Raw genomic sequence first — 72,089 nt, forward strand, 5'->3', positions numbered from 1 at the left:
CCTAATAGTCTCCCAGATGGCAGTGTCTGCCTGAGCTGACTCTGAACCTTGCCTGAGAACGACTACCCCTCCCTCGTGCAAAAAAGCCAAAGTGGCTCCACAGGACTTGACCTAAAGGGTATCACGTAAGTGGGGTGGGGTGCAGTGAAGTGGCAGTTTTCCCACCAGGGGGCATTAAAGGATCTGTGTGCCCTGTCATTGGGCCTTTGGTGTTATACACTTTCCATAGGGTGACCAGATGTCCCGATTCTATAGGAACAGTCCCGATTTTTGGGTCTTTTTCTTATATAGGCTCCTATTACCCCCATGCCTTGTCCCGATTTTTCACACTTGCTGTCTGGTCACTCTAGCTTTCCAATATGTTTTTTTTTTATGTTCTCCCCCCACCCACCTCAGTCTTCTTGCCAAATTAGAGAGATTTAGCTCTTCTAACCCTGTCATCATAAATTTCCTCCCAGGCCTGGGTCGGTTTTATTGGTTTTCTCTGAATTCCCTTCAGTCTGTCAATCTGTCTCCGCTAATGGGATACCCAGCATTGATCTTGGTAGGGCACTGTGTCCCTCTGCAGTGTCCCCACTCTTCATCAGCTGACAGCCTTATCCCCTCGAGAAGGTGGAAGTGTCACATTTCCATTCCATTGTTCATTTCAGAAAGCCAGCAGAACACAACTGATGGCTACCTGCGCCTTTTGAAGGCTCCCCCAGGAGCTGGAAGATACATGCCACCCAAGGGATTGCAACTTCAGGCTTTCCTCCCCTGCCTCACTGGGCCAGCTTAAATAGCTTTATGTAAAGAAGGTAATGGAAGCGTGAAATGTCACATCTTTATTTAAGATGCCTCTTTTTCCAGCTGCATGACATTGGCAAGCATAAGAACACTGCACATCAGCAGAAAAGAAAGTGGAAAGCACTGGGGGCACATGCCGGTGACTGCGGACCAGACTGTACTTCTTAATGAAAGTACAAGGCCAGCTTTGCTGTTTTAAGGGGCTAAATCCTGCAGAACTTTCTCAATTCTTGGCCCGTGCTCAGGCAAAACTCCCAGTAATGCCATTAGGGAAATTTGCCTGAATAAAAATGGAGATCTTCAAGATCTGGCCAAAGACGATTCAAATGTTCATTCTGGAATTAAGCCTGGTTTCTTCATTTTAGTTAACATGCACAATAAAAAGCATTTGAAGAGAACGCTACTTGAGAATAAACTAACTTGAATCCTTTAGATCCTTCTGTAATATATTTTTCTTTTCTATATATACAGTTCCTATGAAACAACCTGGAGGCTGAACTCCATTTAAGCAAAGTACAGTGATGATAACACTAAGTGAAGCCACTCTAGCCTTCCCACTCCTCAGACTGCTTGGCTGATGTATTGCAACCCTTACTTTGAGGACCCACCTCTGTGTGAGAAAGCAGCTCAATCCCTATGCCCTTTCATTGCCTTTCTGTTGTGGCTGCCAGCAAAGGTGTGATTTAGTGCTAGTTCCAGTATTCATTAGCGGAACTGCTCTCCACTAGCAGCTGTACATTGCATGTTGCATTCTCTGTATTTCTAATGCTTTCTAGGTGTCAGCTTGGAAACAACGAACTGCAACCAAGGGTTTCAGGATTGAGATCTGTGATGCCCAGGGGCGGCTCCAGGCCCCAGCACGCCAAGCGCGTGCTTGGGGCGGCATGCTGCGGGGGGCACTCTGCTGGTTGCCGGGAGGGCGGCACGCAGGCAGCCTTCGGCGGCATGCCTGCGGAGGGTCCGCTGGTCCTGCGGCTCCGGTGGACCTCCCACTGGAGCCGCGGGACCAGCAGACCCTCCGTAGGCACGCCTGCGGGAGGTCCACCGGAGCTGCGGGACCTGCGACCGGCAGAGAGCCCCCAGCGACATGCCACCGTGCTTGGGGTGGCGAAATGTCTAGAGCCACCCCTGGTGATGCCAAGCAGCCATGGAAGAGGCAACAATGCCAACATCTGATGGAATTGAGCTGGTGACCTAAAGGTGAAAGATGATCCCATCTGAGCCATTCATTCAGTTGACCTCACTCCTTACATCTAACTGGGTACTTTACACATAGAACTTTGCTTATTTCAGTTCATTCAGTCCCTAAACATTTTGGGAGTGACCCTAGAAATATGAATTTGCTTTGTTGGATGTGATGCTATGATGCATTAGGAGGAGTGTCATATCTAAGTCATGGGAGGTAATTGCCCCATTCTACTCAGCACTGGTGAGGCCTCAGCTGGAGTACTGTGTCCAATTCTGGGTGCCACACTTTAGGAAACATGGACAAATTTGAGAGAGCCCAGAGGAAAGCAAGAAAAATGAAAAAAGGGTTAGAAAACCTGACCTATGAGGAAAGGTTAAAAATCTAGGCCTGTTTAGTCTTGAGAAAAGAAGACTGAAGGGAGACCTGATAAGAGTCTTCAAATATGTTAAGGGCTGTTGTAAGAAAGATGGTGATCAATTGTTCTCCATGTCCACTGAAGGCAATCTGCAGCAAGGGAGATTTAGGTTAGATATTAGGAAAAACTTTCTAACTACATGGGAAGTTAAAATCTGGAGTAGGTTTAAAAAGGAGATTGTGGAATCCCCATCACTGGAAGTTTTTAAGGACAGGTTGGACAAGCATCTGTCAGGGATGGTCTAGGTTTACTTGGTCCTGCCACAGCACAGTGGGGCTAGACTTGATGACTTCTCAAGGTCCTTCCAGCCATATGTTTCTATGACTCTATGCTTTTATAAATATCCTGGCTTGGACATTGTTTGTCTGGAATATTCTAAGAAATTAGTTAGCTACTTGTAATTATGACATGCTATACATTTATAAATGTTATTGAAGCTCATTAGCAAACTTTGAAGTATGCTCAAAATATATAGGAGCAGGGTTAAAATGAGGCAGATGCAACTTCAAATGCTTCATTGCCATACTTAATAGCTGGAGTCCATTAAAAGTGTATTAGTAAAAATATTGGAGATCCCTGAAAATATGCTTTACTCTGTTTTGTTGAAAAGCAAAGGACCAAAGCAATTGTAAACTACATTTACTATACTTAGGTCTACCTGAGTCCCTCAATCTATTAAATAAACAAAGGGGCCAGATTCATCCTTGATGTAATGGGATGACACCGGGGCTAGTTTGATCTTAGGAGACTGAATTTTTAAATCTACAATTCAATTCAAATTTTCATCCATTCTATAGAACAGTTGCAGGTCTGCCTAATCTGCCTACTGTCCACTAAAGTGAGTGTCAAAAAATTCAGCACTAATCTAATTAGGGAAACAATGACAATCCATTTAATTACATTCCTTTAGAGGGAAGTAAATTTCATGGCACATCCCCAGAAGATGCCATATCTAAGTAACTAAAAACACCATTGGCTGGGTCTTCAGCTACACAACCAGTTCTTTGATACCTTCTCCTTCCTTTTCCTTCACCCAGCCCCCCAAAATGCCAAAGTCAGAGATGGGCCCAAGCAAAACCCAAGTTTGGATCCAGACATGGAATTGAATTTCCTCAATGATCTGTTTGTTTTTAGGATTTTGATTGGGCCTAATTCTATCTGAAATCTTTTATTTAACATGAAGAATGTTGCATGGGATTTACCTTTCTTTAAAGACTATGCATTTTCATATCTAAACAGATTGAAACGAGTGTCCCTCGAATGACTAGAAAACCCAGTGCATTATCCTGAAAGCCTTTGCGCTGTGTAATTTTAGTTCTGAATATAAGCTAAAACCTCAAAAATGCAATACCGCTGTATTGTCAGCAGACAACGGAGTGGCAGCACAGATGCTTCTCATTATACTCCTTGGGCTTGATTGTCCCCATGTGTGCACTAAAGTATATATGTGTAGAACACATGAAGAAAGGTAGACCTGAAAGAAGTCATGTACTGAGTGTGGTGTTGTACCTCATAAATGTATAATAAAAGGTGGTGAAATAATTATGCAATGCAGAATGTAGATTTGCAGGTAGACCATATAGGGTCAATGGGCAGGCCCTAAAGCAGGCTGGACTACACACAGATAGAAGGAGACGTGGTAAACAAACAACAGTGGGCCCAGTCTTACAACCCTTACTCTCATGAGAAATTATTATTAGAATCTTCCGGGGGAGTAAGGGCTATTAGGGTGTTTAAGGGTTGCAGGATCAGGCCATATGGTACCAAGTAGTCATGGCAGAGACAAATAGCACCACACAGTGGTCAGCAGGGAGAAGTGGAAAAGCAGAACCTGAACCATAGCATGGAAAGTGAAAGCAAGGAAGGAGAAATAGCAATGTCAAATAACAGAAGGTAAACGTTTGCAAGCTTTGACGAATGCAACGAAGATGACAGTCTGGCCAAAGTACCTCCTAGCTCCTTCATGGAATAGGCTCTCTGTAACGGTCAGCTTTAGACCTGATAACTCCTTTACCACCACTGACAAGAGGAATGATGCCGCTGCGTCTACCGGACCTGTCCCAAGTAATGTTCGATAACATATAAAAATACTGTGACTGGTCTAAATTAGCATTCCCAACCTTGCTACCGGTGGTGGAACTGCACTGCTGCTAATGCAAAGCTGAGAGAATTCTCCAGGGCCAGCGCACGTGATGTGAAAGTTTGCACTTTTTCTAGCAGTTTTTTATGTGAAGTCTTCATAGCATAAAAAAATAATTTGTACACTTGTAGTAGATCTCCAGTTTAGCTGGGAAAAGGACTAGCACTTAAATTCCTCTATCAGTGCTTATGAGCTCTGATTGACTGGATGCAGAGAGAATCCTGGGGGACTACATCATTCAGTGCAATTAAAATACTCTCATTTCATATGTTTGTGACAGTGATGAAGATGGTTCTGTTGGCACAGGAGTCATTATTTTCAGTTTTCTCAGTTGATCTACATGCACTATGACAAGCTCACTATGCATATATCAGCTGTATCCAGGTTAAGAATCTGTGGAACCCATTTTTACACATAGCCTAGATGATCTCCTGCATCCACAATTTCTGGAAGTACTAATGCCTCCATATTTTTTGCATGGAATTCACTTGGACTCCTGGCATTCTAGTTGTCTCAGTTCTCCCGTACCCCTTTTTTCTTGATAACACGTCCTGTGGATTCATCTACTGTAGATGGTATACTTGTTTTCCAGTAAGAGTGCTGATTCACTGCTAATAGCAATGGTTAAATTGCTAGCATAGATATGGGTCAAGTGTTTTTACCACTGTATCATCAGAGTCTGATTTTCATTACATGTCAGTAAATATGCCTGAGCCTTCTCTACACTAGCACTCACATGGTACAGCTGCACCTTTGCTGGAAATCAGGAATAACATATTCTTAGCTAGATAAGGCCCTGTGTGTGCAGCTGCAGTGCACAGCTGTGAGGCTCACCCTGTGCACAAGACTGAGAGGCAGCATGGGCACCCCTTTTGAGCACTTTGCACAGCAGGGCAAGTACGCTGATGCTTTCTCTTCTTACTGTGAACTGCAGAGCACAGGGAATATGTTGCCTTACACAGAAAGTGCTGGCTGACTCCACCCACACAGAGCTCTTTGTTTCAGAAGAAAGCAAGAGAAAGGGTATGTCTACACTGGAAAGTTTCTGCACCACAAGTTATACCACTTTTATTAAAAAGCTGGAGTTAAACTGCTGTTGCGTGTCCAACTGTGCTCCTTGTGATGGTGGCGCACATCCACATTAGCAGCTCTTGCAACAGCAAAGACAGCAGTGCATTGTGGTAGCTATCCCATTGTGGTAGCTACTGGCCACAGGGTGCTTTGGGAATGGTTTGCAATGCCTCATGGGGCAGGTACAGGGTCACATTATGCAGGTTTCCCAGTCCCGTTGTTCCATGGGAATCCTACTACATTGCCTGCTGCTTTTCAACTGAAGTGTGTATGTGTGGGGAGTGTGTGTGTGTGTGTATGGAGGGGAGGGACAGAGAATGTGTCAGCATGCTGTCTTGTAAGTTCAGACAGCAGCAGGTAGCAACCAGTCCTGAGGCAGAGGGAGGGGGGAACCCCGACATCAGCCCCAACCCCCCCTCACTCTCACACACACACACACCTGCCTTTGTGTTCAACAGCAGGAGCATTCCACATTAATGGTTTGCTTTGTGTCTGGAGCAGATCAGCACAGCACACAACAGCTGTCAGAAATGGTGCTTTGAAAGGGGAGGGGCGCATGTCTCTAGGACAGCCGAGTTCAAAACAATGAGCAGAGCGGTCACTGGAGGCATTGTGGGACAGCTCTGGAGGCCAATTACAGCGCAGAAAGCAATCAAGTGTTTACACTGGCAATAGAGCACTGGAGCCTCTGCGCAAATCCCTTACGACTCTCATTGAGGTGTTTTTTTGCAGGGCTGCAACTGAAGAGTTTCTGCGCACAAAGTGTCCTAGCAGTATGTACACATCTGCAGTTTGAGCACAAAAAGCTGCTTTACTGCACAGAAACTTGCCAGTGTAGACAAACCCAGTGGGCTTGGCAACACTTGAGAGGTGCAGCGCTGGGAGTTACAGTGCTGGTCGTGCAGCTGTGTAGGAACAGCGCTGGTGTGTGGCCACACTCACAGCTACCAGCGCTGCAGTGTGGCTGCATTTGCAGCGCTGTTGGGAGTGATGCATTATGGGCAGCTATCCCAGCGTTCAAGTGGCAGCAACGTGCTTTTCAAAAGAGGCAGGGTGGGGTGTAGTGTGTAGTGTGACAGGGAGCGGGGGAGAGAGAGAGAGAGAGAGAGGGGATTTTTGGAGCCAACACTGTGTATTAGCTCCCTGCCTTGAAAACCAAAATTTTCCAAACCCCTTACTCTTAATTGCAAACAGCCTGCAGACCAGATAAGCAGCATGGACTCCCTTTCTCCCCCCCCACCCCCTTTCTCTCATCAAACAAACACTCAACCCCTGTGAATGAGGTAGGCAGGGGGTTATCTCATTTGATTGTTCACAGTCACTTACAGATTGATCACAGCAAACAGGAGCTGTGTTTGTTTAGATAAGCAGCTCCTGAGCTCTGAGTTCACAACAAAACAAAGAGAGGCTGCATAACAAAACAAAAGAGAGTAATTTACTTAAAAGCATTCTGGGATATCTCCTAATACCCTGGAGGCCAATAACAGCGCTGGTGTGTGTCCACACTTGACGAGCAGCGCTGGATCACCAGCGCTGCACTCGCTACACCCCAAGCAGACCAGGTGTTCAGCCAGCGCTGCAGCCAGGGACTTGCAGCGCTGGATGTGCCTTGCAGGTGTGGACAGTTACTAATTGCAGCACTGGAAAACCTCCACCAGCACTGCAACTCACAAGTGTAGCCAAGACTGGAATCCATCTTTAACCTGGTGCTTTTCCATTTAGAAGGAGGGATGGGAACCCAGAGAAGGACAAAGGATTCCCACCTTATGCAAAAAATATATAAGTGGGTGGAACAGAACAAAGGGGCGGCAGTCATGAGAAATCCCCTAGCTACCAACTGAGCTGAACAAGGGCTGTACCAGAGAAAGGATTGTGCCCAGACTAGGAAGGTGTCCAGTCTGTGATAAAAGCTTATTAAAACAGCTGAGGGTGAGATTTTACCTGTATTCTGTTTTCTTACTGTACTAGGCTTAGACTTGTGAGTTTTATGGTATTTGCTTGTTAATTCACTTTCTTCTGTCTGTTATTACTTGGAACCACTTAAATCCTACTTTTTGTATTTAATAAAATCACTTCTTTCTTATTAATTAACCCAGAGTATGCATTAATACCTGGGGGGCAAACAGCTGGCCATCTCTCTCTATCAGTGTTATAGAGGGTGAACAAAACAGATTGATTTGGGGTTTGGACCCCCGTGAGAGCTGGGCATCTGAGTGTTGGAGACAGGAACACTTCTTAAGCTGTTCTCAGTTAAGCCTGCAGCTGTTAGGGGACGTGGTTCAGACCTGGGTCTGGGTTTGCAGCAGACAAGCATGTCTGGCTCAAACAAGGCAGGGTTCTGGAGTCCGAAGCTGACAGGGAAAATGGGCTCTGAAGTAATCTCAGCACATCAGGTGGCAGTCCCAAGGGGTTTTCTGTGATCCAACCTGTCACATCTGTGTCCCTCGCTACATCTAGTTCTGCCTGTTCAGTGAAGGCAGAAATTCCCTTTAACAGACTATGCTTTGCAGCCTTCTCTCTGACCCTCTGCCTTCTTTACATATGCCCAATATTTGACTTGAAGATCGTATCTCCCTGCAACTCAATTTGTGCATTTGTAAAATGGCTATAATATTAATATCAACCTACCCGGCAAGGGTGCTGGGGAGGCTTATTGAGTTACACGTTTGTAAAAGTAAATTGAAAGCCTCAGATGAAAGGTGCCAAACGTAATTGTAAAGTATTATAATGATGGTGATTTGGCATCTAGAGTGGAAATTCCGACAGGGATGGCTGTAATTTTGAGGAGGAATTTTTAGGGGACCTTTATCTTCTGCAGCAAGAGGAAATTATGCCTGACCCCTCCCACCCAGAAAGACCATTGTGAAGAAAGATGTTTGTGCATGATTTGCAGGACCTCTGTGCTTTAATGCCAACACAGGGCAGTTTTTACTAACAAGGCATTTAGTCACAGAATACCTTTACAGGGAAGCAAACCTCCAGAGCACCTGCAAATTTGCTTTGCGTAGCATAGTTTTCATTATCTCCATAAATAACAGCTACAAAATAAGATGAAGGCTTAGACTTGTGAGTCTAAGACTTCTCAGTGAAAATGTCAGCTCTGGGTATGAGACATACATTGTTCTTTAGCCTGTCTCCCCCCATGCTGTGAACTGCTGAGAAGGCAGGGGGGGGATTTTAAAATGAACAGTTTTTAACTAGATTGCTCAGATGGCTGGTAATGGGCCAGCATGCCTTTCACCTCTTGTTTGCTGACTTGATTGCAGCTTAGAATGGTGGTGACCAAAAGCTGTGGCCATCTTCTGTCTGTTAGGGGGCCTAGGTGAAAGAAGTCTGGTGCTGTCAGCCTTCTTCCCCATGGACAAGCACCCACCTCGTGACAGGGAGGTCATAGGGTTCAGTAGCTAGAGCATGTGAACGGGGTACAAGGGAGCTGGGATTGTAAGCCCAGCCCTCGAGCTAACTGGCTCTGTGATCTTGGACAAGTCACTTAGGTTTTCTGTGCTTGAATCTCCCCATCTGCTCCATGGGGCGAGTAATACACACCACATCTAGCTCACAGGAGTTTAAACCAATAGGAGTGCATTGCAGCATTAAGCACTAGCCCCTCTTTGGAGGAGGGGTGCAGCCATGCCAGTGGGAGATCCAAGCACAATGCCTGCTAGAACTCAGGGGGACATCTGTGCCTGGATAGCTCTGTTGGCTGCTGTGGAGGCAGTGGGGTCAGGGCCCCACCCCTCCATTCCTTCTCCCCATAGCCTTTTCAGAGACTAGTGGCAACAGCAGCAGCATACCCAGATCAGTCAATCTGCAAAAGGGGGTAGGGGGCTGGCAGCATCTACTTGTGACTTTTCCTCCTTTCCCACCCACACAGGGACAAGTAAAATCTATCCTTTAATGTTGCCCTGGGAAGCATTTGAGACGCTTGGATAGAAGGTGCTGTACTGTTGGTAGCCTCAGCACAGAGACCAAGGACTGAATGAGACTGGAGCCTGAACTACCCTCTCATCACTAAAAAAATGTCACTGTGGCATAGGGTCTGAGGGTTATGAGTGGCGGGCAGTGTGGGGAAGCGTGCATTACAAGCTGGGTAACAGCACTTACTCTGTGGTTAAATCACAGACTCCACTCTCTGGAACTAGGGTGACCAGACAGCAAATGTGAAAAATCAGGACAGGAGGTGAGGGGGTAATAAGACCCTATATAAGAAAAAGACTAAAAAATCAGGACTGTCCCTATAAAATCGAGACATCTGGTCACCCTATCTGGAACTTTCAATATGGAAATTTACATCAAAGAGTGTGTGTGTGTGAGAGAGACTAAATTAATGAAATAGAGGAATGAGAGGTGGGCTACCATGGTCTGGAAAAGGCCAGGTATTGTTATGAATGCCTGAGTTACAGTATTTTTGAATGATCATCTCATATGAGGCTGTTCCTATACCTACTGCTTAGGGTGGTATTTCTAGAAATGATCAATTCAAATTCACAAATGGCTGCAAATTCCCTTAAAGCAACACCTGTTCAGATATGGATGAATTTAGCTTGGCATTCTAACTTTAGCCAGGTCAAACTGCAAAACCATTGGCTTTCTCTACCCCTCAAAATGTCTGTCTCAAGTCTGCAAATACATTTGGTACAACAAAGAGAGAGCAGTAACTCTGTGGGCAGCCACTGTAGTTGTAGCCATGTCAGTACCAGGAGAGCTCTGTGTGGCTCAGAAGCTTGTTTCTCTCACTACCAGAAGTTGGTCCAATAAAAGATAGTACCTCACTCACCTTGTCTCTCTAGGTAATTCAGTCTCAGTCAAACTGTAGTGAACACAGTTCAGGAGCACCTGCTGTGGGATTTCCCTGACTGGGCTATTGCATTCTGCCAACACTGTTTCAAGAGTTAATCTGAAAATTACAGGATATTAATGAGCTCAGGTTGAGTAAATTTAATTAAATGACAAGAACCACACGGCAGGGTGTGCCTTAGTTTCAGTCAAAGGTGGAACATTATTAAGTACCATTTACATCATGGGAAACACCCACTTTTGAAATCACTGATGCCAGTAACACATGCTTTGTATTTAACTCACTCGGTAACATGGGAAGCCTGTCTATAGAACACAGAGTTTCTAATTTGCTTTCTGCCAGGGTGATGATTAATGTAGTTTCAACCCACCCCATCAGCCAATTATGACGGATAGTAAACCCTGTAATAGGAATCTCTGGCTGCATCCTTGTTACTCGGATTTACTGTTCAGACCAGTTAGGCCATAAATTACTTTCTTCCTGGGAAAAGAATGAACATCTAAGGCTAATAAGTAGCGACTCAAGCTTTTAATTTTCATATATGTCCAGCTAAATTACCAGGGCACTATGTACATTCTCTTAACCTTACACAGCCACTTGATCATCTGTGCAATTAAAAGTAACTGCTTTGATCTATAGGCCTCTGTTCTCTTGGAGAACTCTCAGTAGTTGGGGGAAAATCTTACAGTGGAAATTCAAGCATTCAGATAAAGTCAGGGGAGATTCTTTGGACTCAGTATCTACCCTTATAAAATAAAAAGTGCTAGAAAAATCTAGAGTAATGGCTCCAAACACTACTGTTTACAAAGCTGATCAAGTGTTTGGGCTATTAGTAGAGAATACAATAGGTGTGTAATTTTTTTTATTAGACAAGATGAGACTTATTATTTTAGCTTCTCCTGGTAAGACTATCAGTGGACGATTATAATGAAGTAGTTGGTTTTTTTGTTTTGTTTTTAATACACCCCAGAAAACTGCAGAGGGTGTGGGACTCAGAGCCCAGGCAGGAACATCTACTCTGCTATTTTTAGTCTGGTAGCACAAGCCTGAGTGAGTTAACCCAGGCTCTGAGATTTGCTGCCACAGTGTTTTTTTCTTTTTTCCTTCAGTATAGAGGTACTGAGTGTCAGATGAACTAAGGGAATTCTAAGTACCCGTGACAGCATGGACAGGTTAGAGAATCATCTTCATGTTTTTTCTACTTGCCCATTGCTGCTTAGGTTTTGGATCTAGATTAATACATATACTCATTGAAAAGAGATGCTAAAATGGACTTTTCCCTTTGGATCCAGTATATTTAGAGTTATGTGCTTCACAAACACATCCGAGTTATATACTTATAAAGGATTGCCCGATTGGATTGGAATAAACTCCTGATTCCCCGCTGCTTCAGTGGGAAATGCAAGAATCTCTGCAGTTGGCATGTATGGAATAATTATTCCTACAAGTGGATAGGATGCAAAGATATTTAATGAAATAATTTTTCATTGCAGCAAAACACTGCCCTATGGCTGATGTAGGATGGAGTCCCCTCCTGCTATACTGTACTGTACTGTTACAATCTCTTTTAATGGCAGAGTAAAAAATACGTTATGTGTGCTCACTAAAGGCAGTAAAAGGAGTTTTTAAAAAAGCCAGACTTTTTTTGGCAGTTACAAGGCTACACTCTTTATATAACAACCCCAAACTGGGTGAATTCCTATGTGAAGTGCTTGCTTGCCTGCTGATAGTACCTGTCATTGTTTCCTTTGCCCTGTGTCTGGTGCACATCAAAGAAAGTGACACCCATATGCTACACTTGACAACCCATTAAAATGCCATGTAATTCCACATCAAAGGATTTTTATGGAAGTAGCGTTATCAGAAGCAAGAAGATCCATAAGGCACTGGAGAAAGGAAAGACTAGATTATAAATAGGAAGGAATGTTTTTTCGTCCTGCATTCATCTTTTTTGTTACCTTAGAGAACATCCAGAGATATTTAAGAAAACAGCAGACCCATACTTGACTTGAATTTGATTAGTATAACATCTAAATGTTATTTATTATATATGTTATACACATTATAAATGTTATATATTTATTATAAACCCTTATAGTTCCACAGAGGGTTTTTATTTGATTCGCTTTTGTATTGATATTGTTTTATATTTATATGTACGTGTCTTTGATAAGGTACAGTTTCATATGCTAGCAAATCAAAATATATATATTGTGGTCCAAACATATAGTGGTGGTCCATGTTTACACAATTGGTGGGGACTTAAAACATGCACTGACACATGTGAGAGCAGTGACATTTTTGAAATGCACTTTGTAGGATCTGTTCACCAGCTATGAAGCACCCCTTGTATAGGGAGGAGGGATAGCTCAGTGGTTTGAGCGTTGGCCTGCTAAACCCAGGGTTGTGAGTTCAATCCTTGAGGAGACCAGTTAGGGATCTGGGGCAAAAATTGGTCCTGCTAGTGAAGGCAGGGGGCTGGACTAGATGACCTTTCTAGGTCCCTTCCAGTTCTAGGAGATTGGTATATCTCCAATATTACCTTTATAGCTGCCTCAAACCATCCTCTTCTAAAGGACTTCCAAATAATTGTGAGCCCAGTCATCAGGTGTGGTGCTGAAGAGGTTAGGTATGTGATTAGCTGTTGAAGTTTAGCCTGTTTATTTAAACAAGTTTCAAAAGCCTCTTGAACTTGAATGAAGTGCAGTTTCATATTTTCTCCAGCAACAATGACACTCAGGAGGAGTCCTGATAAATTAATTTGCTAAAGAGGTAGCTAACTGTTTAAATAATGCCCCATGAAACTTGTTTGCTGCTCTCTAAACTTCTTGAAAAAGGAATCCCAGCTTGATGTTTACCTTTGACCTTGACACAGTGAGCCCTTTGTAAGCAATTTTTTAGCCCAAACCAAGGCCCAATCCATCTTCTGTCAGCAAAGGATACAGTGAAGAACTGACCCTTCATTCCATAAGCACTCCAAACTCCCAACGACCGCGGTGGGAATATTGGGAATATTCAGAATGCAGGACAGCACCCTAAGCAAGCTTGTTTTATTTTCCTTCATTCACAATCCAGACCCATTTATTCATGTCAGGGTTCCTTCCCCACTCTGAACTCTGGGGTACAGATGTGAGGACCTGTATAAAAGACCCCCCTAAGCTTATTTTTACCAGCTTAGGTTAAAAACTTCCCCAAGGCACAAATTCCTTCCTTGCCTTAGTATCGTTGCCACCACCAAGTGATTTAAACAAACATTCAGGGAGGGCCACTTGGAGCCCTACCTTCCCTAAATATCCCCCCAAGCCTTTACATCCCCTTTCCTGGGCAGGCTTGAGAATAATATCCTAACCAGTTGATACAGGTGAACATAGATCCAAACCCTTGGATCTTAAGAACAATGAAAAATCAATTGGGTTCTTAAAAGAAGAATTTTAATTAAAGAAAAGGTAAAAGAATCACCTCTGTAAAATCAGGATGGTAAGTACTTTACAGAATAACAAAAGACTCAAAAACACAGAGGATTTCCCCTCTAGGCAAAACTTAAAGTTACAAAAACAGGGATAAACCTCCCTCTTAGCACAGGGAAAATTCACAAGCTAAAACAAAAGATAATCTAATGCATTTCCTTGCTATTACTTACTATTTCTGCAATAATAGATGCTTAGTTCAGATATGCTTAAGGAGATGTAATTTCCCTGTCCTGTTTCCTGGCTGGCTCTGACAGACAAAAAAGCCTTCCCCCACAGATTTGAAAGAATCGTCTCCCCTTATAGGTCCTTTTGGTCAGGTGCCCTCCAGGTTATCTGAGCTTCTTAACCCTTTACAGGTAAAAGAGGAATTAACCCTTTACAAGGTAAAGAGGGATTTTATGCTCTCCTTATCTGTATGTTTATGACAGTTCATTTCAACACAAACAACAGGAAAACAGCAACAGACCTCCCTGTGTGGGTCAGCTTTAGTCAATCAAACAACAGCTCTCCAGCGCACCTGTCACATACACAGGGCATTTGTTATTCCAGTTAACCACCAAAGTCCCAGCAAACATGTTGTTTCATTGAATGTGTGATAAGATAGATGGGACAGTCTAAAATTGGTTCTGAAGTTCCTAGGCTCTGAATGGTCCCTAGCAATAAGGAAATGTATAATAATTATTACTATTGCATGGGTATGAATCACATTTGATACTCTAATTAGAGCCTCTTTAATGAAACCTGACATCAGGCAAAATTCACCAAGCAGTTTCAAATGAATTTGGGTTGAATTTTGAGCATGTCTGAGCCAGATATCAAGCAGAGCCTGAAAAATTTGTGATTATAAAACAGGAGAAATTGTCAGCTTGGGTGTGAATTTCAGTTTGAGTCAGTGGCACTGCTATGGGCACCTGCATGGCCCCACAGTATGCCAACGTTTTTATGGTTGACTTAAAACAACGGTTCCTCAGCTCTCAACCCCTAGAGCCCCTCCTCTACTTACATTACATTGATGACATCTTCATCATATGGACCCACGGGAAGGAGGCCATTGAAGAATTCAGCCTGGACCAGTCCACACAAGAGATCCACTTCCTGTACACTACAGTGCAAATAAGTGATGGTCACGTAAACACCACCCTATACCGGACACCTACTGACTGCTATACTTACCAACATGCCTCCAGCTTCCATCCAGGACACTTCTGTGAAAGTAGAATGAATTATATTATTATAAAAATAAAGATAATTAAAAAAAAAGAAATGCTTAAGGAAAATCAAAGGACTGGAATGCTGAGGTCAGGTGTCAGGAATACCACACATAACATAGAACAATTGCATTGTTTAAAGGGGGGTGGTGGCAAATTAGCCTTAGATGATATAGGGAGTAGTAAGGAAGTATATGCATGCTGCTATGCCCCAGGTTTTTTTTTTTTCTTTTTCTCTTTTTTTTTTTTTTCCCGCTCTTTTATCTGTATAAATAAGACTGTGTGGGTCTTGCATGGCCACTCACATTATCTGAGTGTTATTGGCGGAGCGCTGCGCTAATAAAAACAGAGTGGTCTGACAAATTGTGAGTCTTGATTCTAACTTTGACACTTCATAAAATCCATTGTCTACACCCAAGCCCTAAGATACAACCGTATTTGCTCCAATCCCTCAGACAGAGACAAACACCTACAAGATCGCTATCAAGCATTGTTAAAACTACAATACCCACCTGGGGAAGTGAGGAGACAGACTGGCAGAGCAAGATGGGTACCCAGAAGTCACCTACTACAGGACAGGCCCAACAAGGAAAATAACAGAACAGCCCTGGTCATAATGTACAGCCCGCAGCTAAAACCTCTCCAGCGCATCATCAATGATCTACAACCTATCCTGGAAAACGATCCCCAACTCTCACAGGCCTTGGGAAGCAGGCCAGTCTTTGTTTACAGACAGCTCCCCAACCTGACGCAAATACTCACCAGCAACTACACACCACACCACAGAAACACTAACCCAGGAATCAATCCCTGTAACAAACCCTGTTGCCTTCTCTGTCCCCATATCTACTCTAGCAACACCATCAGAGCACCCAACCACACCAGCCACAGGCTCATTCACCTGCACATCTACTAATGTGATATATGCCATCATGTGCCAGCAATGCCCTTCTGCCATGTACATTGGCCAAACCAGACAGTCTCTATGTAAAAGGATAAATGGACACAAATCAGACATCAGGAATGGTACCATGCAAAAGCCAGTAGAAGAACACTTCAATCTCCCTGGACATTCAATAATAGATTTAAAAGTATCCATTCTTCAACAAAAAAAACCCTTCAAAAACAGACTTCAAAGAGAAACTGCTGAGCTACAGGTATCAGAGGGGTAGCTGTGTTAGTCTGGATCTGTAAAAGCAGCAAAGAATCCTGTGGCACCTTATAGACTAACAGACATTTTGCAGCATGAGCTTTCGTGAGCTACAATTCATTTGCAAACTTAACACCATCAGTTTGGGCTTGAATAGGGACTGGGAGTGGCTGGCTTACTACAAAAGCAATTTTCCCTCTCTTGGTATTGATACCTCCTCATCAATTATTGGGAGTGGACCACATCCACCCTGACTGAATTGGCCTTCATCATTGGTTCTCCACTTGTAAGGTAACTCCCTTCTCTTCATGTGCCAATATATATTTATGCCTGTAACTGTCATTTTCACTCCATGCATCTGAAGAAGTTTTTTTTTACCCATGAAAGCTTATGCCTGAATAAACCTGCTAGTCTTTAAGGTGCCACCAGACTCCTCATTGTTTTTTAGTTTGGGTTTTGCAGTTTCTCTGGTCCTGGGACTGAAAGCTAGATTCACGGGGTGTGAACTCACAAGAACTGAAACCTGAATTAACCCCCCCCCATTGTTTGGTACATTTCTGAAACCGAACTCTTTATCATGAGGGCATTAAAGAAATCAACATCTTGTTCTCAAGGAGCAAAAAAATCCATCGAACTGCCCCCATCAACAACACCAGATTTATCAGTCATTTCATATGTCAATAAAAGGACAATTTCAAAAATAAAGATTCAGAGCATTTTGTTTTTAAACATATTGGGCCTTCATCCTGCAAAGAGTTACGCATATGTATACTGTGAATAGTTCCATTGATTTCAGTGGGGCTACTCGTATAAAATACATGCATAAGTCTTTGCAGGATCAGGGCCCTAGAGAGATGGGCAACTCTGAAAGCAGGGTGGCAATGGGGCGCTAAATCTGCTGTGAAAAGTGATATTGACAAAGTTTCTCCCCCCCAAGTATTAAACAGTAACTATCAAAAATAACTTTTCTGCTTATAACAGTACTTCAATAAAAATGTGTTTTAGTCTTAATTGAAAAGTGGTGAGAAAAGGTAAACATTTAAAACAATAGGGTTGTACATTTGTATTTAACACTATTTAAATGCTAGACGATGTATTTTTAATTTATAAGGGGGCGGGGCTCGCACTCAGATGCTTGCTATGTGAAAGGCGTCACCAATACAAAAAGTCTGAGAACCACTGGGCTGAAACAAATGTCATCTTAGCAATTTGGCAATTCTTGGATGTGATCCTTGGTACACAGTGGGAAGTATTTTCCCACTAGCACAAGCTTGCCAGTTTTCATGTAATTCATTGTCTCTTTGAGCTCTAACTCCACCTGGACTTAACTGGATCAAGAACATACAATTGCACACACTATTAGGGGTCCTGTTGGACTCTGGGTTAAAATAGACTATTATTAAAGTGTTCTGGGATCCACATGGGCTGTAGTCACATTGAGGCAGCTCAACTTATTGAAAACCTCTTCATATCCTTCCCTTGTGTAGGAAGATACCCATCACTGCATCCAACTGACTTTAAATAAGGTACAGCCATAGCAGCTGGATGTGGAATTTAGGAATGAGAAAGAGCAGCCACGTGTGAAAGTTTGAGACAAGTGTTGGAAAAAAATTATACCACTCCGATTCCATGGGGGGAAAAAAAAAGGCTATACAATAGCTTTTTTTCATGGTTTGGAAAATGTTTTGATCAGTATGTATTTTTTTTCCTGGGGAAGCAGCATGGATCGAGACCCTTTCCATAAGTTTTGTACATTTTGTAGAGCAGATTTGCTAACGCTCTAAAAACTGCAGTGCTGGACTGTAACCCCTTCTCACAGAACATGTTTCATTTGGTCACACTGCAGTTACATCAAGAGCCTCACTATCAACCAGTACCTGTACCTCATCCTACATTCTTGCTGTACCTTAACGGGGGCCAAATCCTGAGATCCTTATGCAGATAACCTCACTTCAGGGGGAGTTTTAACTCCAAACGCTCTAAAGATGAATATAATCATTGGTCCACTTCAGCCTGTGTTTAAGGTGAATTCTGGTGGCATAAGCTCAGTTGAAGGTCCCCAGTGGCAGAAAGACTGCTGCAGGGCATTTGTAGCCACTTTCCAACACTGCAACTTTCTTCCTAACCAGTGTGGACACTGCAGGAGGACAGCATAGTGTTTAAAGTGGGCAACGTTTAGCAGGAAACCTGTAGCCAAATTGTGCAGGAGATGTGGTCTAGGCCTTAGAACGAAGGACTGCAAGTCAGGCTTCAAATTCCATTCTCCACTCGGCCACCAGCTCTCTGCATGGCCTTAATTTCTGTGAACTTCAATTTTCAATCTGTAAAATGGAGACATTAATATGGAGGGGGGTTATTTAATTAATGTTTGCAAAGTACTCTACAATAAAAGTCAGTGCGGAAGTGCAAATGATTATATTTGGTGTTGATATTTTGCATTTCAAAGGCTTACAGTATTCTGAGCTATTGCCACATTTTAATCTTTACAACATTGTAAGTGTGAGAGAGATACACTATTTTAATTTTAAAAATCAGACCTATTGGTTGAATAAAATAAACCCTTCAGAGGAGGCCTGAGCTTGTGCACATGCAGAAATGACAGTGGGCATTTGAACTTGTCTCTCCATGTGTTTGAGGATTTCTTTTCTTTTCTTTTCTTTTTTAAACGAGATGAGAAAGCAAGGTTTAAGATTCAACTTCATACATTTTCAGATTCTAGGGAGATTTTACTCCTAACAGTAATTGTTTGGCTTGCTGCTACATGGGTCAGGTGTAAGGTGACCCTGTTAGTCTGGATTCCTGCTGTGCAAACTTTAAATCCCGTTGGTAGGAATGTTTAGCTTGCTACTGAGATATCTTGTATTTGAGTATAAATCGCTGTATGAAATGACAAAATATAAGACACTAAATAATAATAAATGGAGATATACCTATCTGATAGAACTAGAAGGGATGCTGAAAGGTCATTGAGTCCAGCCCCCTGCCTTCACTAGCAGGACCAAGTACTGATTTTTGTCCCAGATCCCTAAGTGGCCCCCTCAAAAATTGAACTCACAATCCTGGGTTTAACAGGCCAATGCTCAAACCACGAAGCTATCCCTCCCCCTAAAAAAAAACCTTCATACTGCTATTTGCTAACTTGCTATTTTAATTTTATGTTGGGTGGGATTTTCTCCACTGGTCTTCTCCTGCTCTCTCCTCTTCCTGCATTCCCCTCTCACTCTGCTTAGGACTTTTTATCTTACATTCCTAATTTGATAAGATCCTTAGGCCTTATCTAATTCCCACTTATGTGAATGGAAAGACTCTCATGGAATCAGAAGAGTTTAGATCATGCTCTTTCTCCTCTCCTTCCCACTGATCACAACTATATGGGATATTTTTTCTCATTCCTTAACTATGCAATAGACATTGCTAAAAAAGTCCTGGATTGTGAATGGAGGAACAAATCACATGACAGTACAGGTAATTACCACTACTGAATAGAGAGGAACTTCTTTTCAAGTAGATGACCTCATAAGAGCTGAACAGAACAACAGAGCACTACTCCAGATATAGGGGAAGAGCGTTGCCTAGTGATATTTAAAGCCCATTATAATAATCTACTGTGGCAAACATATAACATATACATTCATTCTAAACATGTATTTTATCTGAGGTGAAAGGAAACTTTTAGAGACTGGAGCCCCTTTAGATCCAGTTTCCACAGCAAGAAGAAAGAAACTTCTTTAATAACTAGTTGGGTTTAATTAGGAAAATACTTTCTCATACAATATTCCCACTGTGCAATACTTGAGTTTTGCTTGAGGAAGGATCGAGTAACAACTGAACCAAGGACTTCCAGATTTTGGGTCCAACTACCTCAGGACATCTACAAATGCAACAGGCACCTTCAAACCTGGGATGGGAACTGATGCAGAGCGCGATCCTAGAACATGGAACCCTGTGTTATGACGCTGCAATCACATTGCCTCAGTTTCCCCCTTGGTTCTGCAGTTAACTCACACACAGTCAGGAGTTTTTGTAAACATAACATTCTTCCTCTGAGCGTCTGATTGATCGATCAGACCCTCAGAGGAAGAATGTTATGTTTACAAACTGAGTACTTTAAGGCTTGTCTACGTGAACACTTAGTTCACAGCAAGATGAGGTGTGAATCTACCCTGCACTAGCCTGCCCCATACTGTCTGTGTGGACCCTGCTGCCCTGCACTAACAGTTCCTTAGTGCACTTTGATCTACCCTTCTTTGAAACAGGACCAGATCAAAGCTTACAAGGGAATTCTTAGTGCATGGCAGCAGGGTCTATATGGACAGTTAGTGCACAGCAGGCTAGTGTGAGGTAGATCTACACCCCAGCTTGCTGTAACTTAAGCATTTGTGTAGCCAAGCCCTAAGTCTCTCACTATAAGGCATTGTCTCCAGCCCTCAAATCATTTTTGTGGTTCTTTCTGCACCTTCTCCAATTTTTCAACATTATTTTTAAAATGTGGACACCAGAACTGTATACAGCATTCCAATTCTGGTCTTACCAGTCCTATACAGAGGTAAACTCACCTCCCTACTACTGTGTTTATACATCCAGGAAACACATTAGCCTTTTTGCCACAGCATCATACTGGGAGCTCCTGTTCAGTTTCTTGTTCACTATGACCCCTAGATTCTTAGAGTCACTGCTTTCCAGGATACAGCCCCCCATTCTGTAGGTATGGCCCTGCATTCCGTGTGGAAATGCATTGTGTGAATGGGCCCAGGTTACCAAGTGATCGAAATTGCTCCATATAAATGCCTTGTCCTCATCATTATTTACCACTCTGTCAGCCTCAGATTTTATCGGCAGTGATTTTATATTTACTTCCAGATCAAAATATTGAGCACCATTGGCCCTAGAACTGATCCCTGCAGAACCCCACTAGAAACAGCCCCATTTGATGATGATTCACCATTGACAACTACTCTTTGAATCCTGGCAGTTAGCCAGTATTAATCAATTTAATGTGTGCTCTATTGACATTGTATAGCAGTAATTTTTTAATCAGAATATCATGCAGTACTGAGTCAAAAACTTCAGAAATGCCTAAGTATATTATATCTAAGCAGTCACCTTTATGAACCAAACTTGTTATCTCATCAAAGAATGAAATCAGGTTTGTCTGACAAGACCTATTTTCCATAAAAACATGTTGACTGACATTAATTACATTCCTATCTTTAATTCTTTATCGCCTGAATCCCATATCAGCTTTTCCATTATTTTGCCAGGAATTGATGTCAGGCTAACTGAAGTATAGTTGTCCAGGTCATCTCACTTGCCCTTTTTTGAATATTGGTACAACATTCTTCCAGTCTTCTGGAATTTCCCTGGTATTCCAAGATTTATTAAAAGTGAACATCTGCAGGTCAGAGAGCTCCCCAGGCAATTCTTTTAGGAATCCGGAGTGCCAAGTTATCCAGGCTCGCTGATTTTAAAATGTTTATCCCTAGTAGATATTGCCTAACATCTTCCTCAGTTACTAATGGACTGGAATGGACTGGAAGATACTCCATCATCCTCATATGATTCAAGTATACTATCCTATTTCTTTCCAAATATGGAACAGAAATATTTATTGAACACTTCTGTAGTTTCTGCATCATTAACAGTTTTACCATCTATATTTGGTAATGGGCCTATATCATTGCTAGTATTTCTTTTGTTTCTAATATACTTAAACCCCCCTTCTTATTGTCCTTAGCCCTGCTAGCCATGATTTTTCCCTGAGGTCTTTAGCTTCTCTTAGAAATTATGAAGTGCAAAAAATTGATAACATATCAATTTCTATCTATTTCCCCCTTTTCTCATGTGTTATATATTGTTTTTTATTTCTAATTGCTATTGCCATTTCACAACTGAATAAGGATAAGCTTTTTAGCCAACATGGTTCTCTTTCTTCATTTTGGAATCATGGCATTTTGGACATCTAGTAAACTCTTCTTAATGAGCTCCCAATTTTCATTGGCATTTTTCTGTCTGAATTTTTTCTCCCAATTTTACTCATAATTTTCCTTAGCTTTGGGAAATTAGCCCTTCTGCAGCATATATATGTGTGTGTGTGTGTGTTACTTGTGACTGTCCTTTGTTTCCCCATATTGAATGTAATCAAGTCAAGATCACTGGTCCCTAGGCAATCGCCAACTTTTTTGTTCAGTTATTAATTAATCTTTGTCTGTAATCATGAGATCCAAAATACAGTTATCTCATGTTGTGGGTAATTCTTTTTGTGTTAGATAGTCATCTATAATTTTTAGAAACTCTAATGATATTTTACTGCTGGATCCATGAGACCACCAGCATGTCTCCCAAACTGAAGTCCCCCATAACAAAACTATGGTGCATTCCACACTGTAGACTAGTGTTTAATGAGTAATTTATCCTGTTCACTGGTTTGATTCAGTGGTCTGCAACAGACTTCCACTGGTATCCCCTCCTGGGCTTTGTGAATTAGCACATTGATCCATATGCATTCAACATCCTATGGTCCTAAGTTATCAATAACATTGAACAGGTACAAGTGTCTTTAATGCAGAGTGCTTCCACCCCCGATCTTTTATCCACTCTATCCTTCCTGAACAGGTTATAACAGAGATTTTAACATGCTAATCATGCAAATCGTCCCACCAGCTTTCAGTAACAACAATTATATCCTATCTCTTCTTATAAATGAGAATTTCCAATGCCTCTTGTTTGTTACCAAGACTTCTAGCATTGGTCTATAAACACCTGAAAAATATATTCTCCTCACATTCTGTCACACCAGTTCAATTTGCTCATGACATGCTGAGGTTGAATTTCTACTACATTTACCTTCTTAGCACCCTCCCTTTATTTTGCTTTAAGGACACATGACTCAGGCACCTTCTTTAAGTTTAAGGACATGTGACTCAGGCACCTCCTTCAGCTTGATCAAGTGATCCTTTCCTGAACTACCTGTTCTTAAAGGGCCATGCCTTGGACAGGGTTAGCTTACAAGGAAGTTCAGTAAGATGTAATTGAGCTGTTGTCTTTAAGAGGGAGAGTACGATAATGTCACCCTTGCTCCACACATCTAGGCAATATCCAAACTCTGCTGCTTCTACCTTCTCAACATTTCCGAGATCCATCATTTTCTTTCCACCCCCACTGCCAAATCTCTTGTTGCAGGGCCTCATTGTATCCCACCTTAATTACTGCAACATCCTCCTCTCTGATCCCCCAAACACATACTCTGTCCCCCTTCAATGCAGCCACTAAACACATCTTCCTTGCCAGCCTATTTTATCATGCAACTTTCCTCTCAAATCCTGCCACTGGCTCCTCATTCAATGTCACACCAAATTTAAGCTTCTTGTCACCACTACAGCTGGTCAACATTTCTCAAAGTTCACAATTTCGACGATACTTTCCTTGATTAAAAAACTGGTTGAAATTTTTGCAGAGATTACGACTCATTTTTCAACTGGCTGTAGTCACCCCTTTCAAAGCTCTCTGTATATCTGCCTGTCTCTACTTATCCTCCATTGGAAAGCACTGTGTTGCACCCCCTGCCCTCCACTCCGCCAGTGCTCCCATCCTTTTCTGCCCATTTGTCAATCTCTCACACAATCTCTTTTATGCCTGCATCCAGATAGCTTCCCATGTACAACTTCCTTGAGCTCGCCTGCAAAGCTCCTATTCTGTCCACATTTAAGTCCCTCTTGGAAACTCACTTCTGCCATGTCACAGTGAATCATGCTGACTCGTACGGAAGGCAGATTGGTCAAGTCTGTATCCTGACTTTACCCCCATTCATTCTTACTCAAGCCAAGAGCAGGCCATGGCTCATGATAACAGGTATTGTCATTTTTTAATGTCATTTATTTGCTGCATGCTGACAGAGTCCTTAACACTGTCTATAAGTAGGAAGAAGACACCATCGCTGTTTCAAAAAGATCATAATTTACATCATTACATTTCGGAGAACTCACAACTTCAGTTGAAGTCAGTGGGAGGTACAGGTGCTCAGCACTTCTGAAAATCTGGCTTAGAAGGTACTGAGTTGTATCGCGTGCAATACATCACATATTGTAATATGTAACATATATGTTATGTGGGGAACTCACATGTCAGAAATGGAGAGAGAAAGCAGTGTGGGGTGTTTGTTCTTAGGTAGTTACCAGCCTCAGTGCAGTGGCAAGGGCTAGGCTGGAGCTGATTGCCAGGAGACACATTTTCACTTGCACCCTTCTTTATTCCAGCTGAATAAATGCATGGAGGGCATCTGCTGCTGCATCACAGTAGGGCATGTATGTTTTGCTAATTAATACTTTCCTCCTGGGAGTGAAATAGGAAAATCCTGAAGTAGAGTTTGGTTCCCATTATAAATAGCTTATGGAAACATCCCAGGCTCAGCGGGTAGTAATACCAGGGCTACCACTTTGTCATAGGACATCCTGTGTTTGCAGCTGTTAAAATTATCAGTGGATAAATCAATTTCTCTTTCCTGGCACTGCTGTAGCTGATGGATGGGTAAGTGTTTGCAGGAGTCATGAGCTGGTGAAGGGTATGGTTCACTGACTGCCTAAGTCACTTTGAAGCTCTGGCACATCTCCAGATGTCACACACTTCAGTTACAATAATTAGATCACTGTGACAGTTCAGTGCAAGAGGCTGACTCTGTGCAGTCTGTCTCTGTTCTGGAAATTCATCCTTTTGAAAGATGCTTCTTTCGGTAACACACTTCCTTGCCTCTCAGCATTGCTGCTGCTGCCTTCAGCTTACCTCCTGGGAGGGTGGGGCTGAGGGCATCAAGTTTGTGCAGGGCCATTGCATTCAGGAAATGTCTCTGTTCTTCCACTGAGAAAATCTGCATTTCTCTGAAGATAATGGACTCCTCTGAAGTGGTTTTTTTTAACCTTGAGGAAAAGGGAGATGTAGTTTTCATATTAATATCAATGAAATAATTAAAATGCATGAAACCATTAGGATTCCTATCCAGCTTTAGCTTGTGTCCTCATCACTTATCTGCTTGCAAATTTCCTTCGAGGCATCCAACAATTGCATAGCCCACATTATGAGTAAAAAGTCCTTAAAGACAAATCTAAGGCTTGTATTGCTTGTGTTCAGCAGAAACATTGCACAGTCCTTCTGAACAACAGCGTTCGTTTCAACTTTTTCAGCAGGAAGCATATCCATTGCTTAGCCAGTTCCACAGGGAAGAGGGGTTGTGAATAATTCATTAAAATACTCCTTTCCCTTCCACTGACACAATCATTCACAAGAGACAAAATCTTCCCTTACCTGACTGTGCAAGTTTTCTTTTGTCTTGCAAAGTTTAAATCAGCTCTGATCAGAAAGGTCTGTATGTACGCTTATGGAAGAGACATTCAGGATGGACAGACATACTGATGACTGGCAAACTTGTCTTTAACACCCGCAGTTGATGCTGCTGGTGTGGGATCATTCCAATCAAGTGTTAGGAAAGCTGGCACTGTGCCCACTCACAGCTGGGTATGCTACCCGCCTACCAGGACAAATGGTCAAGCCCACAAAATGAGTTTAGATGCGAAGGTTTAATAATAATGCAAGTGCCATCTGTTCCATAGAAAGACTGTGTCTGTGGCAGCATTGAGACACTGATGTTCTTACCATGTGATTACACATGTTGACATTTACACAAGAAAATAAATGGCAATGCCTATTGTAAACAGAGGGGGCGATGAAGAAAACTGGATTGCGAGTGCTTGCTGGGAAGAAATAGTGTTTAGAGCAGAGGACTAACAGTCAGGATTCCTGGATTCTGCTCCCCACTCTGCCAGTGACTTGCTGTGTAACCTTGGGCAAATCCTATGCCTCAGTTTACCAGTTAACCACTCTGTGCCTCAGTTTACTTATCTATAAAATATCACCTACCTACCTCACAAGGTATTGTGGGAATTAACTTCTGCCAATCACTTGGAGATCCTGGGGTGACAAGAGGCATTATATGTTGCCATGGCAAACCTTTAAAGAAAATGTGGAGCGACTGCATGTATGTGGATAGATGAACAACCAGAATACATTTAAAACCGCCTGTCCCACCACAGAGGGGCACCTGCACTAGGTCAAATACAGTGGAGCCAGCTTGAGAGCACCCAAAGGTCAGCCCGGTTGCTTACCCTAAAAAATGAGCAAACAGCTATCCTGACTGACTTCTTTCCCCCACAATGCATTTGAAATCCTCCCAGGACCAGCACAGAAGAATTTGAGACTTCAATGGGAGTAGGTTCAGGCCTAATACAGACGAAGTGAATGCCAAAACTCCCATTGACTTCAATGGATGCAAGTCATAAGAACATAAGAACGGCCGTACCGGGTCAGACCAAAGGTCCATCTAGTCCAATATCTGTCTACCGACAGTGGCCAATGCCAGGTGCCCCAGAGGGAGTGAACCTAACAGGCAACGATCAAGTGATCTCTCTCCTGCCATCCATCTCCATCCTCTGACGAACAGAGGCTAGGGACACCATTCTTACCCATCCTGGCTAATAGCCATTTATGGACTTAGCCACCATGAATTTATCCAGTCCCCTTTTAAACATTGTTATAGTCCTAGCCTTCACAACCTCCTCAGGTAAGGAGTTCCACAAGTTGACTGTGCGCTGCGTGAAGAAGAACTTCCTTTTATTTGTTTTAAACCTGCTGCCTATTAATTTCATTTGGTGACCCCTAGTTCTTGTATTATGGGAATAAGTAAATAACTTTTCCTTATCCACTTTCTCAACATCACTCATGATTTTATATACCTCTATCATGTCCCCCCTTAGTCTTCTCTTTTCCAAGCTGAAGAGTCCTAGCCTCTTTAATCTTTCCTCGTATGGGACCCTCTCTAAACCCCTAATCATTTTAGTTGCCCTTTTCTGAACCTTTTCTAGAATAGTGCTAGAATATCTTTTTTGAGGTGAGGAGACCACATCTGTACACAGTATTCGAGATGTGGGCGTACCATGGATTTATATAAGGGCAATAATATATTCTAAGTCTTATTCTCTATCCCCTTTTTAATGATTCCTAACATCCTGTTTGCTTTTTTGACCGCCTCTGCACACTGTGTGGACATCTTTAGAGAACTATCCACGATAACTCCAAGATCTTTTTCCTGACTCGTAGCTAAATTAGCCCCCATCATGTTGTATGTATAGTTGGGGTTATTTTTTCCAATGTGCATTACTTTACATTTATCCACATTAAATTTCATTTGCCATTTTGTTGCCCAATCACTTAGTTTTGTGAGATCTTTTTGAAGTTCTTCACAATCTGCTTTGGTCTTAACTATCTTGAGCAGTTTAGTATCATCTGCAAACTTTGCCACCTCACTGTTTACTCCTTTCTCCAGATCATTTATGAATAAATTGAATAGGATTGGTCCGAGGACTGACCCTTGGGGAACACCACTAGTTACCCCTCTCCATTCTGAGAATTTACCATTAATTCCTACCCTTTGTTCCCTGTCCTTTAACCAGTTCTCAATCCATGAAAGGACCTTCCCTTTTATCCCAGGACAGCTTAATTTACGTAAGAGCCTTTGGTGAGGGACCTTGTCAAAGGCTTTCTGGAAATCTAAGTACACTATGTCCACCGGATCCCCCTTGTCCACATGTTTGTTGACCCCTTCAAAGAACTCTCCACACTAGGACTTTAATTCGAATTTAGCAGCGTTAATTCGAATTAACCGTGCACCCGTCCACACCACGAAGCTATTTAATTCGACATAGAGGGCTCTTTAGTTCGACTTCTGTACTCCTCCCCGACGAGGGGAGTAGCGCTAAATTTGACATGTCGAATTAGGCTAGGTGTGGACGGAAATCGACCTTAGTAGCTCTGGGAGCTATCCCACAGTGCACCACTCTGTTGACGCTCTGGACAGCAGTCCGAGCTTGGATGCTCTGACCAGCCACACAGGAAATGCCCCAGGAGGGAGAACCTCTCTCAGCAGCAGCGCTCACACAGCGAACGGGAGGACAAGTGGCGTCAAGAGGACCAGCAGGTGACTCAAACGCTGCTTGGACTAATGAGGGAGCAAATGGACACGCTCCGGCGCCTTGTGGATGTTCTGCAGGACCGCAGGCAGGAGGACAGAGCCCCCCTGCAGTGTATCTGCAATCGCCCTCCCCCGCCACAAAGTCCCATACCCCCCTCACCCAAAATAACCAGAAGGAGGGGCACCAGGGGCTGTGAAAACTGTCACTGCACCCCAGCAGAGTGCTCAAGTACCCAAAAGCTCTCATACCTTAAATTTTGAGAAGTCCTTCCCTTCCTGACTCACCCTAGCCCCAATCCCAGTTTCATCCCCTAACTGTCTAGTTAATTATTAAAAATACTTTGCTGTTAATTACTGTTTCCGTCATGTTTTTTTACAGAAGACTGTGTTTGAAGGGGGGTGGGGTGGGGAAGGGGGTTGTTAATTGCATAAGACAGTCACCTTTACCAGGGTGCAGACACGGGGGCAGGATCAGCAGCAGGTCACACACACAGTGCAGTCAGTAGGCACCCTGGTCGGTATGGGAGGTGGTTTCCAGGTTCTGTGTGGGTGTGGGGGGGACGTGACTTTGTAGCGGGGGAGGGCGGTTACAGATCTTATGCAGCGGTCCTTGTCCTGGACCGCAGAGTCACGCAGCAGAGGAATCTGTATCCGTCCTCCTCCGCCACAAGGCCACATAGCCCCCGCACACAGAATCCCAAAAAGGAGGGATGGCAGGCTCTGTTGAAACAACCAGTCTGGCACTGCGGACCGCTCTAGGAGCAGGAGCCTGTGTGGGCCGAACAGGGGCTTTAGGGGGGGGTGAAGCTTCCAGGCCAGGGGCTGCTAGCAGGGAGGGGGCTGCTAACAGGTTGAACAAGGGATGTCTGTAAGGAGTGGGATGAGGGAAGGTGGCAGGGGTAGGGTGTGTGTGTGCTTGTGTTGTGTACTTTTTGTGTTTGTGTGTGTTTGTTTTGTGTTTGGGGTTTTTTGTTGTTTGGTTCTGTTTGTTTGCTTAGTTTTTTGAGGTTGTTTGTGGTTTTTGAGTGTGTTGAGGTGGGCTGTAGTGTAATTTGTTTCAGTTTGGGGGCTTTATAATCAGGCAGGGCCCTGGAGGAGGGGGCGCTGTTGGAGGCCAGGGAGGCGCTGGGGGAAGGGCTGTGGTGAACAGGGGCTGGGGGGAGCAGGAAAGCTAAGGGAGGGAGGAAGGAACCCCTTGGGAAACCCCCCCCCCCCTAAAAACCCTAAATTCTAAATAAACCCAAAAAACTACATAAAAACTAAGGCTGTACTAAGAGAAACTACAACTAGGGCCAAGCATCAGAGGCAAAATCTAGCATGCAGGCAATTACTTCCACCTGCCCTGGGGAGTGTCCCCTGTATCCTGACCTGTGGGAGGGTTGCGTATGTGCCTGATGCGGTGGAGTGAGCCTGTGTGCAGACCAGGTATGAGCTCCTGTGTGGAGGCAGAGGAGAGGCAGAGAGAGGGGGAGGCAGAGGTATGAGGGCAGTTGAGAGCTGAGGGCTGGGCAGATGTGGAGTGTCTGGGAGCCCCTAGAGCCTGTCTGTTGAGGGCTAGGAGCAGGGAGGGCAGTAGAGGGGAGACAGGGGGGAAGAGAAGAGAAGGTAGAAGGGGTTGGCCCTGGCCTTCCAGTTGGTGCTGGGGGACTGAGATTTGCCCTGCCCAGGGAGTTGGTCAGGAGGACTTTGGTTGCTAGGAAGATTACAAATTCGGGGGTAGGAATGATAGAAGGGAGAGGTGTATGGTGACTTGGGGCTTAATGACGTATGGGGCGGAATGGTGACTCGGCTGCTCTAGTGGATCTCTGTTAGTCTCTGGGGAGCGCCGGTGTAGGGAACATGTAGGGTGCTGAGGAGGTGGTAGTAGTGGGTAGGAGGAGATGTGGTAGTGGTAAATTGGAGCTATAGGGAAGGGAAATGGGAAGCTGTAGGAAGAGGTTGAAGGAGAGGTAGGAAGAGACTGAAATCCAGGACCACTATGCAGGCAAGACTCTGCACAGCCCCAGGGAGCATGAGGCAGGAGCCAGGGTAGAGCTTCAGGAGAGAGGTGGGATGGTGAGGGTGGGCAGCTGTTCTGGAGTTCGAACTGGTTCATTAGGAACTGGGAGATGGGGGGGGAGGGAGCAATGGCTGGGAAGATCTGGCCCTGGAAATTAGGGTGCACAGACCAGAGGCGCTAAACATTAAAAGAAAGGGAGGGCAACAGCTGAAGAGGGGGATGAGACTGGGGGGAAGAGGCGGAAGATTGTGAGTGGGACTCTCTTGGACAGAGTCTGGAGTTAGAAATAGAGAATATCTCAGGTTATAGTCAGGAGCAGAGGAATGAGAAATAGGATGAGACAGTGGATCAGATGATGAACAGAAACAGAAAAAGGCACAAACAAAAAGATAAAGACAAAAGAAGAGAGAAACAAATAAACAGTAAAGTAAAAAATAAAATGATAAGATAGCTAAATGATGATCTGAAGTGATAAAATCATAGAATAGGATAGAGAAGGATAAGAGTATAATAGGCATCACAGGAACAAATATAATATATACAAATCAACAGAACAGGACAGGACTGAGGATCTTGGGAGGAGTAGAGATATTGTTATACAAAATATGAAAAGGAAAGTCAGGTGAGAGCATTCAAAGATATAAAGAATCCAAAGAAAGAAAGCAAAAGTAAAGAAAAAAAAATTTTAATATAGAGTCTCTATATATTATCTATTAATGATGATAGTAAAAATAGTAAAATAGAGATGCTAAGGACTAGAGGACCAGGACAGTAATAAGAAGGAAAGTAATAGTGATGATGAAATTATAATCAAATTATAGGGGAATCAAAATTAACCAGACGAAATGGGGAATTGAATTTTTCCCATACTGAAACAGACATAATCACTTCAATGCGAAGAAGGAACCCACCTGGGGAGCATGGATCTAGAACTAGAGAGAGGTGGAGTGCAGGACAGGGGTACAAAAAGAGTGAATAGCAGGACCGCTCTGAAAGAGTGAGAGTATAACAGAATACATCAGTGTAATAGTGTGTGGGAAACAATCCACATCAACATATACTGTGGCCAAATTTCCAAGACAAAGAATACAATATACAAAATGAAGTTAAAGTTAAAAAAAGTTAAGAGTATACAAAAGGAAAATAGTAGTTAGTTAAAAAAAGTTAGCTTTTAAAGAAACCATAATATACCCCAACACCAACTAAATACACCAAAGAAAAATAAAGAAAAAGAACTAAAAAGAGCCAAAAAAAACTAAAAGAACTAAAAGAAGATAAAAGAAACAAAAGATAATAAAAAAACTGTAAAAGAGATAGTGGAAGAAAAATAAGAAACTTAATAAAAGAGTGCAAGAGAAAAAGAATAAAAACCAAAGCCAGAAGTGTAAGAAGAGTTTAAAGAGAAAAGCCAAAGAAGAGAAAGAAAAAGAACCAACCAAAAATCCCAAAATAGCAAAAGCCAATGTAAGTAACCAGAACCTGGGGCCCAAAAGAAAACAACAAAGGAACAAATAAGATGACAAAAAAAAAAAATTTTAAAGAAAGAAAGAAAATTGAGAAGAAACTAAATGGATTCTTTGGATTCTCTCAAAGGCGGGGGAAACCAGGGAGATTCCCATTAGGAACAAAGCTTTTGCTGAGACACACAATCTGAGGAACTGTCACAGATTGATGTGTCAGTAGAGGAGGGTTTGAGAAGTCAAAGAACTAAGAACATTAACAAGTCGTCGGGTTGAGATGGCATGAATTCAAGTTCTGAAAGAACTCAAATGTGACAGTGCTTTATGAACTATTAAATCGGGTTTGTTTCAATGACTGGAAGTTGGCTAATACCCCATGAATGGAAGTTAGCTAATTTAACGATAATAGTTAAAGAAGGGAGTAGTTGATCCTGATTACAAGATTTAAAGTTTGAAACAATCGAAAGCAAAATTGTCAGAATAATAAAGAATAAAAATAACAGCAAATTAAAACAAAAAATCTTAATAAATAAAATTGTCAGATGGTTTCTAAAAAGTAAACTTGAGGAGTCAACAAACATAAAGACAAGGGACAATCATGGGACATGGACATAGTGTACTTATATTTCAATAGTAGATTGACATGTCCCAAAGGGGAGGTTACGTAGAAAGTGCTCTTCCTTAATAAAAGAAAAGGTCAAAAGGAAAAGTCCTTTCATGGAAGGAGAAAGAGTTAAAGGACAGGGAACAAAGGGTAGGAATTAATGGTAAATTGTAACTAGTGGTGGTAGAATAGGGAGGTGGTGTTGGAGGTCCTCCTCAATTCAAGTCCTTCAATCATGGAGAAAGGAAATGAAACAGTGAAAATTCAAAACAGTGAGAGATGAAGTTTGCAGATGATACTAAACTTAAAAGCAGTTGTGAGAAGAAGAACTTCAAAAAGAACTTCAAAAAGATCATGACAAAACTAAAAAATTGGGCAACAAAAAAAAAATAATGTTAAAAAATGATGTAATGCACAATGTGCAAAATAAAAAAACATACAAATACATGGGGCACAACATGATGGGGGCTAATTTCTACAACGAGTCGAGGAAAAGATCTTGGAGTTATCGAAGATAGTCTGAAGATGTCCAAGATGTGTGCAAAAGAGCAAAAAAAAATCAAAACAGGATAAAAAAGGAAATAGAGAATAAGAAGGAGAAGAGAATAAGATTAATATTATATGTATATAATATAAATCCATGAATCCGCCTCTACTGTGTACACTGTGTACAGATGGTCTCAAAAGATATAAAAAGACTAAAAAGTTCAGAAAAAAGCAAGAAAAAAATGAAAAAAATGTAGAGGGTTAGAAAAAGTCCTAAGATTAAAGATTAAAGAGGCTTTAGTTTGGAAAGAAAGAAAAAAGAAGAAGAGGAGAGGATAGAGATATATAAAATCATGATGATGAGTGAGAAAGGAAAAAAGGAAAACTTATAGTCTTTTACTTACACCCAAAGAAAGGTCACCAAATGAAATTAATAGGCAGCAGGTTTTAAACAAAAGGAAGTTCTTCTTTTTTTCTTCTTCTTCTTCAACTCCTTACCTGGAACTCTTGGAGGGAGGAGTGGACTGAGGCTATAACAATGTTTAATGTTTAAAGGGACTGGATAAACTCATGGTGGCTAAGTCCTTAAATATTAGCCAGGAGATGAGGTAGAAGAATGTCCCCTAGCCCTCTGTTCGTCAGGGGATGGAGATGGATGGAGGAGAGAGATCATTTGATCATTGCCTGTGAGTTCCTCCCTCAGGGGCACCTGGCATTGGCCACTGTCGGTAGACAGATACTGGGCTAGATGGACCTTTGGTCTGACCCGGTACGGCCTTTCTTATGTTCTTATGTTCTTATTCCTCGAGTTTAGAGGCGGTCTTTACATCACTGCACACCCTACACAGCACAGTCTGCGTCCCAGTTTCAACCCTTTAACGCAAAGTCATTAATAAAGAAACCTTTGTTAAGTAACAATGGAACATGTTTATTTTTACATGTGTGTTGGAAGTGGGGGAAACGGGTGAACGGGGTATGTAACTGCAGAGGATAGTCAACAGTAACTGGGTAAAGAAACAGGGGCAGGTTCAGCTTCTCTGTAAAGAAACTGAACAGTCACAGGTCACGCTGCTCGCTGCTCGCTGGTACTTGAAGAGTTCCTTGTCGCTGTCCAAGGCGCCTGTATAGGGCTTCATGAGCCAGGGCATTAGCGGGTAGGCTGGGTCCCCGAGGATCACTATAGGCATCTGCACATCCCCAACAGTTATTTTGTGGTCCGGGAAGAAAATACCTTCCTGCAGGCGTCTAAACAGACCAGAGTTCCTGAAAACACGCATGTCATGAATCTTGCCTGGCCACCCGACGTTGATGTTGGTAAAACGTCCCCTATGGTCCACCAGTGCTTGCAGCACCATTGAAAAGTAGCCCGATTTCTCAGCAGCTGACTGTGGAAGAGGTGGACGATAAGGTGCGAGGAGGTGAAAACGGCCATAACTGCAGCGGGCTCCATGGTCACAGTGCTGTGGCGTCCGCGCTGTCACTGACCAGAAAAGTGCATGAACAGATTGCCCGCAGGCGCTTTCCGGGAGGGAGGGAGGGCGTGATTGACGGTTCAATGATGACAGTTACCCAAAACCACCCTCGACACATTTTTTTCCCCCAGCAGGCATTGGGGGCTCTACCCAGCATTCCAATGGGCAGCGGGGACTGCGGGAACTGTGGGATAGCTTCCCATAGTGCACCGCTTCCAAAGTCGACGCTGGCCCCGTTAGTGTGGACTCACAAAGTCGAATTAGTGTCCTTAGTGTGGATACACAAATTCGACTTCGTAAGGTCAATTCCACAAATTCGAATTAAGTTGAATCGAACTACTCTTGTAGTGTAGACATACCCTAATAGATTAGTAAGACACGATTTCCCTTTACAGAAACCATGTTGACTATTGCTCAAGAGTTTATGTTTTTCTATGTGTCTGACAATTTTATTCTTTACTATTGTTTCAACTAATTTGCCCGGTACTGACGTTAGACTTACCGGACTGTAATTGCCGGGATCACCCCTAGAGCCCTTTTTAAATATTGGCGTTACATTAGCTAACTTCCAGTCATTGGGTACCGAAGCCAATTTAAAAGACAGGTTACAAACCCTAGTTAATAGTTCCACAACTTCAGATTTGAGTTCTTTCAGAACTCTTGGGTGAATGCCATCTGGTCCCGGTGACTTGTTAATGTTGAGTTTATCAATTAATTCCAAAACCTCCTCTAGTGACACTTCAATCTGTGACAGTTCCTCAGATTTGTCACCTACAAAAGCCAGCTCTTTTGTAGGTTTGGGAATCTCCCTAACATCCTCAGCCGTGAAGACTGAAGCAAAGAATCCATTTAGTTTCTCCGCAATGACTTTATCGTCTTTAAGCGCTCCTTTTGTATTTTGATCATCAAGGGGCCCCACTGGTTGTTTAGCAGGCTTCCTGCTTCTGATGTACTTAAAAAACATTTTGTTATTACCTTTGGAGTTTTTGGCTAGCCGTTCTTCAAACTCCTCTTTGGCTTTTCTTATTACACTCTTGCACTTAAGTTGGCAGTGTTTGTGCTCCTTTCTATTTGCCTCACTAGGATTTGACTTCCACTTCTTAAAGGAAGTCTTTTTATCTCTCACTGCTTCTTTTACATGGTTGTTAAGCCATGGTGGCTCTTTTTTAGTTCTTTTACTGTTTTTCTTGATTTGGGGCATACATTGAAGTTGGGCCTCTCTTATGGTGTCTTTAAAAAGGGCCCATGCAACTTGCAGGGATTTCACTTTAGTCACTGTACCTTTTATCTTTTGTCTAACTAACCCCCTCATTTTTGTATAGTTCCCCCTTTTGAAATTAAATGCCACAGTGTTGGGCAGTTGAGGTGTTCTTCCCACCACAGGGATGTTGAATGCTATTGTATTATGGTCACTATTTCCAAGCGGTCCTGCTATAGTTACCTCTTGGACCAGCTCCTGAGCTCCACTCAGGATTAAATCTAGAGTTGCCTCTCCCCTTGTGGGTTCCCGTACCAGCTGTTCCATGAAGCAGTCATTTAAAGTATCGAGAAATTTTATCTCTGCATTTCGTCCTGAAGTGAGATGTTCCCAGTCAATATGGGGATAATTGAAATCCCCCACTATTATTGGGTTCTTAATTTTGATAGCCTCTCTAATTTCCCTTAGCATTTCATCATCACTATTACTGTCCTGGTCAGGTAGTCGATAATAGATCCCTAATGTTATATTTTTACTAGAGCATGAAATTTCTATCCATAGAGACTCTATGGAACATGTGGATTCGCTTAAGATTTTTACTTCATTTGAATCTACACTTTCTTTCACATATAGTGCCACTCCTCCCCCTGCACGACCTGTTCTGTCCTTCCGATATATTTTGTACCCCGGAATGATTGTGTCCCATTGATTGGTCTCAGTCCACCAGGTTTCTGTGATGCCTATTATATCTATATCCTCCTTTATCACAAGGCACTCTAGTTCACCCATCTTATTATTTAAACTTCTGGCATTTGTGTACAAGCACTTTAAAAACTTGTCCCTGTTTATTAGCCTGCCTTTTTCTGATGTGCCAGATTCTTTTTTATGTGACTGTTTATCATCTGATCTGGCCCTTACATTATACTTTTCAGTCCTTTGCTCCTGACTATAACCTGGAGATTCTCTATCATCAGACTCTCCCCTAAGAGAAGTCTGTGTCCGATCCACACGCTCCTCTGCAGCAGTCGGCTTTCCCCCATCTCCTAGTTTAAAAACTGCTCTACAACCTTTTTAATGTTTAGTGCCAGCAGTCTGGTTCCACTTTGGTTTAGGTGGAGCCCATCTCTCCTGTATAGGCTCCTCCCATCCCAGAAGTTTCCCCAGTTCCTAATGAACATGAACCCCTCCTCTCTACACCATCGTCTCATCCACGCATTGAGACTCTGAAGCTCTGCCTGCCTACCTGGCCCTGCATGTGGAACTGGGAGCATTTCTGAAAATGCCACCATAGAGGTCCTGGATTTCAGTCTCTTCCCTAGCAGCCTAAATTTGGCTTCCAGGACATCTCCCTATGTCATTGGTACCTACATGTACCACGACCACCGGCTCCTCCCCAGCACTACACATAAGTCTATCTAGATGCCTCGAGAGATCCGCAACCTTCGCACCAGGCAGGCAAGTCACCATACGGTTCTCCCGGTCATCACAGACCCAGCTATCTACATTTCTAATAATCGAATCTCCCATTACTAACACCTGCTTTTTCCTAGAAACTGGAGTTTCCTCCCCCGGAGAGGCAACCTCAGTGTGAGAGGCAACCCCAGCACCATCTGGAAGGAGGGTCCCAACGACGGGAAGGTTTCCCTCTGCTCCCATCGACTGCTCTACTTCCCTGGGCCGTTCTTCCTCCTCAACAGCACAGGAGCTGTCTGAGCAGAGGTGGGACAATTCTACAATGTCCCGGAAAGCCTCATCAACATACCTCTCTGCCTCTCTTAGCTCCTCCAGTTCTGCCACCCTGGCCTCCAAAGTCCATACATGGTCTCTGAGGGCCAGGAGCTCCTTGCACCGACTGCACACATACGCCACCCACCCACAGGGCAGGTAATCATACATGCAACACTCAGCGCAATAAACTGGATAGCCCCCACTCTGCTGCTGGGCTTCTGCCTGCATTGTCTCCTAGTTAGTGGAAGGGTGGTTTACAGAAAGGAGTTTTGGAATGTGGTTCGGTTTACAGGTTTTAGGGGGACCACAGGAAAGGGGTTTAGGGCTGGCGAGGGACTTCCGCTCCCTTCCCACTCCCCTTCTAAACTCCCTTGCAAAACTCCCTGTTAGCAGCCCCTGGTCGCTTGTGCACGGCTTTATAAAGCCCTGGCCTGAGTGAATGCCCCGCCCACTGATTAAGGCTCAGCCAATTACCAGAGGCTTCGAGCTTTCAAACCTGCCTCCAACTGCCAGCCAGAGCCCACGGTCCCTCAAACAACCAACCAAACAAACAGACTGACAAACACAAGCTCAGCACACAGCAAGTAACCCCCAAACACAAACAAACACACACTACAGACAGTCACTTACCCCACAGATGCTGTATTAGTTCCTCCTTCACCTGGAGAACTCCCTTGCGAAACTCCCTGTTAGCCAAGTCCAGGTCCTTTGCTTGTTTCTGCACTTGGGAGTGTTCATTCATTCATTCATCAACCATGACTTGACTGTGTGGGCTAGTATAGGTACGTGACAAAAAACAGAGAAAATTAGTCACTCCGCTCGTCACAATTGTCAGTGACTCCGTGGCTAGATAGAACAATGAGCATGTTCTAAGCATCGTGGTTGAGATTCTGGGGACATCAAGTTGTTGCATTCTTGGCATAATTTCAGTTCTACTCCAAGGAAATCAACCCGGAAACCCATATTCCACAGATGGGTGTAGAAGGGGCTGGGCCTTCATGCTTTGTGATGCAATGAACTTCAGGCAAGGTAACTGGAGTTTCTGTAGGAAAACTGATTTGCGTTTGCAGTTGATCTGCAGAAACCAACAGACAATGGAAACTTTGCAGCCGGAATATAATTCGGAATATTTTCTAAATAGCCTGGTTAGGATGGTACAGCCATTTGAAACATAATGGGCCAGACTTGTGGATTTATTACTCCATGAAAAGCAGTGGAGTTACAGCAAGGATTCATCTGGCCAATGGGAAAATTGTTCTTTCAGTTACGCAATGCAACTCCAAGTGGGGTTCATAGGTGTAACAGAACAGAATTTGGTCCAGACTGACTTCACATGGGTGTAAATGAGGCAGATTTTGGCTATAAAACAGCAAAAGCCCCATGAAGATGGGCCATGAGGCCATGCAGAGGGAAAATACTACACAGCTACGTGGAATATTCCCCTTCTCTAGATAGCTGCTAACTTTCCCCCTTACAGACATTCCATGCCACGTGGAAATAATTGGAGCAGTGGAAAGGAGTAAAGGAAAAACTCTTTCTCCTTTGTGGTGATGCCTACAAAAACTTGACAATGATTATGCAGCAGCTGTGTTGAGATCCTGCCTATCTTGCTAACCGATATTGTCTCATTGTTCCCTTGTGCTTCACTGTCTGTCTGTATCCCCTTGTTGTCTCTTGTCTTTTACTTACATGGTAAGCTTTTGGGGGCAGGGAGCATCTTTATGTTCTGTTTGTACAGCACCTAGCACAATGAGGTCCTGGTTCATGACTGGAGCTCCTAAGCACTATGGTAATACAAATACATATTGTGAGCGAGACCAGGTGGATGAGATAATATCTTTTAATGGACCAATTTCAGTTGGTGGAAGAGACAAGCTTTGGACCTGCACAGAGCAATTATGCAGGTCATCTCATCCACCTTGTCTTTCAAATATCCTGGGACCAACACAGCTATAACAACACTGCAAACAATATTCTGAGCAGCGTTCTCCCCACAGTATGGGGCCAAAGTTCTGTATAAAAATAGAGGATTAACTATTGCTGCAATTCCATGCTCATATTTAAGAGCCTTGTACCTCTGGTCAAAAGTTAACATAGGTTCTTGATAGCCAGAATATAGCCTAGGGACCAAATGTGGCTCATTTGGTTCTACAGTGTGGCCTGTGGCTTGATCGTGGTAGCATAGGCGGCAGGTTTGTATAATTGCCACAATATTACAAGGTTGGAGAAGGACAAGGAGCAGGGGTTGGATGGGGCAGAGGTTCGGAGGAGCAGTCAGGGGACAGGCAGCAATTGGATAGGCATGGGAGTCCAGGGGGTTTATCAGGGGACAGGTAGGAGGTGGTCTCAGGAGGGGGCAGTTGAGGACAAGGAGAAGGCAGTTGTCTCGGGAGTGGGTAATGGGGACAAGGACCAGTGAGGCAATCAGCAGCCATGGTAGAGCATTGCATGCTGGGACCTAATGTTTCTGTGGATCACATCTTCACAGTAAAGACTAAGTCAACTGCAATCTGCTCTATTTTATGCAAACCAGGTGCAACCCTGAGGCTCTTGGTGAGTTGCCAATGAGGCTCTTGGCTGGACAAAGTTTGGGCATCCCTGACTGAGTGTTAATTGCCTGCTGTTTGTGACTTGGCTTGCTGCCGGTGTTGGAATGACTGTGGCGTCTTTGAAGCTGAAATATTGCTTTTTCCACTTCATGCATCCGATGAAGTGGGCTTTAGCCTGCAAAAGCTTATGCCCAAATAAATTTGTTAGTCTCTAAGATGCCACAAGTACTCTTCGTTCATTTTGCTTGTATAAAATAATCATCTCAGTTCTATTTAGTGCCTTGCAACAGTTACATCTGTGCTGCTCTGTCTGTAGCATCTGCACATGAAGATGACCTTCTACAAAGCTTAATGCAGTAATATAAATACAGTGTATGTGACATTCAGGCTGCCTGCTCCAGTCTTGAGGTGGGAGGCAGTGCTAAATAGCAGCTATTTCAGCAGCAACACTAACGTATGGCTTAACCCACTCATTTTCATAGACATATGCATTAAGTTGCTCTTGCGCTTCTGAAACGGGCTATATAAACCTGCACGGCCCTACCTGCTTCATCATTGCATCTTGTGTAGATAATAATACTTCCCGCCAAGGGTGTCTACGAGCTTTGTAGCTAGTCAGTCTCACCACAGTCCTGTAAGGCAGATGTGTTATTACCTCTATTTTACAGAGGAGGAAATGGAAGCAATGAGGCCAATATTTTCAATCCTTAGTGCCTACAGCTAGGTATGGAAATCTGCACCCAAGTGACTAATCATAGGCACCTATGTTTAATAATTTTGGCTTAAATTACTCTGTAACCCAAGGTCACACCTGGGCATAGAACTCAGACCTACTGACACAAAGCCCTATGCCTTCATCCCAAGACCATCCTTCCATATTTGAGAATGGCTTCAGGGAGGAAGCATGTCTGGTAGCTAGAGCACAAGGCTTAGGGCTTGTCTGTATGGTGGTGTAGTGGGCGGCAAGCTGGGGTGTGACTCTACAGAGCACTATGGAGCTTTTAGTCTTTGGTAGTACGGTCCCTGCAGCCACTTAGTGTGCTGCAGACTAGAGTGCTGTTGATTTACACCCCAGCTGGCCATGCAATAAATCGCTCTGTAGATGTGTAGAGTCAGGAGGTAGGGCCCCCCGATTCTCCTGCCACAAGATGCAAAAAACTAGCTTTGCCTTCGATGGGCATTATTTGTGTAACTCTCCTGCCAAGTGTCATTAGCCAGGTTGAGATGATGTCTAGAGGTTCTGTTTAAAATATATACCAAGATTGGCTCATGCTGATGCTTAAAACCTTAGCCATCCCCAGGTTTTATGAACTTGAGATGTAACCCCACTCATCACCTTTCTAGGTGTCTCTTCCCCCTTCCCTAGCACTCTGGCATCCTTGGGAATAGGAAACCACAAACACTTTTTATTTGGGAAAGAACACAATCATATATTTCCATAAAAATCATATTAGCAAAACCCAGACAATAGATCAGCTGTATGACTGACTTCTTGGTGTTACTTATTAATTGCCCGTTTTTTTCCTTTGGCCCAGAATTATTACAAATGATGTAAATCCCATTCACCTCTTGCTCATAAGTTCATTAGACTCAGGAGTTGTCACCATAGTCTCAGAGCACTGCACAATGTCCTTGTGAAGCAGGGAAGTACTTTTACCTGCATTTGATGGTTGGGGAACACAGAAAAGAGGCAATTCTTGCCTGGAAGTGCCAGCTTTCCCTCTTTTTTCTGGACGCAGCTGCTTTCCCAGTAAGACTCTATTTGGGTCAAAATGTTACCTAGTCGTTTAAATAATAAAATATAGCTTTGTCTATTAAATTACAAATGCCACCTGGATTAAAAATTGCTTTGTTCTTCTAGAAGAAAAGAGCATACTGGCATCCTCTGTCTTACATTAAAGACATGGGGTGAAATTCTGGCCACAGTGCAGTCAATAGCAAAACTACCAGGCCAGGATTTCAATAATCATTGTATATTATGGGTTGAATGACCTTTGTTTGGTGGTTAGTGTTTTTAGGGAAGGGTCTTGTGATGCAGTGTGTTATCTCCTTTGGTGGACTTCAGCTCTTCCAAGCTTCATGGTTTGTAGGAGAACAAATATTGTTCTGTGAGTCATGCTGCCCTTAATGGGAACATATGCTACAATGCTTCAGAATGAGCCAGCAACCACTTAAAAGGGAGATTTATATCTTTTGCCTTGAAGGAGCTTTAACACCTTGAGTGCTTGGGATAGGTTACTGCTCCTGCACTATTGCCCAAAATTACAAAGAAACTCTGGTTTTCAGTGTCACTTACTGCAACTGTATAGTGTGTAAAGCCAGCCATCATTTATCAAAGGGTTTTTATATTTAAGAATTGTCATAAATTTGCTGTATACAGGTGCAGTATGTGCAATATGACTGTTTGGTGGCATTGTAATGACTACTGCACGTTGGGGAATTTTCAACAAAATGGTTCTTGACAGAAAATGGGATATTTTTGGGAGGTCAAGAATGGTTGTTGGGGAGAATACACTGGGGTTATCTTTTGGAGAGAGCTGGACCAGGCTGAGATCAGGAGATTGGAGTGCATTCTTTGGAGGATAAGAAGAGGTGATAGGGGTTGGAGGAGAAGGAGGATGGAGCAGAAGATAGTGAGGAAGGGGTAGATAAAAATCAATGAAAATCTCATCCCCACTCCTAGATAATTTCCGTTTTTATGCAACTTTACTACATTTTAAGTTGGCCCCTAGGGTTTCATGAATATAAATGTGTGAACTAAATAATATACACTTTTCAATTTATCCAAAAGCATTAACACAGAAAGGCCAGAAATTAAATATAAAGGCCAGATAATAAGACCAGTGCTGGTCTAGCTATTCGTATGTTGCCTTTTCTTATCTGGAGTTACATTCTGTCATGTTTAGTTTCTCCATGTCTTGTAATATTATGCATAACGCCTCTGGGGAGCAATACCTAATAACTTAGGATGTGCTTCTCAGTATAATTATCTTTTCACTATTATCATACAATCTATATTCTGATAAAACATTAGGCTAATAATATGAAAAATTATGAAACATTATTAGGTTATAAAACATAACAGTTTTACTGTAAGGTAGTTATAATTCTATGTTATACAAAATTAAATGATAAACTATATATAATATACATTCATATCCTTTCTTTAAAATCATTTTTCCCACCAGGTTTACCACCTCTTACCCTCTATTGCAACACTACTCACCTCTTCACAAATTCCACCTCACCCCTTCCACAAACATATCTCACTAAAAATCAACAGTGCAGCCAGCCTTTAACTCTCTCTCACTGCACCCCCAAGGGCAATGAGAACCTCTGTTTTACCCACAGCTACTGCTGTTTTACCCACACCTTCTTTATTTGTTGCCCATTTGCTATGACTCTGATCTACAATGATACTGTAAACTCTTCAGCTTCGAATGCTTGGGTAAATTCTGCTATCACACCTGTGCAATTCTACTAACTGGGATTGAGGTTGCACTGGCATAACAGGGAGCAGAATTTGTCCTCTTATCCCCCTACCAACATCATAAAGGGCCAATCCTGTAAGATCCTGAATGCCTCCTGAGAGGTGCTGAGTGCCTTCAACTAACTTCAATGGGAATTGCAGGCACTCATCACTTCTCAGGAGATGCTTAGTACCATCTAGCATCAAGCCTGTATAGATCACAAGAACACAGCTGTGTCTCTTACTGAACTGCATACCCAAAAGAGATAGCATGATGATTATCTTGGGGGGCCTGAGATGTGGGACGTGGCTTCAGTTTAATTTGTGTGGCATTTCACTGAGGGCCAAGATTATTTAGCTAGCTTGTCATATGTCTGAGCAAGATTAAGGCAGTCAGTCAGGGATAGCTAATGTGTAGCAGACATTTGACTTTTGTAATGTCATTGCTTATGTTGCTCAGAGCTTGTGCAATCCTTTAGAACGTACACACAGAGAGACTTTAACTACTGTCGAACTTTTTGCAATATTTAGAAACAAAATTTTACAATTCCTTTCTTACAGCAAAGAAAAATTGGCCTGGATGGGTATAATGCCATTATTATGCATTATTAGAATACTGACAGTCTGGAGTCTCATGCAGAGAGCGTCTCCCTCAAAATAAAGCAATATTGTCACGGGAGCATTTGCAGATTGCCATTTCCCCTTATGCTTTTGCTTTGGATAGGAGCTGCCTGTAGCCTGGGGTTACTGGTTCTGTCTTCTGACTCAGTGTGCTGGGAATACCCTCTGCATCTGCCAGGCTTACTTGGCCTGCAGAACTCTCAGATCTGTCAAAAAGATAAGGCAGAGAAAACGCTGTTTTCAATGGCTTATTTATTGTAACAACAGGAACGGCAGAGCCAACTACTGATGGCTACAGCTGTGGAGGGAGATGAGGAAAATCACGGAAGAGGCAGAGTATATGGGGCTAAAGCTCCAGAGAAATCAGAACTAAGGGCCTACCTACACTGCAAGTATATAGTTGTGGCAGGGGACTTGGTTTAAACATTGCAGCCTAAGGACCAGTTATGACATGGCTCTGTTCATGACCAAGGCTTTAGCAGTTAAGGTGGCATCAAAATAAAATCATGTTATGATGGGGTCATGAGTCAGTGTTGTAACTAGGTCCCCTGCCATGGTGATAAGTGTTGTGTAGCTGGGCACAGAGAGAGGCTGCTGTGAAGCTTAGGGTGCATGGGATCCAGCATTCTGATTTGTGTCCATTTCTAAGCTAAACACCACAAAGACAGAGCGACCCATCTCCAATGTGAACATTCTTGAGCTGGGTTTACAAAACGTAAGTCAGGGACTAAACTAAGCCTTAAGTCAGAATTTAATAGTTGAAATGGAAAACTTAAAAGAAGTATCTGGTTTAATTTCTCATTTTAACTGTATTTTTTCATCATTGTTTGCTCCATCATTATGTAAACATCACTAATAATTTACTACTGCACTGGATCCGGTACAGAGATTTATTTGCTCAAAGTATACAAGTCATACTTTAACACCAATGCAATTATCATCAACACAGCTAAATAAGGGGATTTAAACCATTGCCTCTCCCATTGCACAGGCAGCAGGAACTAGGGAAAGGGGGCTGGGGCAGAGATAAACAGTTAGGATTTTTTACATTGCACAGAAATGTACTAAAATAAGATAATATTATAAGTAGTCTACCTGGTAGTGCTTGCATTGGGGAAATAAAGTGAGACGAGCTCAGTGAAAAATGTATTTTATTTTCCACAAAAAAAATTGAAAACATTTTTTGTTTGTTTTCATTAAAACAATCATTGATTTTTTTCAGGTTTCTGTAAAAAACAAAATAAAAAAACCCAAATGCCCCCCAAACCATTTTTTTTGTTGTCGTCAGTGGTCAAAAGCTGAAAAAAATTGTTTTCAGGTTTCTCAATGTATATACAAAAATACTAAAAAATATAATTTTCTTCAAAACCCTATGTTTCTCTGAAAAATGTGACTAGCTCAAACAGAGAGGTGTGATCTCCATCCTATATGCCTTCCCCCTACATTTTCTTGAAAGAGGTGTGAGTACAGCATACCTGAATACTCTACTCCCCTGTCACCATCTGAATACTGCTCCCAGGTCTTCCCCTCTCAGAACTAGCCAGAGCCATTTCTTGTTTTACTTTGCTGACTCTCTTTTCCAGAACATACTGGGCCACATCCTCAGCTGGTCTAAACTGGTCACTGACATCAGTGGAGATATGTCAATTTATACCCGCTGAAAATCTGGCCCACTGAATCTGATTTGGTGTAATTAGAAAAAGGATCAGTGCAAAACCCTGGATCCTAACACCCTCCAACTTTGTGGAAACTGAAAACTGGATCTGAACTTCACAGCTGGACCATCTCTTTTATAACAGAATGAATGAAAACCCTGAATCCAGTTATTCTTGCTCCTCAAAAGTCAGGAATATCCGGATCTCCATCCAGATTTGCATCTGAACTATGTACCTCGGGCCTATTTCTAGTAAATATACACTCTATGACTCACAAGGAAGCAGGCTAGAGTACTGATGCAGACACATTCATCTACACAATAGTTTTATAAGAGACAGTTCATATCTTGTCCCGTAGCCAATAAGGCTGAGATCTGGAGGAAAAACAATTAAGTTTCTCAGCTTCTTATTTTATTTCAGATTTTTTCTGTAGTCACATGGAATACTCAGTCATGACCAACTAACTCTAGCAACATCACAATAATAGTCCTTCCCAGTCTGCCTTTCTTCTGCCTTTTCCCCTTTTGGGGATATGAGCATTCGCCATATATGGGACCTTCTTCAGGGTCAGTGTCTAATATCTTAGGGCCCTGTCTTGCAAGATGCTGAGTGCCCTCAATTCATGTTAAGTCTAAAACACTCCTCACTTTTCAGGGTCTTGTTATTAACAGTTCCAACAATGCTGAAAAAAATTGTTTTCAGGTTTTTCAATGTATATACAAAAATACTAATTTTTTTTCCCCCAAAACCCTATGTTTCTTTGAAAAATTTGATTAGTTCAAACAGAGAGGTGTGATCTCCATCCTATATGCTTTCCCCCTACATGCATCCGACGAAGTGGGTATTCACCCACGAAAGCTCATGCTCCATAGTCTATAAGGTGCCACAGGACTCTTTGCTGCTTTTACAGTTCCAACAATGTTATGGCATCTTTGCCTTCATTCTCTACTGGGATCAGATGGATTCTGATGTTGTGGCATCTTTGTCTCATATTCTAAAAAGCTATGGGCATCTGTCACTTGCTGCCTGATACTGAATCAAAATTCTGAAGCCTTTCTTGTTTCTCGGGAATGTGATCAAACCTCTTTGCTGCCTGGATTTTCAAATGAAACTTCTTCCCATAGCTGACCTGCCATGTTTTTACCTTGGCCTCATCAGCCAGCCTTGCAAATTTATCTAGTTGTGAATGCAGAAGTTCCAGTAGATCTAGGAGAGCTGGCTCTTCTGCAGGGTTCATCTGAGGAAGGGTATGCTAGGTGCATGACATGATGTCCTCTATGCCGCTTGTACTCCTAATGCTTGCGGTCCTGAAGTGTGATTTCTCTCTTTATTTTTGCTCTCATTGGGCATTTTAAGTCTCGTATCCCTTCAGGTTTCTGAAGCCCTTGAAGAGAAATTCACTAACTCTCTTTACATTTAGAAGCATCCTGTTGTCTTTGAAGCTGCACCTGCTCAGGAGCTTGCATCAGGCAGATAGGGCCATTGCTAACAAGCTCTGATGCTCCCCAAAGCATGAACTATTTTTAAGGTATCACCTCTTTATATTGCCTCACTGTTTTTTAACCCTGCTTTCCCCCCATAGAACATCTGTTGGAGCAGATCTCTCTGCCCACATTAAAGCTACTGTTTAGCTGTAAAAACATAATGGAGGTGATTCCATGTGGCTTCCTTTAGAAGCACAGGCCAGAACTCACAGCCCAGAAGAAGGGAAGACAAAGGGGGCTTCCCACATTTCCCATGTCCAGGCTGCTGCAGGGCATGAAATGCTGCACAGCACAATGTTAGATGCTAAGCATTTCACAGGATCTGGCCCTTAATGAGCTCTTGAGTTACACAACCAGGCACAAGAAATAGCAGAATGACATGTTATCTTTACCAGAATGACTTTATTTGTTACCTCGCTGCTGTTACCACCGATGCAGGAATCTCTTACCATGAAATAGGACAGCTAGGTTAACCAGGAATTCCCCTTTCTCTAAACCGTAATCGGGGCCTCCTTTTCAAAGATGCAACTGTCCCCATCTTAGGTTAAAAAAAAATCATTGTCACTGAACAATTTAATAACATTTGCATTTAAAAGTCTTTATTTAAAACTCATATTTAATTAAAAAGTGGCCAGTAACATTTTAAGTAATATTGCCATTTTAGGCAGTAAAGGATCCAATATCATATTTCTAAATTCTGCTCGCTAGCTATACTGTAGCAGGATGATGCATTACCCCTAGACTCAAACCAACATCTCTGATAAGTCGCTCTATGCATGACCAGGGCACTTATCTGCACCACTGAGGTGTCCGGTCTTTCTTTCATGTTTCTCTTCAGTTGCTCTTTGGAATTATTTCTTATTCCAGAATCTTCTCTTCCTCTTGCTCCGCTTCAAGTTGCTTTTACTCACTTTGGGTATGGCTACACTTGAGAGTTGCAGCGCTGGTGGAGGCTTTCCAGCGCTGCAATTAGTAACTGTCCATACCTGCAGGGCACATCCAGTGCTGCAACTCCCTGGCTGCAGCGCTGGCCGTACACCTGAGTCTGCTTGGGGTATAACGAGTGCAGCGCTGGTGTGGCCACACACCAGTGCTGTTATTGGCCTCTAGGAGATATCCCAGAATGCTTTTAACTAAATTACTCCCTTTGTTTTGTTATGCTGCCTCTCTTTGTTTTGTTGTGAACTCGGGGCTCCAGGAGCTGCTTATTTAAAAAACAAACACAGCTCCTGTTTGCCGTGATCAATCTGTAACTGACTGTGAACAATCAAATGAGATAACCCACTACCTTGCTGTGAATGAGGCAGCCAGGGGGATGAGTGTTTGCTTGACGAGAGAAACAGTGGGGGCAGGGGTGAGAAAGGGAGTCCATTGGAGCAGCTGCTTATCTGGTCTGCAGGCTGTTTGCAGTTAAGAGTAAGGGGTCGGGAAAAAATTCTGATTTTGCAAGGCAGGGAGCTGATACACAGTGTCGGCTCCAAAAATCCACTCTCTCTCTCTCCCCCGCTGCCTGTCACACTGCACCCCACCCACCTCTTTTGAAAAGCACGTTGCTGCCACTTGAACGCTGGGATAGCTGCCCATAATGCATCACTCCCAACAGTGCTGCAAATGCTGCAAATGTGGCCACACTGCAACGCTGGTAGCTGTGAGTGTGGCCACACACCAGCGCTTTCCCTACACAGCTGTACGACCAGCGCTGTAACTCCCAGCGCTGCAACTCTCAAGTGTAGCCAAGCCCTTTGCATACATAACCCTTTTCTGGTTCTTAACTCTGCCTGCTCCTTGTTACTCTCTACTTCCTGGGAATGTCTGTGCTCACACCCCTCTTTCTTCCCTTGGCTCTTTCTTCCCAGCAGCTTCAACCAGCAGGAGGTAGGTAGGTAAGGGACAGAACAAAGGTGATAGGAAGGAAAGATGTGGTATACCAGGATCTATATGGGTGTGGAGAATAATCTGAAAGTACCAGGGGATAAGCACAAGGAGTACTACAGATGGTAGCGCTATGTTCCAAAAGCAGGAAAACTAGACATTTCCTTTCAACTCTGTGCCAGGTGGGGAAGATGTGTGAATGTCCCCCATGCTGCTCATCAGCTGGAGCGCCAAGACCATAGCAAACAGAACTTCCATTCCTCCCACAAAATGTACAAGCAACTTACAAGTGTCATCACTGGCTGTCCATTCTAGTTTGTGGACAAGTGTGCTGTGGTCTTTTTTGAACCTGGATCACCCTCATGGTGTGTTGGGGAAGGAGGTTGCACTGTTCCCAGGACAGTGACTGGACTATCCCTTCTTGTGAGGAAGTACTTGGGGAAGAGAGCATATTATTAGTGCAAATTAATAATTTGACAATTGAATGGAACTGTATTGAGCTGGCTAGTGTGTGTGCATGCACGAGTGTGCATATGGCCAGACCATTGCCCGCTGCACATTGGAATCAGAACTGCAGATCCTGTCTCATAGGTCGTACACTGGTCATAGCTAATGGCTCAGTTCTGTTGGTCACCTACCCTTTAGGTCAAGTGGTACTATAAATAAGATCTGAGTTCTGTCTTTTCTATCACTGTGAAATTCTTATAATAGGTGGCCATGGGCCTGTTATATTATCTTAACCCAGCATATCACCATGAATTAAAACATATTCACAATGAAGCCAGTATGCCTGATGCAAGGAACCTGTCTGTCCTTGTGTTTCGGTAGCAGTCATTGAACTTTTCAAAGACCTTGGGTAAAAGTATTAATGAGGTGGGAGGCAGAAATCTGAAATTGAGAGTCAGTAATGTGAGACAGAATGAGTAGCTTGGCAGTTAATGGCCAGTCCTGGAGCAAGTGGGGAAGGAACTGTAGTTTAAAATCCCTTTCTCATTTAAGGGAAGAGAACTAGGAAAAGGTAGAAAACAGATTAGAAAAAGTCAAAGATTTTATAAGGATTGGGACCTATGACTTCTGGCCATGGAGTCCTATGTCCATAAGCCTGAAATATGAGAGATGCTTTTCCTTATTGTTGCCTCAGCTTGTATAGCTAAAATATATTATGATAGCACCTGTGAATCCTAATCAAGGATCAGGGCTCCTTGGAGTTAAGGACAATTCTATTCTGTTTTGTATAGGTCTTTATACCGTGCTCATCACTGTAGTATCTGTATAAGCGAGTGGGCTCACCCGGCGGTGCCTCCTGCTGGTCATCTCCGGGAATTAGCTCTCCAGCCATTGGAGAGCCCTCTGCAGGCCGATGTCCCACTACTGCTTGGCCCCCATGTCCCTCCCAGACCTGGACCCCTGGCAGTAACCCCTCAGGCTTCGGGTCTCCCCTACCCAGGGAACCCCCCACCCCCACTATCCCCACCTCACCTCAGCATACAGATACTGCCAGTCATTGTCAAGCCCCCACACCCTGGGGCAGGCTGCAGTATCAGCCTACTCATCACTGGCAAGGAGGGTTTGGACCTGTTGCCTTTGCCTACCCCTGGGCTGCCCTCTGCAACCCCCAGTACCTATTTGCCTTCTGCTAGGCCACAGCCTGGGGTTTTCCAGGCTGGAGCTCCCCAGCTCCTCTGCCTTTCCCCAGCCCTGCTTCACTCAGGTACCCTGTCTCTAGCTCCCAGCAGCCAGGTCCACCTCTCTCTACAAACAGAGAGACTGCCTGGGCTTCTGGCTCACAGCCTCTTATAGGGGCCGGCAGGTCCTGTTTTGGGCATGGCCACAGCTGAGCCTACTTTCCCCAATCAACCCAGGCTTCTTGCCCCAGCCACAGCCCTCTCCTGGGCTGTTTTACACCCTTCAGGGCAGGAGCGGGGGACCACCCTGCTACAGTCTGAGTGCATTCCAGTCATACATTAAATAACATGACTACACATCTGTCATGTGCTGTTTGCCCCCCACCCCCCCGCCGCCTACAAGGGAGAAACATGTGCAGCAAAGTACCTTGGTTTGGTAGGGTGTGTCTTTTTTTTTTAAATACACTATAAACATGCTTATCAAATAACAAAGAAGAGAGTCCCTGACCCAGAGAACTCACAATCTCAATGTCAGACCGGATGCAACAGGTGGATGAAAGAGACAAATAGGTGTGGGTTGGGAGGCTGAAATAACAATAAAGCGGAGTTTAGTAGAAAAGCAGAAGTCTTAGCTACCGCTATTGTGGGTTGTGGCTGTTTAATTTGTTTTTTGTTATCTCGTAACTTCTATGTGTCAGAATGAAGGGGATGGGTGTGCCTCTTGGATCAGCTCATTCCCCCAAACGAATGAAACTCAGAACTCTGTTCCATTGTTCTTTGTGATGACAATCTCTGTTCATTCCCTGGGACATGCAATTTGCACTGAGAGCAGAATTTGGCCACTTTATATCACAGATACTGCATAAGAGCATTTCCTGCTTCCCTTTTCCCTTTTCTAGAAAATAGGATGACCCCTTTCCAGGTGGTAGCTATGGCTGGAAATTGCAGTGAAAGAAATGTCCAGGTGGCAGTCATAGTATTAAGAGATTTGTTCTCACTATTTCAGAGAGACTGCAGGTGTAATTAGAAATTTTTGATATTTACTCTAAGGGTAGTGCAGTTATATTTAATTAACGTGCTGTTTTCATATTTGACTCCTGTTCTGAGCCTTAACTGTCCTCTGCAAAGGGATCAGAAGAAAGTCCAGTGAAGTGCATGGGAAAGTTTCTCCTACGTGTGCTATACAGGAAGGATAGTCAATAGGGAGACTGTGGTCCAAATCCAGCCAGCTGAATGCTTTTGAACAGACCCCATTTTCTTTTTAGTTAATTATTATTATAATAATTTTCTTTTGTTATTATTTTCTCTGGAGTCTGGACCTTGGCTATACCTTGACCAAGAAATTTGTACCTTGACAAAACATAATTAATTACCCCTGATCTACAGGATGAAACACGTCACAATGAAAGCAGGAACCTTTTTTTCCTCTGACCTATGCTGGATGATACAGCCTACCTGAGCTTCACTTGAATGCCCCCCCAAAAGGTGTGTGCATGGAGGGAGCTGTGCAAGGGGCAGCTGTGGTCTAGTGGAGGGAGCATGGGGATGGCAACCAGGACACCTGGCTTCTATTCCTGACAGACTGAGTGTAAGCAACTCATTTAACCTCCCTGTGCCTCAGTTAACACCTCTGTAAAATAGAGATAATACTTCCCTCATGTTTGGTGATAGTTTAGGATGCAAAATAGCTATATAACTTCAACGGGTGGGCCCAGTCACGCAAGTGCTGAGCACCCTTAGTTCCACTGGAATGAGTAGGACTTGAGAGTGGTCAGAGCTTGGTAGGGTTAGGTCCTATTGCAATAGTGTAAGACGGCAGTCTATGAAGGCTGGAAAAGAAGCTACATTATGTTCTCTTTCACCTTCCTTTGAAGCTGCAATCACTGCAGAAGGACAGAGCTACTGGACTAGGTTGTCCAAGGGCTTGATATGGTATGGCAGCTTGTATGTAATTACATTGTTCCATTCAGCAGGATGCATTATTCTCTATTTATCACCTGTTGTTTACATTCTTTGAGGAAAACCAAATATTTAGTTCTATTGAGCAATTCTTATTCTGACTGGAGTTTCACACAATGGAATATAATCAGTTACTGTTTTAACATTTGGATGTATGCGTGTCTACAGCTTCCTTCAGTAGGGCATAAAACAGACAGTACATGTGTGCGTATACTATAATAGCAACATGTAATACTGGCGCTGCTATCCATAATTCCATCCCAGTTTAACCTGGCAATAGAAACAATGGCTTTTTAGAGGAACGCCCCTTCCTGGGTATCACAAAGGGTTGCAATACCATATAGATGTTAACTGTGTGTGCTGCAATATCATATAGATGTTAAGCTTGTGTTTGTGTGTGTGCGTATGCATGTGTGTGTGTGTGTGTGAGAGAGAGAGAGAGAGAGAAATGGGAGCCAGACAGATCATATAGTATAATAGTAATACTTAGCATTTGTATAGCACTTTTCATCCATAGGTCTCAAAGTGTTTTACAGAGGCTGGTAAGCATTATTAGCCCAGTATGACAAAGCATAGATGTTAAAGCAAAATCTATCTAGCAGACAGATAGTATAGCACAGTATAATATAGATGGTAAACCAATGACCCAGAATCTAGAAGCTAGAATCTTAATCCTCTTTAAATAGATTCACAGACATCTTTTCATCGCAAATGTTTGATCCGATGAGACGCTGTGTACTGTTGTGCTGTATTTATAGACCAACATGACAAAGGTTTGCAGTGTTTTTGCTTAAATAATGCCATTTTCTCCTGTTAATTTGTCAACACACTGTGGTCTTTGAAAAGCATGCTTTTGAGATGGGAAAGAAAAAGAACATCAGATCTGAATCAAAACAGTCAGATAATAAACAAAGGGCTATGTTCAGCGAGCTCTGAGTCAGCAGATACCCTGATTAGTAAGGGTACTTTCAGTCTGAATAAGCCAAGAGTAATGATCATCCATAAAGAAAAGATTTTTTCTCTCCCCATGTCCAAACATTGGGGAAGTTATGCTAGGACAGCAATTAGAAGTCGAATGGTCTGTTCTGTGAGCTCTCTCTGGAGTACTGTCTGCAGTTCTCTTTGTTGTTAACAAACTGGTCTGACCAGTGATTAATGTTAAAGGCCTAATTTTTCAGCGGTGCCGTGCACCCACAGCTCCCATGAGGAAGGCAGGTGCTGAACATCTCTGAAAGTTAGGCCAAAAAGTCCTAGGGATCAGAGTGTTGGAGTTAGGATCGGGGATTTGCAGCCACAAATGGTTGAAATAAGCATCCTTTTTAATTCCAACAGGTAACTGTATTGACTGGCGTTAAGAAATTATAAATCATTTATCTTAGGGATCCTTGTCAATGTAAGAACTGAAACAGTGGCCACATCCATACTACAAACACTTTACTGGTATGCTATATCAGCAATGCTGCACTTTGTACCAGTACAGTAAAGTCTCTCTTTCCCCCGAGAGAAATAAACTTTACCTGTAAATGCACAGTTTTGGCTGTATAGCTGCGTCTGCACTAGGGACTTCTGCTGGCACAGCTGTGTTGGTCAGGGATCACATTTATTCACACCCCTAACCAACGCAGCTCTGTTGACCGAAGTCTGTAGCATAGACCTGGTATGTGACTGCTCAGCATTGATGTGCTTGATTATAGAGTGAGTGACCTGCTTTGTATTGGCTGGGTTGTATTGAAGTACTGTGATGCTGAAGTAAGACTGTATGTCTGATATCCCTCTGTGATGATGGCAAAAATCAGGTGGGAATCTCACGAGACCACCCCAGTGAACAAAATGTACCAAACAAACATACCTAGGAAGTTCAATAGTTCTCATAGCAAGGGTACAGTATGCAACACTGGATAGAGGCATGAGTTCAATTTTTACTGTAATACCACCTCAAATGTGATCACAGTGTTCAGTTAAACTTGTTAACTATCTCTAGAGTCTCACTGATATACAAATAGAACTTAATGTGTATGAGGAAACATAAAACACACGTTCTCAATGTCTGGGAGAAATAGGAGCAAAAATGACACTGAAATAGGCCTGTGGGAGATAGTGGATAGCAAATGAGACACAAGTGTGCAATGCCATATAGCTGCAGAAAGGGTCATTGTGATTTTAACTTTCATAAGCAAAAGCCTCACTTCTGTGGAAAAGGAGGAAGCAGCCCCTTTCTCTATAGTTCCGATGCAGCTGCCCTTGGAATGCATTGCATTCAGTTCTAGGCACCATGGGGCAACTGGAGAAAGTTCAGACAAAAGCAACAGACAGGTCAGGCCTAGAGCGGTTCACTGAGCCCTGATTCAGTCAGGTGCTTAAGCTTGTGCCTAATTTTAAGCATAGACGCAGTCCCTTTGATTTTAATTGGACTACACATGCTCCAAGTCAGGCACTTGCTGAAGTGCCTTGCTGAATCAGCGACCGAATAAGGGAGAAAAAAAGAGCTAAGTATACACACTAAGTGGGGGACATAATTATTTTAAGAGTGTGAACGCTGATTTAGAAGAGATATTTAGTGTGATACCTGAGGTTTAAGTTGGAACAAAGAGAAGAAGGTAATAAAGGGAAAATGTAGGCAGCGTAGCAAGAACTTCCTGGCTTTTGGTTCTTTGGCCAAGAGTGAGCAGGGTCTTTAGAGGTCTTCATAAAGCATCCGAAACAGGCATCATTTTCAGAGGGCAGGCGATGAGCACTTTCTTTTAAGGTTGGACATCCAAGTCACTAGTGACCTTTAGAAATCTTGACCCTTAACGGTGCACCGGTAATGTTGTATTAAGACACTATTTATGTATTTAATTTCCATTTTTATAGAAGACTTTATTTCTTTAGGAAAAAGGGGGGATATTGAAAAAAGAAAGTCCTCAGTTCTATCTCAAAGAGGCAATCAGTCAACAGAGGCCAACCGGTGGCCATCTTTGTCATTAGTAACTAAACACTTAAAAGGGACCAAATCCCATAGTCCTTGCACAGGCAGTATTCCCACTGAGCGAAATTCTGTCCCCACTGAAGTCAATGGGAGTTTTGCCTGAGAAAGGACTGCAGAATTTGGCCCAGGAGAAAAAATTTTCAACTTGAAGAAACTTCTCACTAAATATTTAACTGACTTAGTCAATCTATAGCTTTTATTACTTATTAGTGGGCTTACTGCAATCAGTCAGTGGGGAAATGGTGATCTCAACTTTGGAACCCATCTCTCCGTGGCTGAATTGCTATTGGAACACATGCAAATGAGAAAGGTGACTGTCGGTGGAAATTCTTCACTGTCAGGAAAGTGTTACTTGTGCTTTACAAAACAAAACAAAACCAGAGCCCAATCCTCAAAGAATTGCAAGTATGCTCATATACAGCCCTGTAGTGAGGCGGCCTGGCTCCCAGTCACCCCAGAGAGGGACGAGCCCTTACAGACGCCAAAGTGGGCAGAGTCATTGGAGCCTGTGAAAGTCGGGGTGCTTATTTACCGCGTGAAAGTTGGCAACTGTGGTGTGAATCAGGGTAGCTCTAAAGGAATCAAGAGAGCTATGCCAAGTTACAACAGCCCTGTAGTTTTCTAACCCAAGGGGGTGGCTAAAAGGACTATTTTTTTGATACTCCATTTCAGCATCCAGTTTTAGAAGATTTATTTTTCACTTATCTCATCCCATCAGCCAAGGTACATACAGCCCCAAGTCTGGTGAGCTGTTTAGATTTATTAATGCACCTGGCTGTTTGTATTTCAGTGCTGATTTGCCGTAAAAAGAGCTCAAAGAAAAGCGTGTTCAATTACATGAAGAAAAGCGTGAAGAAAATGCTGTGTTTTTATTGGCTTGTTTCATTAGATTTCATACACTAGGGATATTTTATTCGGTTCTCTGGTCACAGCACATTTCCTGGTCTCACCATTCCACAAAAGAAATATATTTTACTACGGCAGTTTTCTACATCTTGAGCTGCCCCAACTCTCTCCTCCATTTCTTGTTGGAATTTTGTACTAGGCACAGATGGGCCTGATTCTTATTTAACTAAGGCCTCTTTACATTCTCAGAACAGTATAAAGGGGCCTTAGTATAAATGGGAATCAGGCTCAAATGTGTGGCAAAGGGATAACTGACCCCAGGGGTTTAGAACAGAACAGAGATTCGGGCCCCAGTGGTGTCAGAGTTGTGTCACTGACTTCAATGGGAGAAGGGCTGAGCCCAGAGCTTTTTACCTCTAAGGGTAAAGTCTACACTAGAGCTGGAAGGTGTGACTACCAATCCTAGGAGATTAGATACTAAAGGATTGGCAACAACGTGATTATTGGGCGAGATCTGAGTTGTATATTGACTTGGGTGTGTGGCTGCTCCTTTGGGATCAGACAAACCGTTTTGTTTGATGAAATTGGTTTTAAATAACCACTCATCATTAAGTCTAGTGTCTGGGTGTTGAATCCAGGACTGGAATACCTAAGGAGGCTGCATTTCTGACTTCTTGTTAGCCAGCGTGGTGAGACAGAAGTTTACTTTTGTGGCTGGTTTGATATATCTCACAGAAGAATAACCACCAGTTTTGGGATGTGTCTGCCTTTTTGCCAAGCAGCTTGTCCTGAATTTGGTATTCTCAGTTGTGACCCATTAAGTCATGGTGACACAAATATTTCCATTTGCTTTAGGTTTCATAAAACCATTTTAAAAATAAATCCTACAACTGGGGCCTAAATGACCTGACCGTATCCCTTCAAAGCCCTCACTTCATAAAGCAAATTAATGAATAGGTTTTGTATACAAAAAAGGAAACATCATATCAGAAAATGCAATTCCCATAAAAGGTAATACTTGACTCTTACAACTCTTTGGATGTTTTCAATGCACAAGAAAAATGAAAAATAACTAACAAAGTACAGTATAGAACATTCTAATTAGCAACTAGATGTCTCAGCACCATGATCAAGATCGGAGTCTATAATTTCACTGGTTGCTTTACAAACTCTTAAAGGACAGAGAATCATCAAACTCACAAAAAAAGTTAAACTAAGTGTGATCTATAAAGGGATAACATGTAGAGAACAGTGTCCCAGGCTTCTCAAATAATTTCTCATGAAAACAGATCCATAGGGTTGGGTTTGTTTTAAAAAAGCCAGAGCATTCACAGAAGTTCTGATTACATTTTACTGCAGGAGAAGGGAAGAAGGAAAAAAAACAGTTTGTCAAGTATTCACTGAGTGTATTCTTCTCTCATGTACCATGGTTCACTTCTCCACCGACACATGCAAAAGGGAATTCTGTACAGGTGGTCAAGTCACCTCTCTATACAAAGCTTTAGCCTGAAGTCATCCCAGAACATACAAATACATTCTAAGTGACTTATAGTAATATCATAGACTTATTTAAAAGAACAACACAGCCATTGAATGGAATACTATTGTTTTCTGGTTAAAACTCTTTTTGATACTCACAGGTACCTGGAAAACACATGGCTTTGAACTTCCAGATCAAATGAAAATTTAAACGTTGTAAACAATTCTCTCTTATTTCTCCACCTGCGGGGAGGAGAAGGAGAAAAAGTGTCTGTCTGGATTACTTGGGTGACCTCTGACAGTCACCTGAGGCGTCTATCTTTTTCTTACACTGTGGAACACTTATATAGCTTGTCATGCCCATCAAGTCTCATGCAATTTTCAATTGAACTGGATGGGTTGGTCTTCTCCAGTCTAGCTCCTCCCTGTCAGCCAGAACAGATGTGACTGACTTCTCCCTTCTATTTCAGTTCTTTCCCTCCTGGCAGGTTTGGTCAAGTGGACTTTTCTCCTATGCAGTCTGGATCCAGACCCTCCTCTCCAGGCAGGTCTGGCTCCAGTCTAGCTCCTCGAAGTCTAAGAGCACCACCTCTTCCAGGTCTGGCTCCATTTCACTTCTTGGAGAAAGCCTTTTCAGTGCCTTTCCTCCCCAGAGGAAATATAGCTCTTTTCTTAGGAGAGCTACTTACTAGAGCTGGTCAGGAAACTGTTTTCCCCTCCTGTAAGAATTTTTGAGATTTCAAAAATTTTCCCGCCCCCCCAAATCAGGATGAAAAGTTGAAATCACAAAACATTTTCCAAACCAAAAATCCAAACAAAAATTAGCATTGGGTCAATCTAAATATTTCACTTTGGTAATTTTGAAATGGCTTGTTACCATTTAAAAACATATTTTACTATCAATTAACTGAAATTTCTAAACAAAGGTGTTTTAACCAGAAAAATGCTACTTTTTGTATTGAAAGTGTAAAAATGGGATGTTTTGACAATGTTTTTTCCCCAAAGACTTTTCAAAATGCAAATTGGTTGAAACTGACCCTTTGCTATGAACAGTTTCAATAATAAGAACATTTACAAATCACACTTAGACAAACCTGGTTTTGCTGAAAAACAGAATATAGACAATTCTAAAGGAAGTGTGTCTGGTGCTCATCTCAGCAGCCTGTTAAGTTTTCTAGGTAGTGTGCAATAACGCTAATACTGATATATCTGGTCAACACAATCATAAATCACATGGCAAGAAAGACGGTGCTAAGAACTCAAACATTTAAACAAAGTCAGGCAAAGGGGTTTAAAGCTTCTTATAAAACAAACAATCAAGCACTTGATTGCCATGCCACCCACTGAGAAAGTCATGTGACAGCCAAAGGAAGGGCTGTTTGCAGATTAAGAAAACAGCTGCACTGGTTTGTGCTCTACCCTTTTAGGATGAACGACTCCCTCAGGCCTTGCTTGAGGTTTTGCAAGAGCCTGGGATATAGGCTGTTGGAACCACAGTGGTAATGTACAGCAGGCAGCCTGGATATACAAACACAGGCCTACCTCTTCTTTCCCATACAAACAGACCCGGGTTAACCAGTGTGCACTTAGTACACTTGCACAGGGCTCCCATCTCAAGGCCCCCCCCTCGACCACCAGATCTATGGGTGGCTTTGCAACGGGCCAAACCTGAGTAGTGCTGTGACCCCACACGCTCCAGGTCCCAGAGCCACTTGCTCACATTTGGCCTGTGTTGTGGGAGTACAGGACAGGTGATGGGAGCAAGCGGAGCTCCTGGGCAGCCAGGACCAGGTGGAGCCATCCTAGCCCAGGATGGGAGTGGAGCACTGAGCCTGGCAGGGTTGGGGGTGGAGTGAGCAGGTTGCTGATGAGAGGCCAGGAAGGTCCCGGGGGAACTGGGGAGGGACCGGGGGTGAGTGGGGCGTGTTGGGGGACTGCAAGATCATAGAATCATAGAATCTCAGGGTTGGAAGGGACCTCAGGAGGTCATCTAGTCCAACCCCCTGCTCAAAGCAGGACCAAACCCAACTAAATCATCCCAGCCAGGGCTTTGTCAAGCCTGACCTTAAAAACCTCTAAGGAAGGAGATTCCACCACCTCCCTAGGTAACCCATTCCAGTTCTTCACCACCCTACTAGTGAAAAAGTTTTTCCTAATATCCAACCTAAACCTCCCCCTTTGCAACTTGAGACCATTACTCCTTGTTCTGTCATCTTCTACCACTGAGAACAGTCTAGATCCATCCTCTTTGGAACCCCCTTTCAGGTAGTTGAAAGCAGCTATCAAATCCCCCCTCATTCTTCTCTTCTGCAGACTAAACAATCCCAGTTCCCTCAGCCTCTCCTCATAAGTCATGTGCTCCAGCCCCCTAATCATTTTTGTTGCCCTCCGCTGGACTCTCTCCAATTTATCCACATCCTTCTTGTAGTGTGGGGCCCAAAACTGGACACAGTACTCCAAATGAGGCCTCACCAGTGCTGAGTAGAGGGGAATGATCACATCCCTCGATCTGCTGGAAATGCCCCTACTTATACAACCCAAAATGCCATTAGCCGTCTTGGCAACAAGGGCACACTGTTGACTCATATTCAGCTTTTCGTCCACCGTAACCCCTAGGTCCTTTTCTGCAGAACTGCTGCCCAGCCATTCGGTCCCTAGTCTGTAGCAGTGCATGGGATTCTTGCATCCTAAGTGCAGGACTCTGCACTTGTCCTTGTTGAACCTCATCATATTTCTTTTGGCCCAATCCTCTAATTTGTCTAGGTCCCTCTGTATCCTATCCCTACCCTCCAGCGTATCAACCACTCCTCCCAGTTTAGTGTCATCTGCAAACTTGCTAAGGGTGCAGTCCACACCATCCTCCAGATCGTTAATGAAGATATTGAATAAAACCGGCCCCAGCACCGACCCTTGGGGCACTCCACTTGATACCGGCTGCCAACTAGACATGGAACCATTGATCACTACCCATTGAGCCCGACCATCTAGCCAGTTTTCTATCCACCTTACCGTCCATTCATCCAGCCCATACTTATTTAACTTGCTGGCAAGAATACTGTGGGAGACTGTATCAAAAGCTTTGCTAAAGTCCAGAAATAGCACATCCACTGCTTTCCCCTCATCCACAGAGCCGGTTATCTCATCATAGAAGGCAATTAGATTAGTCAGGCATGACTTGCCCTTGGTGAATCCATGCTGACCGTTCCTGATCACTTTCCCCTCCTTTAAGTGGTTCAGAATTGATTCCTTGAGGACCTGTTCCATGATTTTTCCAGGGACTGAGGTGAGACTGACTGGCCTGTAGTTCCCTGGATCTTCCTTCTTCCCTTTTTTAAAGATGGGCACTACATTAGCCTTTTTCCAGTCATCCGGGACCTCCCCCGATCGCCATGATTTTTCAAAGATAATGGCCAATGGCTCTACAATCTCATGAGGGGTTGAAGGTGAGTGGGGCGTTAGAGGGAGGTGGAGGGAGTTGTGGGGAGAATGGGGGATGTTGGAGGTGATGAATTTGGGGGCCAGGATGTTGGGGGCTGTGGCTGGTGGTGAGGGTTGTGGTGAGCGGAATGTATGTCAGGACTCCTAGGATGCATGTGGGGCCTGATGGAGGGTTGTTGGGGTATATGTGGAGTGGGAGGACCATTTGGGGGAGAGGTCTGTGTGTGGGGCGGGCAGAGAGGGGCACTCGGGGCTCTATGTATGAGGTGGGAGCACTTTGCTGAGCGGCCCCTGTTCATGCCATGCTGGGCTGGCAGCAGCTGGGACAAAGCTAGAGCAGAGTTGCAGCATGGCTCGGGTTTGACCAGGCTGCCCCTCTATCATGTCGGCGGGGTGGAGGGGGAAGGACAGTTGGGCCAAATGTGAGTGACGGTGGCGGGGGCAATTTCCATAGTGCACAGGGCCTCAAAATTCTTTAATCCCGCCCTGCATACAAAGCTTTTACAGTCCATTGACATCAGTAGATTTACTCTTGGTTTACACCAGTGGGAGAGGAGAATCAAGCCATATTCTCCAGACTGGAGTATTTGAAGGGGGGGTAATGCTAATCCCTGCTCTCTTTGGCTGAAATGTCAGTATGTTGAGTCTTGTAACACAGAACTCTGTTAAAAGGCAGGAGTGTTTGCAATTAAGGGACATTTCTTAGAGGCAGTTTTGAGGGGTTTGCATGCGAGGACGATGGACACTGAGGAGGGCTTGAAGACAAAACTTACACAAGTTGAAACCAAACAGTTTGTGAGGACCATTGCATTCCCCACACTGCAGTGACTGACACACAGGCAGTCTCAGGGTCACACAGCCGCTGAACAAAGAATGGACCCATTATGGCAAAGAATCACGTGATCATTAGTCATTAATTACATCTCACAGGTGTTGCAACAGCACAATCAAGCAGGGGAAGGGAGAGAATGTGAGGGGGAGGGAGAAGAGGAGGGATAGAGTCATTCTTATTGCTCTGTCAGTGCCAGCAACAGAACCCCCTTAGTTTCCTTCTGCCACTCTCATCTTTGGCCCTAATGCTCTCTTATCTTGCCCCATGTGTAGTTATTAACCCCTTGTGCAAACAGTGTAAAATGCTACTCTTTTTTGGTAACACACTGCACGGCCAGGTTGCACAGATATATGTATCCACACAAGGTACACAGCTCTTGTGCTGCCTTTCACATTACCCCTCGTGCTTGGAATGACCACGTAAACCCCACTACACCAGGCCCTCAGCCATGTCTTACTCAAATCCCTCCTAAAGGCTCACTTTTTCATGAGACCAGCAAAGACTAGCCTACACCACCCCAATGTCTTCCTTATTCACAATGTTACATAACTGAGGTCTGGGGGCCCCCAGGACCTCCACAGTGCTAGGTGCTGTACAAAACAGAACAGAAAGATGGTTTCTGCCCCAAAGCACTTACAATCTAATGTGGGCTCTTATCATCTAGTGTGTCTCATCTGGTCCTTTCTGGGTCTGCTTTTTACACTGTCAGTTCCTTGTGCCACAGACTGCCTTTTGATATGTCTTGTACAGCACTAAACATGCTGTTGATGTGTAACAAAGAAATAATACAAATTAAAATAAATACAGTCAATTATTACATTTTAAAATAGTGTCAGTCTGGTAGGGACTAGTTGCCTGATGTGTTTATGGTTGCCTCCCATAGCATAATCTCAAAAGACAATCCAAATAAATACAGATCAAATCTAAGGCTGCACTGCGGCCCCCAGAAATGCATGTATCATTCATACTGAAGTTCTGCAATGATAGTGCATGGCTTTTTCTCAGCAAACTCAGCAAGAAGCCAGCTCCCATACTGACATGCCAGGACTTCATGGAAAGGCAGGTGAATGCGGCTAACAGTGAGGTTTTCAGACAATGTGAAGCTATTTATTCTGTACAGGTTCAATCGTTGACCTGAAATATGACATATTCTTGACTACTCTGGGCCACATTATACTCTCCAGTTCTGTGAGAGGAGGTTACAAGGATCTAGCAGGTCCCAACTCAGGCTACAGGGGGCAGGGAAGGGAGATCACTGCCTCTGCAACATTATTCTCTCCCTCTGGTGACCCTACAGAAGCCCCTCTGCACAGACTCCATAGTCTTCTGCATGGGCGGAATGTGAGGAAGACCAGAGAGGGCTTTACTCTCTTGCCATGTCCTCCCTTTCCCCCAAGCCTATGGATCTTTTGTAGTTAAGTTAAATGAATGCAGACAGGATCAGCATTATCACCATTCCCCTTCCACAGACTAGACTTCACCCTGTTAGGGAGGATTCTGAGGTCAGCAGATGGTGAGGGTGACATGGATTCTAAGGGGAGCTAGTAGGGACCAGAACCAACGCAAAGGTACAGGGTGTCCAGGCAGATTACTCTGTGTTCATGGCTACCACAAGATCTACTAGTTTACGGGCTAGGTTGGAACCCCTGGTCAGGTCCATAGGGGGCAGGAGGGAATTGTATCCTACATTACCCAACAAAAGTATTCCAGATTCACAGAGTTCCCTTGACCCTATGTGGGAGAAATCTACCATTTAGTAAAACTTCATCTTCCTCCTGAAATCCTTCTGTCATGAGTAGTACAAATCTGTTTTTTTAATTCAGTGGATATTATGAATAATAATTCATTCATGTCAAATGAATTTCAACCCAGCCTCCATATTCTGCTGTTAGTTGAAAAAAGAATGACATATACTAGTATCAGTTATGTTACTTTTTCAGACCAATTTTGTCAGACACCTGGAATGATCGCAGACATTGCCTCAACCTGGTTTTCAAGATACAGGGGTGGAGGGGTGGGGAAATCATCTGAAACCTGACAGCCACTATTGGAGGGAGTGTTGTTTTACAATAATACAGAAATCTATTAGTCTATTATGTAATAGACTCAGACCTTGAATGTTTCAGCTTACAGTGCATTTTAAGCCATTTTTGGAAGCATAGTTACATAAACCACTGAACAGTGATTTGGGACTGCAATGCAGAGAGATTTTGAATGGCAGAGATTCTAGTGGGGAAAGGACGTAAGTTAGAGATGTGCCTTGATGGGCTACTCTTCAGAAAGCAACAGGGATCCAGTAACCAGTCTTTCAATTCCCAGCAGGATCAATGACACCTTTCACCTGTCTGAAGTAGATGGAGCCAAGTTTACAATGTGAGAGCCTTTCAGATGAGACCTGTATAATTGTGTCATTAAACATAAACCTAGTATAAATGGTTTAGATTGCATGCTTCTTAGGGTAGGGACAATCATTTACTGTATGTTTGTATAGTGCCTAACCCAATGGGGCCCTGATGTTGTCAGGCACTCTCTCTAGGCACTACCACAAAACAAATAAATAAAATAATACTCCAAAGACAGGCTTTATAATAGTAATGTTGCTTTACACGACATTAGCTTTAAAACCTTTTACCACATATATTCACATGGGGCCTGCACAATTAGATTAGTGTCTGAAACCAGGCTATTGCACTGGAGGGGTCAAAACCAAACCCACTATAACATCTCTCCCTTAGCTCATGCAATGAAGCCTATAATGGCATTTAATCAGAGCATTGTCTGTTATGCAAGATACCTGTTCTTCTTCCAAACTGATCACCATACATTGATGTTTCCTGTGGTAGCATCTTAGCACTTCCTTCTGAATGAAGGGGCAGTGCCAGGAATTACATCATAGCAGCAGCCAGATTAACACAGCTGTTATTTCTGGAACTTCTGGGCGCAATTCCCTACACCTTTATAGTGTACTTGACTTCTGTGGAGTTACTCCTGATTTACACCACAGTCTGTAAGCGAGAACAGATTCAGGCTCACTGAGACAGGGGAGAGTGGTGAGGAGGGTGATTCTTCTAGGACCAACGAACAAACCCAATTTTGTGATTGCGCTTCTTATTTTCAGTGGATTTTGGAAGCAGCATGAGTGTGTTGTGTATACCCAGACTACCTGTGCTTGCAGTTGGCCCTGAGTTCACTCTGTCATTCCCCATCATGGTAAATCTTCCTCCCTGTTTAACTTATTTCATATTTTCATCAGCCCTTAATGAAACATGTTCTCCTTTCTCCAGAACATTAAGTGAGGTTTAGCTGTTGAGATCAGGCAGTTGTATTTTCCCCAACAGGCAGTGTTCTGGGATGGTGGATGGCGGGGGAGAGAAAGCTAGGCTTGGGTGGACTTCTTCCCTTTACATTCTTCTTTTTCTATATTTCTTTAGAAGCTGTGTAGTGTAACATGCCATGTGGTACAGCCTTATAGCACATGGTACATAGCAAATTACACAGCCTGAAGATAACATCCTCAAAACTAAGAAAAAAGATAAATAAAGCTGGGGAGAGAGCTGACATTGTGCAAGTTACTGAAGTTTTTCAAAGCTTGCTTCTCTTTAAAAGAAAGAAGCAAAGAAAAAAAAGAGAAAAAAGAAAAAAAAAAAAAAAAAAAGACCTGATTAAAATCTGACATAGATTTTCTGCATTCTGCATTCTTGTTCACATAGCTGTTCATGCTGTCACAGAAAGGACAGAACAGAGAGACAGTCTCAGCTCAACATCAGATTGCTGCTTCAGCTTGCTGCTTTGCAAGCCAGCAATTTGCCAATAATCTGTAATTAATCTGCAGAATTCTTCTTTTTCAAATCTGCCTTGCTGCTTTGCCATGTGCCACTCACTGGCTTATGCAAGCACTGCACTGCATGAGATGACTGCAGACATTGAGAGAGTGATGGTGACATTAAGAAGATCATTAATGCATGCTAGCTTTTTTTTTTTTCCCTCCCCACCCTTTTTACACATCCCAAGTCAGTCATGCAGTGACAGTGATGCAAGTGAAATCATCATATGAAAAAAAAAAGAGAGAGTCAGTCCCCTCCCACCAGTCTGTTGCAAAATCTCTTGCTGTATTGATGACATACATTATATCCTCTTTATACGTTGGGGAGAGAGAAATATTCAATTACGTGCATATGGCAACAAGCATTCCTTTACAGTGCCAGTTCTTTCCTTATGAGGCAGTACCTGCATAACGCATGGAACAATATGAGACAATATCATATAGTACTATTCCATTGCACAGGACTGTCCCCCAGACACACACACACCAGTTTCTATTCTGAGGAGGGAGGAGGCTGGAGGAAGAATAGGAATTTTAAAGCCATTGGGCCATCCATCCAATGATTTTTTTTTTTTTTTTTTCTGTGGCGCGTTGCGGGGTGAATCTGGCCTGTTTTCTGCACAGTTACACTGTCATGGTGTACTCAGCAGGAGACTGGAGTTGAGTTTATTTTAATAGACGCTGCATGACAGAACTTGCCATCCCGTGTCTGTAGCAGTAAAATGCATCATATAATATCTCATAAGATAATTAATGTCCTTTATTGTTTCTTTATGACAGTCCATAATGCTCTACATCAACAGCGTCCATAATGTAATGAAGCAACTAGCGCAGTAAGCAGTCTGCTGCAGAACTAAAATACATTCAGAACTAGGCTGAGCAGAGGTACTCAGCTCCTGCCATTGCTGGTAGGGATGGTTTGGGTCAGTGCACCCTGAATTTTTGATCTAATATTCTGGTAGCAGTTTAAACCTGTACCAGGATTGGAAGAGTTGGAGGCACCTCTTACTCCCTCATTATAGTGAAAGCTGCCAGACATTCTCCTTGTTCTGCAACAGCAGTGAGCTGGCACATGTGGGCTTTTAACAGCACTGCTCACTGACTGCAACAACACAAGGAGGCAAAGTCCACATTCTTTCTTCTTCAAATATGAATGTGCTGGTGCCAAAAGAGTTTCACCTATTTTAACAAAAATGGAGCCTAAGTAAAAGGAAGAGGATAGCCAAATGAAAGAAAAAACAACATTTCCTTTCCCAGAGAACTCTGCTGCCCATGGATAAAGGGCCAGAGAATTCTGAAATGAGCAAAATTGTCATTCAACGTATCTGTGAAGATGTTTGTCTCAACATTGCTTTGCTCTCTGATATTCCTTCCTTGCTAATGAAATGCTAAGTGTTATACCATGGCGATATTTGTTGCATTAAAATAGTTATACAGTCAGGCTCAGTCAGTGTCTCAGAATAGCCAAGACTGGAAACTGGTGCAAGATTCTTTAATGAAGGAATTCTTAACTGCATGAGTGTTCTCTGATTTACTGACGAATGAGGGGGCTCCCTCTTCTTCCTCAACTGACATACCAGAATAATGGCACAGTATGGTGCCATTGGAAGTCTCCACTCAAGAGAACTGCAGAATCAGATTGCCACCATGGAAGGTCAACATTTCAGTCCACTGGCACAGGTGCATGGGAGAAATAGACAAAAAAATTCCCCACAGCTGTGCTAAGTTAATAGATTTTAAGGCTAGGAAGGCCCATTAGATCATTAAGTCTGACCTCTGTTGTAATACAGGCTATCAAATTTCACCCCATCACTCCTGTATTCAGCCCAATAACTTGTGTTTGGCTAACGCATCTTCCAGAAGGGCATCCAGTCTTTATGCAAAAACTTCAAGAGACCAAGAATCCACCCTTTCCATGGTCGTTTATTCTAGTGGTTAACCTCCCTCACTGTGCTTTATTTCTAATTTGAATTTGTCTGGCTTTAATTTCCAGCCATTGGTTCTTGTTCTGCTTTTCCCTGCTAGGTTAATGAGCCCTTTAGTACCCTATATTTTCTCCCTGTGAAGGTACTTAAATGTTGTAATCAAGTCACCTCTCAGTCTTCTTTTTGATAAGCGGAAAACATTCAGCTCCTGGAGTCTCTCACTGCAAGGCGTTTTCTCCAGCCCCTTAACTATTTGTGTGGCTTTTTTCAGCACCCTCTCCAATTTTTCAACACCCTTTTAAAAATGTGGATGCCAGAACTGGCCAGAGTATTCCAGTATTGATCTCACCAATGTCCTATACAGAGATAAAATCACCTCCCTCCTCCAAATCCTGTCTATACTTCCAAGTATTGCATGAGCCCTTTTTGCCACAGCATCACAGTGGAAGCTCATGTTCAGCCCTTTGTCCATAAGGATTCCTAAATCCTTTGCAGAGCCACTGCAATGCAAGGTACAGTTCCCAGCTTGATACAGTTACCTGGCTACAGCTCGGACACAGGATTCTGTTTGGCAGCATTAGCACGCTCCAGGAGGGAGGGGGAGAAGTGGGAATGTGGCATGCTCAGAGGAGCATGCGGGGCCAGGGCAGGGATTTGGGGAAGGAGTTGGAATAGGGGCAGGGAGGGGACGAAGTTGGGGTGGGGACTTTGGGGAAGGGGTTGAAATAGGGGCACAGAAGGGGTGGGAAGAGGTGGGGCGGGGCAGGGCCTCAGGGAAGGGGTGGAGTAATGGGGGGGTCAAGCACGCACGGGGAGGAGGAGAAGTCGGCGCCTATGTCCACTTCTCATCCCCCCCCAGCAACAAATATATGGGAAACTAACTATGTTTTACTGCATACCTGATGGATGAGAAAACTGAGGCTAATTTGGACAAATGGGGCGAGCAATTTCCAAAGCAAAGGATAAAATTAGATAAAATGATTATTTTGCTATTGAAAATATGCCAAAAAGTTAATTTATTTTAAGTCAGATTCTGCTTTCTGATACACCAGAGTAACCTTGGACTAACTCCATTGGGGTCACTCCAGATTGATACTGGTGGAAACTAGAGCAGAATTTGGCCCTTTGATTTTGGAATTATTATTTGTATGATGGTAGAACCTAAGGCCTCAATAAGGACTGGAACCTCATTTACTGGGCTCTCTTGTTGGTGCACATGATGATGATAGAACCCCCTATTATTAAAGTTGCCTGAAATTTCCCATTATAAGACCCTGTTTTTTAGTTACTTATAAAACTTAGCCAAACTATAGGCATTTGGGCTATCATTTCCCATACTGTCTGTCTGTCTCAAGCTGCATTGTTAATTAATTACTACTACTATTATTATTATTATTACTACTACTACCACTACTATTTTGATTTCAGTGAAAACAGTTCAGCTGTTTCCAAGAAAGAGACTAAGGAAAACATGATCAAATATTTCTTTTCCTGCAGGACCCCACCTCACTCAGCACACAGCATCTGGGGTTGCATCAGAGTTGTATAGTAAAGGAGGCTGCTTTCTATAGGACTCCCCCACAACTCATTTGTTGCAGTAGTGGGAAGGAGTGTAGTGAATGAGGCAGGGACTGCAGGCAGAGAAAGGACGGTCTCATTGTTAAGGAGGTTAAAAGTTGCCCTAGAAATTGGATTCTATCCCTGGCTTTCCCTCAGAGTTTGTCTGTGATGCTGGGCAGGCAAGTCACTTAAACCAAATTGGTCACTAGTTTTATGTTCCTTATTTTCTAGGTGCTTGTTTTGAGACCCTGGGGTCTGATTTGCAGAAGTGCTGAGCACTCACAGCTGCAACTGAAGTCAATGAGAGCTGTGCTTTGAACATATAAAGTCCTATTTAATGTTAGTAGACTGAAAAATCAGGTCCTAAGCATCTCGGCCATCCAAAATTAGTGGTTGCTTTTGACCTTAATCTCTTTGTGCCTCAGTCCCCACCTGTAAAATGGAGATAATACTACCTCATCTCACAGGGGTACTGTGAAAAGCCCATGAGAAAATTAATAGTTCTGTCATCTAGGCAGGTTTTGATTAGTGTGCAGTAAATAAGGTCTAGGGTCACACACATTGAACAATGAGGAGAAATGAAAGTATTGAACAGCTGCTTAGTGAGTGAGTGTCATCCATTCTGTGCACTGAATGAGGCCAGGGTCCTGTAGAAAAAACAGTATGTGAACAAATATTTAAAGTCTGTATTATAATGCATAAACAGAAGGGGGCTGAATTACAGTTGCCTTAATTCTGAGATTTCCTAATTTTGGAGTGTTTGACTTTGCAACCTTAAAAACGTTCTTTTAATGTAGTTGTTTTTATGTGTAATATAAATATATAATAAGTGACAGTCTCTGCCTCAAAAAGATTAGACCATTTGGTCAGGGGGGATGCATTGTCCCTAGGAAAGGGGTTATTTTCGAGCCAAAAAAATAAAGTGGCAAACTTGAGCTAATCAAATCAAATCAAACCCCCCTCTAATTTTCAGTCCTTTCCTCTTGTTGGAAATATTTCCTACACTTCTACTTCTGATTGAACCAATACCAAAGCTAGTGCAAATTTCTTGGAACAGCCTGTTTTTGCAAGAGTTTCAGACCAAAGTAATTTGGGTACATTTGGATAAGCAGCCAAACTTGTGTGGGTGCTTATCCAAACCAAATTGCTAATCTTTTAGATAGTCACTCATTCCTCTTAATCCTGTATCCTAGTCATAGAATTTCTGGTAAATTTTGAGAATAGCAGTGCCATATTTTGGTTGTAACTAGGAGACTATTTCCACATGACCTGGAGCTAACAGATTAATTGAGGATTTTGAACATGTAATTCACTGGAAATATTTATCTCCTCTAACTCCTTGGTGTTTAATTACTTTACAGATACCAGATCCTGATTTGTACAAAATGAATTACAGTAGAAGACCATCCCTGACAAAAAATGTACTGATAGAAACTGAGGATTGTTGCTTATGCAGAATCGGGGCTGCATAGCAGGCCATTGTAGGCCACAGTGACTATAGTTATGGGACCAACCCTAATTTGGGGGATTGTCAAGGAGAATCTCAGCTTTTATTTGTTAAAACACTGAGGGCCAGATTTGCAGCTGGTGTTTATCGGAGTAGTTCCATTGTCTTCAATGGAGCTATGACAATTTACACCAGCTGAAGATCTGGCCCTAAGCTTCTATATCTTTTCCTTTCAGAGATAGACTTGAAAATGTAAATGGATGCCCATCAGTGCAAACTGATCCCTAGTTTATCATTCTTCTCTGGATCCTCTCCAATTTATCAGCATCCTTCTTGAACTGTGGCTACCAGAACTAGATACAGTATTCAAGCAGCGGTTGCACCAGTGCCAAATACAAAGGTAAAAAGTACCTCTTCACCCCTACTTGACATTACCCTGTTCATGCATCCCAGGATCATATTGTCTCTTTTGGCCACAGTGTCATACTGGGAAGTCATGTTCAGCTAATTATCCACCACGAGCCCCAAATGTTTTTCAGGGTCACTGCTTCCCAAAATAAAAAACCCCATTCTGTAAGTACAGGCTACATTCTTTGTTCCAAGATGTAAACATTTACATTCAGCCATATTAAAACACGCATTATTTGCTTGTGCCCAACCTACCAAGTGATCCAGATTGCTCTGAATCAGTGACCTGTCCTCTTCAATATTGGCCACTCCCTCAATTTTTATGTAATCTGCAAGCTTTATCAGTGACACTTTTATGTTCTCATTGATAAAAACGTTAAATGCCATAAGGCCAAGAACTGATCCCTGTGGGAGTCCAATAGAAATACACCCTCTTGATGATGATTCCTCATTTACAATTACATTTTGAGACCTATCAGCTAGCCAGTTTTTAATCAATTTGATGTGTGCAAAGTTAATTTTTATATCTTTCTAGTTTTTTAAACAAAATGTTATGCGGTACCAACACCTTACAGAAGTCTAAGTATATTATGTCAATGCTATTACCTTTATTAACCAAATTTATAATCTCATAAAAATATCAAGTTAGTTTGACAAAATGAAAGCTAATGTAATCAAATTCATTTATATATTGGCTTCCATATGAAGATCAATCTCTAATGTAATTTACAAAGAGATGGAGAGAGAGTGAGTACTGTAAGGTTGGGATGACAAAGCACTAACGTTCAGAAATTCACAGTCCAGGGGGAAATATGCCAGCTGTTCTGCAGTATTTAGCGTTAACAGGGTGTCATCTTAATTACTCTTTAAGGCACCCTCTCATGCTTAGGTACTACACAATGTGTTGTCTTTCCTCTTTCAGCGGCCTCTCCCTGAATTCAT

Source organism: Mauremys reevesii, linkage group 3 (genome assembly GCF_016161935.1).
Source record: "Mauremys reevesii isolate NIE-2019 linkage group 3, ASM1616193v1, whole genome shotgun sequence".
Lineage (NCBI taxonomy): Eukaryota > Metazoa > Chordata > Testudines > Geoemydidae > Mauremys > Mauremys reevesii.